Below are 72089 nucleotides of genomic sequence, written 5' to 3'. Positions count from 1 at the left end.
AAAATGTAAACCACATGGCATTTAAAATGTATCATCTACACTGGTCTAACTATAGTCTCCTATTAAATTGTGTAAGATGCCATAGTAATAGATCATATATTTTGAGTTACTTATCTGCACACCTAGGGGTGTTGTGCTAATCAAAGCGGGTTCACAGAAATCATCAGACACCAGCAGGGAAAGTAAGTACATTATAAAAAATGTTCCAACCATGTTCATTCTGACAGGTCTAATTTTACTTTGCAATCTAAAATCCTTGTTTTTCGAGTTTCAGTTGTGGCGGATTATTGCATTAAAAGCTAGTCAGAGTATAGCAGCTTTTTGTTTACAATAGCATTCTTACCAGTAAGTTAACGACTGATGACTAACCTAAAGCAAAGAATGAAATCATGAGATTCAGATAACTCTTATGAGGCATGATGGTTGCGTGTTGCTTCCAAAGGATGCTGGGAAAGCCCAACTGCTGTGCCACAAAGTAGAGACATGATTATGGAAAAGCTGATTACAGTTTCCTCATATCACCAGGTTTTTTTTTTTTTTTTTTTTCTGTTTAAAATTACAATATATATAGGGGTAAAAAAAAAGTTGTGGGAACAGATGAACATGCATACAAATGCTTAGATACAGAGATGTATCTCCTTATTATACTTTTGCAGTAATCAATTTATATTTACCTAAACATTTGTATCCTTCCTTTCCATCCACAATAGGATTGATCAATGTTTACTGGCAAATAACTACCAGTAAGTGTTTTGCTCCTTGAAGCGAGTAAAGTGTAAATGCCATTTCCACTGCCTGGTGCTTTTTTACCACTGGAGCTGCCTTCCCAAATGTACCTTAAATATTTAATAGATAGAAATTAAGATATTTAAGACATGATTATAAAATCCTTCCCTGTTTTTAACATACTGTAAAGCTATCATTCTTCAAAGATTAATATTAGATAATTTACTGAGCACTTGTTAGAATATTTCTTAAACTAAGGGTTGATATCAGATACGTCATTCTTGATATCAAAAATAGAATTGTTGATATTGGAAATGCAGCTGCTGGTATCAAAATAAAAGGTGCTATTTTTGATATCAACAATTTATTTTTGATATCAACAATTGTATTTCCAATATCAACAATTTTATTTTTGATATCAAAAAATAACATTGAGAATTGTTTATCAGAAATAGAATTGCTGATATCAGCAGTACATTAATGATATCAGTGTTAAAATTGCTGATATAAGCAATTGAGGATTAAATGTTGAAACGGCTTGCCATAGCGGTCATGGGTCCACTGAACCAGTGAAACGGGTTGGTGCCACGGTTCATGCTTGTAATCAGAGGTATTGTGGGATAGAGGTTTCCTGGCAAGATTGCGACGTGAGTTTTACAACTTGCTTCTGTAACCTTTTCTGAATTATTATGTAGATTATTTTTGTAATCTGTAAATAATAGAAATGGCACGATTGTGTAAATGTGTTTAATATTTTAATGCAAGATGGTTTGTGTAGATTATAAAGTCATGTATAATAATTATATATATGGTATAATCAAGAGGCTGTTTGTAACAGAACAAGATACAATGTAAACCTTGTGTGTATGTGAAATAACATGTAAAAAATGTTTTCTGATCCGAAAACGGCTTAGCTGTCCGATGTAGTGAGAAACAGTGTAGTTAGAACTGTAGGAAGTTAGGCTTTTGCTTATTTTAGTTTTTCTGTAAATAATACAAATGGCATAAAGTGCTTAAAACTTCAGTTTCAGTGTGTCTGCTGAAAAGGGGCAATCGAGCCGTGGAAACAAGTGAAATCTTCAATATACAGTGGCTTGCAAAAGTATTCACACCCCTGACCAATTTTCTCATATTACTGAATTACAAATGGTACATTGCAATTTCGTTCTGTTCGATATTTTATTTTAAAACACTGAAACTCAGAATCAATTATTGTAAGATGGCATTGGTTTTATGTTGGGGAAATATTTTTAAGAAAAATAAAAAACTGAAATATCTTGCTTGCATAAATATTCAACCCCCACACATTAATGTTTGGTAGAGCCACCTTTCGCTGCAATAACAGCTTTAAGTCTTTTGGGATAAGTATGTACCAGCTTTGCACACAGTGTCGGAGTGATTTTGGCCCATTCTTCTTGGCAGATTTGCTCCAGGTTGTTCAGGTTGGTTGGACGACGCTTGTGGACCACAATTTTCAAATAGTGCCACAGATTCTCAATGGGATTGAGGTCAGGACTTTGACTGGGCCACTGTACAACATTCACTTTTTGTTCTTGAGCCACTCCAATGTTGCTTTGGCCTTGTGCTTGGGAGCATTGTCCTGCTGAAAGGTAAATTTCTTCCCAAGCTTCAGTTTTTTAACGGACTGAAGCAGATTCTCTTGCAGTATTTTCCTGTATTTTGCTCCATCCATTCTTCCTTCAATTGTAACAAGATGCCCAGTCCCTGCTGATGAGAAGCATCCCCACAGCATGATGCTGCCACCACCATACTTTACTGTAGGGATGGTGTGTCTTGAGGCAGGGGCAGTGTTAGGTTTGCGCCACACATAGCGCTTTGAGTTTTGGCCAAAAAGCTCTATCTTGGTCTCATCTGACCACAAAACCTTTTCCCACTTCGTAGCTGGGTCACTCTCATGCTTTCTGGCAAACTCCAGACGTGCTTTCAGATGGTACTTTTTGAGTAACAGCTTCTTTTTTGTCACCCTCCCATACAGGCCAGTGTTATGGAGAGCTCTTGATATGGTTGACTGGAGCACCATTACTCCACTCCCAGCCACTGAACTCTGTAACTCCTTCAAAGTGATTGTTGGCCTCTCTGTGGCTTCTCTCACAAGTCTCCTTCTTGTTTGAGTGCGGAGTTTTGAGGGACAGCCTTTTCTTGGCAGTGCCTGGGTGGTGTGATGTAGCTTCCACTTCCTGATTATTGATCCAACTGTGCTTACTGGGATATCCAAACACTTGGATATTATTTTGTACCCTTTCCCTAATCTATGCATTTGTATTACTTTATCTCTAACTTCTGTAGAATGCTCTTTGGTCTTCATTTTCCTTCAGATTCACAGCCTTACCAATCATCCTTCAACAGTGGGGTTTTTATCAAGAAAATGTGACAACAACTATAATGGTTCAAAGGTAGAGGCCAATGGTAACGTAATTTTGTCCTAGTTAGGGCAATTTCTTTCATCGGTGCAAACTGGGAGCTTCCACAGCGCAGGAGTTGAATACTTATGCAAGCAAGATATTTCAGTTTTTTATTTCTTAAAAATATTTCCCAACATAAAACCAATGTCACCTTACAATAATTGATTCTGAGTTTCAGTGTTTAAAAATAAAATATCAAACAGAACGAAATTTCAATGTACCATTTGTAATTCGTTAATATGAGAGAATTGGTCAGGGGTCTGAATACTTTTGCAAGCCACTGTATATGCTTGTGTGTGTGTATACCAGAAGAACACTATGTCTTTATAGAAAAAATACAATAAAGAAACTATTTAATATTAATATGTTGTGTGTGCGCCATGAATTTGTTCTTTGCATATGCAAGAAATTGGATGTATGTTTATTCCTCTTGGCAGCACCTAATTGAAGAGAATGACACAGGCTCAAAATTATTGATTGCTCGTAATAGACGTTGATCACAAATTTTTAAAAAAAGGTTTTGCATTACTTTCGTGAAATACAATTAAAGCACTTTCGACAAACTATCTATAGTCTGTATACATAGCAATGCAGTCTAACACATATGCCTAGAGATATATTTTGCATTATGTATTGGTATAGAACTTCTGACAGACATATCTGTGACATTAGTCAGTGTTATATACATGACCAACCTGTTGGTTCATCAATAATACTCATAACTGCTGCGACTACATTTTTAATGACTGGGTCTGTTCTTGCGTTGTGGTCATGTTCACGGGTTCTTGGTCAAAGGTCGCTTAGCTCGGTTGCAGTAAAAACGCAAAACGCACTCCTACACAACCTATGTTGAAATAATCACATTATAGACCTGCACATTGACAGGATATTCTAGCTCACACACTCATCGAGGCTCATATTTAAGAAGGTCAAAAGAATGCATTATTTAAATGTACGTTATTTGCATATAGTAGTCTAAAAAAATGAGTAAAGAACCAATTGTAAAAAATTATACACACATTCAATAAACAAATGTAGATGTACAGCTATTGCCAAAAGTTTTACATCACCTACAATTTTAGGATTGAGACAATTAAAAAAAAAAAAAAAAACTTTATGAACATAATTTAGATCTTCTGTTTAACATCATGTAATCAAACAAACTACAAAGTTATATCGCAAAAGTGTATCGGAAGCCATAATAGTAGTACGGTACTTCATGTTAGAGTTCGAAATATCAGATCTTTCAATTTTTGTTAGTTGTTCATTGTATATGGACAACTACAAAGTGGTATGTAATTCAATTTGTTAACGTAGCATTGTTCAGCTGGTTTCATTCAACTTTATGAAGCAAAATTAGTTTATTCTATGGAGTGATCCAAAACTTGTGATGATGTTAACTAATACAAGGATAGCATTCTGTACAACCTGCTTTACATAAAAAAAAACACAGAAAATAAATAACAGTCTAATCCAAATGATTAGAGAAAAATCATCCAAATATTTAACAAAACACCTGACTCAAATTTTGCCTAAAACTACAAGATGTATTGTGTGCATGTAAACACATTGACTACCTGGATTCATTCAAAAAGGATCCAGTCTGTTTAACATTCTGCTTGTGACAGAAAGACTTGGTGGTAAATCTCCCTCTCGACCTGTGAGGGCGCTAAGTCATGGGAACAGTATACTCTGGACTACTTGACCTGACACTTCGTTCCGAGGGTTAAAAGGAAGTCGGTCATGTAGAAAAGAGACAGAGCTTCGGTACACTAACTCATTGACTTGGAGGGCAACTGATGTGGCAGCTGCAGATCATAAAAAGCAGCTGCAGTCGTTTACCAAGGGGTCATGAGTGACCGTATAAATAGGTGTCGAAGCAATGTTATCTGTTCCTTTGTTTTGGTTATGTCTATCTATGTCATTGATCTGGAAGGACCTGTGCTGTTCGTGAAATAAATAGTAAGTGTTTATTTGTACTGCCTATTGTTGAGTGTATTCACTAGATGACTAACACGTTCTGGAGCTGTCGCCAGAAGCCAGCACAAACCCCCGAACAGCACTTCACTTATACCACTGTAAAACTGTATTGCACCACAATCACTAATTCCCACGCTAACCAGACTTGCGTATGTGTTTTGTGTTTAATGTGGGAATACAAGAATGGGACTATTATTTCAGGACCAGCTTGAGGGATTATAAATGTAAGTAAAACACGCTGCTGTGTTACTTACCATCATTATTATTTACTGTTTGTTTTGCCGTCAGGCACTGGACTTAAAAATAAATAAACAAACCTTTTCACCTGGATTACAATTGTCTGTCTGTTCCTTAATCACCTGCACCTGCACACTATCAACTACTTTGCCACAATGCTAAATTAAACAACACCAGCACAGCTTTCATTTAGGCTTGTTACTGGTGCAATCAAATTTGCAAAGAAAACAGCATCTGACTAAAATGCAGTCAATCAGTATGGGCCTAAACGTTTGGAAAAAAAACTGCTAATCAGTAGAGCTGTGATGCTGGAGCCTCTGGACTTGTTCCATCTCAGCAGTCTAGCCTCTGGTTGTGGCGTCTTAATATTTCATGTGTCGGTTGGGCACACTCCTGGCAATCACCCAGCTTTCCAATTATCTGTTTAAACAATTTAGCGGCTATTTAAGGAACAAGGAAGCAGCATCCACACCTCTGTGGGGCACCATGGTAACGGTCCACTTTATCTCAAATGATAATATAGCAGAGGTGAATCAGCTTACAATGGGCCAACCGTAGAGTCCTTATTCTACTGATGGTAAAAGCATACCACAGTGTAATTACTTTCACACGATGAAGAGACATATAGAAGTAATGGGTATATCACAGCAAAATGCTAATCATTGTAAAACAAGAAAAAACGTATTAGTAAAATGTGTATGAATTTTTATTTTAAAAAATTAATGCTGTAAAAAAGAATGTATGCTTGAACATAAAATTACATGTAGTCTATTGCCATATTTTTCTAACAGTCAGCTTCCAATATTAAGTCATGAAATATGAATATCTCTGGTGATGTAGGTATATATTGTAGTACCGAAGGCACCTGACTTTCTATAGGTATGTACAGTGTCCAGCTCTGTTTCCAAATGGAACAGGATGCTAGAGACACCTGGCCAAGGCTTCTAAGAAATTAAAGAGAAAAATACCCCTAGAGTCTGCAAGAGCGAAGGCGGAAGATGACTCAAGGTTTGACAAACACGGTTAATGACCTAGGAAAGGAAATGGATATGAGAACGGAGAATACTTTGCAAAGGACTAGCTCAAGATCTGCCGTTAGCAAAGACATGGAGTTCCAGATTTGTGTCTGTGGCTGGAGCAAAGTGACAATGGTTAGAGGTTTGACGATTCATCAAGGAATAATGAAATGCTTGACGGAGAAGGGACAAGGGCCCCGCATTAATCAGTAAGTTTTACGAAGTCAATTAAGTCAGTCAGATGAAATCCAGTGACAGGAAGCAAACCACAGCACCCCTGTCATAGAGGAGATGAGGACTTGCATAAACACAACTAGTGATGAACCTAATAATCCTTGTGAACCCAGTCAGGTGAACCAGCGTAACAGAGAAAAGAACTTCAATGGGCACAAGCCTGGAGTTAAATGGCCAAGAGCTTCTGAGAAAACAGCATGAGACACAGTAAACATGGATCTCTGTTTTGCGTTGGAAAGGTTAGGTGGAACAGTCGAAAAGAAGTTGGATAGATTTGGGGAGACCATCTAACCATATGGAAGAGAGATGTTTGGAGTTGAAAAAAGAAAGGAGAAAGTACAAACTATTCCTGTAATGTCTAGATGGCAGGAGGAGATTGAGTGCTTAGAGAAAGAAGGCAGCTGAGGAAGCAATGGAGGAGAGCAGAACAAAGTCAGAAGGAGGCACTCAATCTATTACATAGGGCCATAAAAGATAAGCTTGCAATATTGCGCAGAGCTGAGTGCCTACAGAAATGCTGCAAAACGAATGCAATTCATACGTTGCAAGTCAAGCCCACTAAATCAAGGAGCATCTCTATAATTAAAGGTAAAGTATTTGATAAGAGGTTTTACATTAACGGAGAGGCAATACCAACAGTGTCTGAGAAGCCTATGAAACGTCTTGGGAGATGGTATGATGGGGGGGGACCTAAAGGGCACAGTTCATGTGGGAGAAGTGAGACAACAAGCAGTGTAAGAGTTGAAGAGCATAGACAGCAGCGCTTTACGGGGCAAACTTAAACTTTGGTGCTTTCAGTTTGATCTACTGCCAAGACTTCTGTGGCCACTCACTGTGTTTCCCTGACAACAGTAGAGAAGTTGGAAGAGAAGGATGGAGAGTCTAGGTTTACCCAGTGGAGGTGGGTTGTCGAGGATTTGTGGCACATATCCACAACCTAGTTTCTCAGACATCGGATTCAGTGGGCAAGAGGTGTGACACATAGTGAAGAACTTATCTGAAGCAGCAGAGAGAAGCATCAGCTGGCCCTGGTTGAGACAAAAAGATTCTGTTTGGGCATCTTAAGTTTGGTAGAAAGAAAGCAACATCAATTTGAAGGAAGGTAAGTAAGCTGGGCTTAGCTGAGTGGGGGGCGGAGGGGGGTGATGTTGAGATACCAGAATTACTGTCAAATCCACTTAAGGGGGGGTGGGCTAGTCGACGAAACACCAACGATAGAAGGTGCCCACTTGAAGACCCCAAAGAGGTACCTACTCAGCTCAGTCCAGATGGTTGTCATGCTGATGTGCTAGGGAGGCCGCACTGTGGTTGATCCCTGGAGCCAGCATTGCAGCTGTTTTGTGTGCTGATGCGCTGGGGAGGCAAAATAGGCTGATCCCTGGAGCCAGCATTACACTTCAGCCATCAACACTAGACAGAAGGACATCTACATCATCAGATGTAAGGAAACACAGATGGATCACATTAGTTTACATTAAAAGAAGCTATATCTTAGTTGGTGCTATATCTTGGCAAGAGCTGAGTCCAATGTCAGCATGAAGTTTTAACACCTACTCTCATGTAATGAAAATCATGTACATACCATGTGTACAAATGTCACACTTACATTTTACTTGTGTGGACCCACTCGTTGAATTGTAATGAAACTTGGCATTCAAAACCTCTGTCCAAACTTGTAAATCGAAAAAGTGTAACCATATGTGAACAGGCTGGATGTAGGGGTGATGTCAGGCCAGGAAATGAATGGAAGACACACAGTAACTGCAGGAGAAACTGAGAAGCAATAGCGCTCAGCTCTTTTATTAAATAAACAAAATAAAAGGTTTGAACAAACGAAACACACTGTAGACAAAACAAAAGGCATGCTGGCCAAATGAACAGGCAAACAAACAAACAGTGGACGAACAGACAAACAAGTATAGTGCTGGTTGAAAGCCAGCACGTATAGCAATTATTTGTTATTTTAATTGCTCCTTCTCTCTCCTGTTCTCCACTCAAGAACACACACAACCAGAGTGAGAGAAACGTGCACCTATTTATACAGTTGTGCCGGGATTCAATTACTAATTAATTATTCACTTGAATCCCAGCACGTGAACTAATTTGTATAATCCCTGTGCTCACATACTATTACATACTTTTTCTGCATGTGGAGTGATTGTGCAATCCCCGTGCCTAAATACAGCTATATTTTTTAACAACTCTCGTGTTTAAATATCCCACATTATATTCCGTGCACCAATATATTTTGTGACTGATTGCCCTCTGGTCACACGTTTTTCTTCTCCAAATAAACACTTTAGTCACAGGATGTGAGAAAACGCTGTAGCGTGTGTTTCTTATTTACAAACAATATAAAATAAAACCAAAACCTAACCCGATCTCAGGCCCTATCTAAACAGTTGATGTTCCTAACTAATAACAAGGCAGGCTAAGCCTCTTACCTCGTCACCACAACCAAATCACAATCCATATCGTAATCCAAATACCTTTTCCAATAGTTCAATGTCCAGTTCTCGCAACACTCACAATAACAATCCGATCTCTTGCTCTCCAACTTTCTCAACCAACTCCTACTATCACCCACCCTCAAACACACACACTCACACCCTTTTAAACATAATTAATTAATTGAATTAACCAGGAGTTGGTCCTGACTCCAGTAACCTCTACTGGGTCCTAATGCCCCTCCATATATGGTCTCTGCTAAACAAGACATGTTTATTTTAAACCAGATTTAATTACTTGTAGTTTCCCATATTTAACACACCATTATCACTTAGCAGGACCTGCTGGTCCGCCTCCACCACTAGAGGGAGTCTACCTGCCGCTCCCGCCTCCACTGCTAGAGGGAAGATACCTGGCGCTCCCCCCTTCACCACTAGAGGGAGACTACATGCCGCTTCCGCCTTCACCGCCAGAGGGAGACTACCTCTTGCTCCTGCCTCCACCACTATAGGGAGAAGCCCCGCTGTCTCCAGCGTGAGTTAAGCCAATGTAATACGAGGCAACTTTTCCTGGCAACTGTTGCATCAAAAGAGTTGCTGGTAACCAAGTTACTTCAACCTTCAATGGCAACCTTTTCAGGAAACTTAAGAGATGAACCAATAATATTTAAGGTGTTTGATTCGAATGTAATTGGAGTCAGACTGCAGTTGTTTGATTAGGAAATAGTGGAGTGGTGAAAAATAAGGTTTGACAGCGCTTATGTATTTTAAACTAAACATGTCAGTTATTAAAAAGAAGTGCAACACTGTTTTCACAGGTGATAAACAGATACAATGTCATTTTTTAATCGTCGCATGAGGCAACTTTAAAAATCTGTCATTATTTAGTAGTTATTCAGTATTTAGAAGATACCTTTAAACACAGCGATTTACATGGTTTGTCAAAAATAAGAATACATTGTGTTACATTGTACCCATTCCACTAGGTGGCACAGTGACAACAGTTGCCACTCAATTGTACCCGCTTCACTCTCCGCTAATACGGGGCTCCACACATACTCTACCCCCAGGCTTCACAGTATGGACTAGGCCTTACCATTTTTTTTTTTTAACTCTGTGAAAATAATTGAACTAAGCTATAACATAAATAACATGATTTAACATTTAAAATCTATGTTTAAAATAACATGATTTAACATTTAAAAAAAAAAAATTATATATATATATATATATATATATATATATATATATATATATATATATATATATATATAAAACTTTCAAACCATTCAATCAATGACATTTTTTTGTTTTGTTCTCACCTTTGGTCTCTTTTCGGTAGCCTTTTTCTTTCTCAGTCGGCGTCTAGAGGTCACATGATGTAAATCTGGATCATGATTGGTTGTTTCACCGAAGTTGTCAGAAACGTTGCAACAAAATCAAAATGATCTAGTTTTGAGGAAATTGCTTGACAAAGTCGCAGGTAACTAGTTGCTTCAATTGTTGCCTGAAACAGTTGCTTGAAAGTTGCCTCGTGTTACATCGGCCCCACTGTCTCCAGCGCAACAGGGAGAAATCCTGCTGCCTCAAGTGTCAGTGAGAAGCCCCGCTGTCTCCAGAGCGAGAGGGTGAAGCCCCGCTGTCTCAGGCGAGACGGTGAAGCCCCTCTGTCTCCAGAGTGAGAGTGAGAAGCCCCGCTGTCTCCAGCGCGAGACAGTGAAGCCCTGCTGTCTCCAGTGTGAGAGTGAGAAGCCCCGCTGTCTCCAGCGTGAGACAGTGAAGCCCCACTGTCTCCAGAGCGAGAGTGAGAAGCCCCGCTTTTTACAAAGCAAGAGTGAGAAGCCCCACTGTCTCCAGCGCGAGTCGGTGAAGCCCCGCTGTCTACAGCGCTAGACGGTGAAGCTCCGCTGTCTCCAGAAAGAAGGTGAAGCTCCTCTGCCTCCAGCACAAGAGGGAGAAGCCCCACTGACTCCAGCACGAGATGGTGAAGCCCTGCTATCTCTATGGGACAACAGCCGGGCCAACCTCAGCAGGCACTGCATTTACTGCTTAGGGGAGTCTGGCAAAAGCCAGCTGCACATCCGCATCCGGAGTGCCGTGTTGCCTCCCAAGGGTCTGCCACTGCCGTAAAGGGTCTACCGCTGCCGTCACCTCCCGAGGGTCCACTGCTGCCACCGCCTCCCGAGAGTCCACCACTGCCATCGCCTCCCGAGGGTCCACCTCTGCCATCGCCTCCCGAGAGTCCACCGCTGCCATCGCCTCCCGAGGGTCCACCGCTGCCATCGCCTCCCGAGAGTCCACCGCTGCCATCGCCTCCCGAGAGTCCACCGCTGCCGTCACGTCCCAAGGGAAACAAAGAACTTCAATTTAAGTTGTGTTCCCTGTAAAAAAAAATAAATAATAATAAAAAAAACAAGCAGAGAAACATGTTTTATATTAAAGCAGTTGGAAACTAGGAGTCATTTCCAATTTTTTTATTATATGTGTTTTTATATTTCTTCTACCTTATTATATTGTTTTATAAAGTTCATACATCTTAAAATAAATTAAAACACACTGTCATGTGCTTTATGGCCAATGATCTACATTTGAAATAACTGTCATCCCAAATTCCCATTGGAATTACCCAAGCCATGGTGGCTGGTAACATTTTTCAGGGTTATGGAAAAAGTTAACCACAATACAAATTTAAAATTTTTGAAAAAAAATAAATAAATAAAAATTGGTGTTATAGTACCTAATGTTGTTTACTGCTTGGACAATATTTATATTGGTCTCTGCGTCACCTTGAAACTGCTTAAAAGCAACCTCATACCATACTTGAAACTTCTGGGAACAGTACAGCCACAACATTTGCATGAATTGCTACCATGTTTTGCCTTGCTGGAAGTGCTAACTTGAGCATCCATTTTGCAAGCTTGAAAGCAGCCTCCCATCATATGGCACAATACTGTACATTCAAGCATGCGACAGTTAGCCATGTCAGGCAATAATCTGCACTTCCTGCAGTTAGATTAATCATGTGTTCTCAATAGTGAACCACATGGTAACATTGGCTGAGACACCCTTTTGTCAACTTCAGTACAGGCTAACATTAACTATCTTTAAATACACATCTAGGAGTTATAATTACCTTGACAGAATGAAAGAAATGATAAGAAATAAACCTTATAGATACCTTTAGCCACTATATAGGCTCAGTGGCTAATACAAATTTGGTAATAAATCCAAGCAGCATACGATCCAATGTCCTTTAAACATATTTTCTATATTCATTGAGAGCTTTTTCATGGGCTTGCTAGAGTGTCACTGAAAAATATTGCTGCAGTTAAGTCATAAGCCAGGCAGGGCAGGAAGGTGTTGCACTAATGCCTCTGCCTCCTCATTGATATAAATAAGTTAATATATATTGGCATTTTCGTCACAACTGATACACATCCATAAATAAAACGGTTTACTGTTCTGACAGCAAGGTCAATGGAACAACACCCTGTGTATTACTCTTGTGTTCAGGCACTCATACTGTAAATGTTACTAACAAAAGATGAACAAATTAAACTAGATTAAAACCGTTTAGCATGGTGCAGTAGCTTAATAATAAATGTTATAAGATTAGACACATATTTGCAAAACTAATTGTATGGATTAGATCAAATGAATAATTACCCAGCTACAGAACAGACCTATGGGGATATATATATATTTTTTTAATTAAGGCGTAATTCAGCTGTGATAACAAATGCATGCACGCAAACTAGCGAGTAACAGAATTAACATACAGGCAGCGATAGAACAGTCTATAATTAGAATGGAACAGAACCCTTAATACCGCTTGGGTTAATGAAAAATACTAGCTTAAGAATTGACCCATTACAAAGGGGTTTAAAAAAAAAAACAGTATCAATTATACTCAATCATAGCAATGCATTTATAGAAAGTTGTGTAACAGATTTTCTTCTTCAAGCATATGCAATGATGTTTCATAAAATATATGGTATTATAAGTTATATATCAGAGGATTGCCTATTGATAAAAAAAAAATAATAATAATTTATCCTGATGCAATGCTCTTACTCAGATGCAAAGTCAGTTTGCCTTGTCATAAGTGGTTGGTGTTACTTTATTAATTTAGGCTGTGTGAATGTCACATGACAGCAATATGGTAGGCGTATTATAGGGTGCTAACGAATTTCCAATCTGATATTTGTTGAGGTACAAAGAGTTTCTATTGGCTATTAGAAATTCTGTATATACCATTAACCCTGTCAATAAATACATGCATTTTATTTCAAATGTAACTGCACAGATCTGTGTGGCTTTCAAGCAAATTGATTTGACTGTTCCTAGCTGCAGTTTATACACAATGCTGTGTCTTGGCTGACAGGCTAAAGGAAAAATAAAACAGACTAAAGGTGAATACCCTTTTGGAAAGTTATGGCAAAGGTTGCATGGGAGTAAGGTTAGGAATGAGTCACTGTGATTGCTCTCATTCTGAAAAACATTGCAGAAACTATGGTGTTTAAAGCATAAGGTTCAAACTGTCTTAAAATTATTTTAAAAAACGCAACAGCTAAGGGTTTCTGGACTGGGTTACAGAATGTAGCCCCTACCGGTTTTCCTTGTTTGTTAATATATGCTACTGGAGATTTTTTTTTTTTTTCTCTCATTGTTTCCTTTTTTATAAGTATTTTGTACTGAGAGCAGAACAGTACAATGACAGCTGGTGTCAAGCAAAATGAAATGCATCTATTAAGGCACTGCACTGAAGGTAGGTATTGCACCTCAAAAAGAAGAAATCTATTGCTTGACAAAAAAAAATAAAGTGAAATAAAGCTATTTTTTTTTCAGCACTCAACCAAAGTTATCAGAGGAAAGTAAACATCGTACGCAGTCACAGTGAAAGCTAAAGTACTTCAAAAACACAAAGCTGTCTGCTGTCTACTTTTAATTAATACAATTTATTTTTAAATAAACAAAGCTCTCTTGACAAACCTTTCCCAGAGGCTAAACACGTCTGCTGATTTTAATATCCAATTTGTAAATCTATAGCCTGCTACCACTAAAACTAAGTATTAAATCAGCTATTCAACTTTAAATGTGTCTGTTCAATTAGAATTAAAAAAAAAAAAAAAAAAAAAAACATAAGCTTGGTTTACATGCAGGTCAGAAACGCCCAATAATCTCTTTATTGTTGTGAGAATACACACAGATATCACACACATTCCTCATGCCATGGGAGCTGAACGGACAAAACATGGTACGACTTGAAAGGGTGGGTAAATCGTCTTCTCATGCAATTTGACCAAAAACTAATTTTTCTTTTTGCGCGGAAACGAGTCCGAAAGCCATACTATATGTTTACGAGACTTGTGATGTAAAAGACTTGTAATTAAAAGCCACACCAGGCAAGTCTTTACTAACAGTTTCCCTGGCTAGCCACTTTGACCAAATAGAAAAAATAAGCATATAGTACAATGGGTTTAGAGACCTCCATTCAGTATTTTTTTTTAATGTGACACTGTTTTTTCAACGTTACAAATTAATGCCATTTGCAGATGACTCAAAAATGATAGTGCTTTATAGTTTAGTTGTTTTATAAGCTACTATAAAGATTTAAAAAATGCAGCTCTTTGCAATAAATAAGTAAATTAATTAATGAATACATTAATAAATAAATAATAGCAAAGCTCTTTGCAAAGCACATTTACACTTGTTATTTTTATGTTTGGTGATCGGATAGCTGATTGCTCATAGTTTACACTTTTCTGTTTCTTAGCAATACAATGCAATTCTGTACAATCATCACTTGGATATCCGTTACCCAGATACACGTCAGTCGCGTTTTACCGCCATTATATTAAGAATAAAATCAATCCCCATTATATATATGTAACAAATTAATGCACTTAACCATCAGACGTGATTTCCGACTCCGCCACCAGTTTTCTGACACAAAGCCCATCTCTTCAGTGTTAAAATTTATTTGAATTTCCGTCACAGCCCGCATTTTTCTTTTTTTTTATTCTCTCTAATGGCAAATCAGTCTGTTATTGCGCAGTTACACAACGCTTCAGCCAGTTTCACCTGATGAAAATGCAGCCAAAACAAAGTGAACGAGAGAATCTAGGGTAATATAACAGTTAATCATTAAACAGTTTTAAATACTGTGATGTATTTTATTTTTTATCTGTGACAGTTGCTTTTGTGCGTTTTCATTTGCAAGTGAACTGTGACATCAGGGCCTTATCCAGCACTGAATTCTGAAATTTTGAATACTGACTTGGGACACTGTTTTAATTCTGGAAACTGTTGCTGTTTTTTTGTTTTTTTTTAATCTTATGTTTTGCCTTTTATGTTTTACGCAGTTCTGTGCCTGAATAACATTTAGATTTCATTTTGCTGTTAGGTCGTTAATGGGAAATTTTACATACTGCTACAATACGTATGGATTTAAAAGTATGTACTGCATTACAGTTAACGTGTTGTCTCTGGTTTTGGCAACGGATATTTTCAGAAAAATATCGTTCTGAATTAAAATACTACTTCTGTTGAAACTATAGTACTGTACCAACAAAACCAATACCCTACATCTAAATGGAAGCCTGCTAATTTTAAAACATTATCCTTTCAGATATGTATTTTTAACATTGTATCTTTTTTGTGTTCCCTGAAAAACGGACAAGGGTTGGAACAGACCAAAATGAAGTAATCAGATATGTGTCACTGTGGCAAAGTGCCCTGCCCCTGGGCTGTTTATTTGTGTTGTATGTTGCGTGTAGTGTGTTAATGTTGGTGTATTGTAGTTGGTACTTGGGATAATATGGGTTATGAACACGAGTGATATAAAATGTATATTTGTATTTAGGCACAAGGATTGCACAGCACTTCATGTGCAGGTAAAATTTTATATGTGAGCATGGGGAATTGCACTATGTAAATTCATGTGCAGTTGTACAGAGACTCCAATTGAATGACTGATTAGCAATTGAGTTTCTGTACAACTGCATAAAAGCAGCATGTTTTCACTCACTTGGGGTTGTGTTCGGTGAGTGGAGAACTGGTGTGGAGAGGAGAAAGTAAAAACGTAAAGTAAATTAATTTAACTCACCCTGTTTGTCTGTTCGTCCACTCGTTTGTTTGTCTGTTTAGTGTTAGTACGTTTTGTTTGTATATTTATTTTGGCTAAAGTGCTGTGTCCGTGTTTTGTTTGTCTTGCAACCTTTTATTTTCTGCTCTGTTTATTAAATGCTGAGCTTCACCAAAACTCCACCTCTCTGTCTCTTCTGTGTTGATTCCTGTTTCTGGTCTGACGTCACCCACCGCAGCCACCTTTGTGACAGTCACACACATTTAACCATCACTGAACTTTTGAATTTTATAAGGTTGCGTATGTGAGTGCTGACTGTACACTGTTCTTAAGTAGCATCTATCATGGGTAACTACCAAGGACAAAAAAAGTCATGTTTGTACCCCAAAATGTTTTAAATTACCATAGCTGGGAACTCATGCAAGTGGTCTTCTATATTATTGCTGCAGGCTACCGACCTCAGCACCAGGCTTTAGCGAATGTGAATAGAATTAGGGTAGGCAAACAGAGCGTGATCGGGTTCATCCCCTATGACAGTGGTTTGAAGTGTCAATTAACGGCTGCTAAGGGGGTTAGGCCAGCACCCCTAATTCCGCTGCTGCTGCTGGCTTCTACTTCATTTGATCGGATTGGGGTGGATGTCATGGGCTCCTTGAATGGCACAGGTTAATTTTAGTAATAGTGGACTATGCAACTCGATATCCTGAAGATGTCCTGATGCACAGCATTAGCACAGTTGGTGGCAAATGAGCTGGTGAAACTGTTTTCTCGGTTAGGTATACCTAGGGAGATCCTGACTGACCAGGGAACAGCACTTATATCTCAATGCAGACAGAAACTGCGGGTCCCTAAAAATACGTTCTCTCATTACATCGGTATGCTATCTTGAAATGGATGGCCTGGTGGAATGAGTTAACGACATTAAAACAGATCCTGCGCCAGTTTGCAGAAAAGGACAAAGTATTGGGTAAAAATCATTCCTTATCTTCTCTTTGCTTTTCAAGAAGTACCTCCATCTTCAACTGGCTTTTCACCATTTTAGTTCTTCTATGGGAGACAGCCAAGGGATATTACCGATTTAGTAAAGGAGGGTTGGGAAGTAAATCAAAGTAGAGCACAGACTATAGTAAAGTATGTGCTCGAACGGAGAGACCGTCGGTCAACTGGCCAAGGCAAACTTAGGAGTGGCACAGCATACACAAGAGCAGCACTATAATCAGAATGCTTGCATTAGAACCTTCCAACCCAGGGACCGAGTACTATTACTCCTCCCTTGTCGGGCCATTCGAAGTCATCTGAAAATTTTTTTACATACATTTGTTAAAACCCTGAAGAGAGAGAGAGGCCATGTTTGTTTCCCCTATACCATCGGAAGAAGACTGGGGTCCATGTGTGTCCACTCAACAAAAAATGGGCATTCCAATGTGAGATAAGTTAAGTCTGGGGCAGAAAAAGGATCAAACAATTGTAATAACTCAATTTGATGACATTTTTTCATTCAAACCAGGTAGAACAAATTTGATAGAGCCAACCGAGTAGATGGAGATTGTCCTTGCCGAGGTGGAGGCAATGTTAGAATTTGGAGTGATTGAGGCATCAAGGAGCAAGTAGTGCAGTCCGGTAGTGTTGGTCACTAAGCCGGAAGGAACCAATCACTTTTGTGTTGACTTTAGAAAAGTAAACTCCCACTCCAGGTTTGATGCATACCCCATGCCGCAAATAGATCACCTGTTGGATCATAAGGGAATTGTGTGGCTGAGTCAGGAAGTTCAGCTGGAAAGGTTTTGGTGCGGGAGCGAACACTATCAAAGACAAAACAACAACAACTACCACGGAGGTCTTACAATTGCTGCTTGCTTTTCCCTCGAGGACTACCGCTGCCAAAGACACAGGAACAAGGGGATTCGATGAGAGGCCAAGGAGCACAACCTGGACAGGAACAGCACTGAGAGGATTGGAAGAGACACCAGGGGACTGTACAAATACACAGGGGCATTGTGATTGTTTGTGAGCACATTATTATTGTAAAAACAACTGTGTGGTGTCTCCAAATAAACATTTGTGTTGCACTAAAAACCTGGTTTCATCCTCTCATTATACACCCCTTACCCCACTACACAGTCAAAAAATGTTTAGCAAATAAAGTATGGATATTGCAAAGTGCTCTCTTATGGAATATATATGATTTATTTGGGTGGGGTGGGGGGGCGCTATCTGGGTAACGATATGTCTGGACTTTTTTGTGTTTCCTTAGCTTTTTTGTTATTTTTTTTGTTTGCCAAAGGAGGCAGGCTGCACTTGCCGTTCTTTAACACAGCCTAAACGTCTTGTAAACCCAGTTTAAGAAAGCTGCATGATATCAGTAGTCACACAAGGCCAAATTGGAACACAGACAGAAACATTTAAATATACCCTCCCATTTTTTTATGTGAATTAGGTCATTTGCATTTGGAAGGAGATTTTCTCTCTGGCAGGGCAGTAGGAGAAAGCCCTGCACATAATTAGAGGTGGCAGGGCAAAGCCCTGCTGTGTAAATGTATTTATTAAGCACAGGTGACTGTTATTGTAAGATTTAAAATGTACTGGTGTATTATTATTTAAAATAATGTATTGTTTGGGAACAGGGGTTGTTGTTATATGGTTTGAATGTATTTTATTTATTTAAAATACGATGTGTTTGTTTATTGTTTGGCAGCAGGAATGGGGAAGCCCCATCCTACAAAACCCAATGCAGAAGGTGACCATCTCCCAAGTTAATTGATTAATTTGTTGCTAAATGGGAGACGGACACCAGTATATAAACCCTGCAGTTTTCCCTATTCGAGGTGGGGATTTAAGAGGAGAGAACAAGAGCGTGAGAGGAGAACGAAACGAAACTAAAAGTAAGAACAAAACGATCAGTGAAGGCGATTGCCCAGCCTGACCTTGGTGTTGTTGTGTTTTGTGTTTGTGATCTGTTTTGTTTATCTGTTTTATATTTGCTCTGTGAGCAGTTTTTTTTTTGTTTGTTTAAATATTTGATTTATTTTTGTTTAAATAAACAAGGCGCCGCAGTGTTTCTGGCCTGTGAGAATGCTTGGTCAACAGCGAATGATTATTGACAAACTGTCTGTCGACCTCGCAGATGAAAAACCCTGTGCTGAATGTGGCAGAGGGATAAACTAGGTAATTAATAGCCAATTAATCCCTCAGCCACAACATAAAAACCTGCAGCATTGGCTGAACGTGGCGTAAATCATAAATCAAAAACAAACAGTATCAGTTCGGCCTTAGCTTTTTCCCTTCCTGTTCCTTTCCCACCAATCACTTCTCTTTACAATGACTGTAGGAAGGTTTAGGCAAGGTATTATGAATCTACTAGTCTGCGAAAAGACAACTTGCTTGCTGTTTTGCAACTCAACAACATAGAGATAAGTAAAACTATTTTCTCCAAAATGGCACCCCAAAAAAAACAAAAAACTTTCAGAGTGAAGTTTTGCAATCTTCTGACAAAAAAAGACAACACAGAATGTTAATTTTACTGCTACTGTTAAAAACAATGTTTTTTTTGGTTATTTCTGGTTGTTGTTTTTGTACTTTTATACTAAAAATGTATAGTGCTGTATGTACCATTGCTGGTGTTCAATTGCTGACAAGTCTGGGCAAAATCAAGATTTTGCTGCTATCCTCTGTAATTTCAGGTCACTGGTTTTCATTCATTCCCGTTTGAACTCTTAAAAAATTAAATTTTAGGAAACAGTATGCATTATAATGTAAACAGGGTTGCTGGAGGTGTGCATTATTCAGTTCAAATGCAAGACCTGGCCCATGTTAATTATACTGCTTAAGGCTTTACCACTAATGTACAATGTGGCATACCTCAGCTAAGTTTGCGCCTGTAATCACATGAGAGATAACTACCTATACTGTGGACCATATAAAAACCACTTAATAAATTCCTTGGTCCATGTGAATTCTATTAAAAATGGATATGGATTATTCTTTAAATTCAGCAGAAGCTGTTTATTTTCACAAAGATTCAATCTAAAAATATTACCTACATTACAGTGTTGAATTAAAGATTAAGATAAAATTTTCCTGTCACATTTCCACAGATTTGTTTAAAATTGGGGTTTTGTTTGTTTGTTTTATGCAGTGTAGAACAGCTGTTTTTGTCTTGCATTCATAATGTGCTCCCTAAATTTCTGTTTGTAAATGGTGCGTTGTAAAAGTTCAAATGAGTTTAGCCCATTCTGTTTCGCCTCAGTGGAATTTTACAATGCAAGTCTTTGAACGACTACATAAACAACAAGATGTACAGTATGTGTGATAACAGAAAAATTATTACGGCGTTCTCATTTAAATGATGCAATGCATCCAGTTACAAGTTACAAAGGTTTATTACGTGATGCTGACGTAAGTGTCAGGAGAAGAAGACATAGCTGGTTTAGGTCGGCCAGGGTGTCCTCGGCTCACCGCGCACCAGCGACCCCTGTAGTCTGGCCGGGCGTCTGCGGAGTTGCCTGTTAGCTGCCCGGGAGCTGCGTTGTCCTCCGACGCAGTAGCTCCTGGGTGGCTGCATGGTGAATCCACAGTGTGTAAAGAAGCGGTCGGCTCACAGCACACGCTTCGAAGGACAGCGTGTGTTCATCTTCGCCCTCCCGAGGCAGCGCAGGGGTGGTAGCGGTGAGCTGAGTCTAAATAATAATTGGGCATTTGAAATTGGGAGAAAATAACAAAAAAAAAATAGAAAAAGAAAAAAGAATAGAAAGTTGCTATTTTATGCATGTTGAGCTTCAAAACCAGTCAGTAAGAGAATATGTTTAGACAAGGCTCCTGATTTCTTCTGTCCATAAAGAGGCCTTATTACTGTACAGTTTATGTGGTTCGTGAATAAGACTTGACATGCCTGCAAAGTGTTTCATATAATTTTAATATTCTGCTTAAACTTCAACAAGTTGTTCAAGTTACACCCAAGTTTTTTTGTTAAATGTAGGTATAAGAGTACATACCATAATTTATTAGAGACCAAATATGTTCAATGTCCTGCTTCGAAGGGAAATGGCCACAATTCCTGAAGAAATTCAGATTTATCCAACTCCTTCCAAAAACTCCCTTTCTATAAACATCTTTTCATACAATTATAAAAAAAAAGAATACAGGAATTATTCATTGCTATTTTTAAAAGGCTTTTGTATACTGACAAATGCCAAAAAATGGCTTGTGGCCAAATTGTACAGGTCAATTCGGAAGATTTTAAAGTAACATGTCATTGAGGTCAATAGAAATAAAAATAAAAAAATCCATGTTAGCTCATTAGCTCATATTGAATGAAGTTATCATTACTCAAAACTGCATTTTCTACACATAAAATGGCATTGAATGGGGTCAATAATTGACGACTGGCTTAGAGAAAGACATATAATTATAATGGACTATTCTCAAGTTCAATTTTAACAATGTAATTGTTAACATAACAAGTCACAGGCCACTCAGAAGGTGATATGCGGACTCAAAGTAGTGTCCACATTGTTTACCAGTTTTGTAACAATAACAGTTTGATTTTTCTTTCACAAAGGATAGTGTAAATTGGCGTAAAGAGCTTCTTACCCAATGTACAATATGACTGGACTTTTTGTTTCTAGATTCTTACTTGTTTTTTGGTCTAGCCACTCCTCCAGATCACTGGACACTAGCGGGACAGGTGGTTTTATAACATTAAAGCGCCTCTTTGATCTATGCATCATTCTTTGGTATTGCTTGACAACAGCTGAAAGGGATATCCTGTGATTTACAACCTGTTGGTACAGATAAGGTTAAACATAATTTCAGTTCTAATGGACATGTTTTGAATATTATTACTTTTTAAAATTAGAACATCTTCAATAAGGTCCTAGGCAGGTGTTGACAAATTACATAAATCAATTTCAGTATATGAAACAAAAATAATAAAATGGGTAACCTGAATGTGCTTTCATGATGGGATGACTCTTGAAGGAAGAATAGGGGATCTTTAGGGGATAAGGTTTATCTGTATCTATTTCTTTCACCAATTTAGTATTTTCTGTTAGTTCATTACATTTTGTTATTCAGGTAGGTTTTTGGTAGGAATACATGATGAAGTTGGTCCCTATTTGTATCCAGCGCATATTTACTACCAGTGGATAATTTAAAAACCCACTGGATTGCTTTGCCTGAATGATCAAAATTGGTATCCACCTCTAAAAGAACAATGTTGTGTTTATTGGCACTCTTGTCAATCTTGGCACAACAAGTGAAGTAAGTGAGGGATAAAATGACACAGATTGGACAATGCACTAAACATATATATTTTTTTTCTCCCAGTTTGGCATGCCCAATTGCTTTCCCCCTCACCACAGCAGTTCTCCACATGGCTCAGGCAGGAGACCTGCAGGTTCAGTGGGTGTGCTCTGATCCCACAACCAAGCCAGCTTTCACTTTCACCCAGGAACACAAGAGAGGATGTCAGCGAATTACTGACCTCTGGAGGACAAAGGCCATCCCTGCAGATGTCTGCCTTTGAGTTCACTGGGAACCTGGCCAGCAGAATTTGCTGTAATGTGATGAGAATAGTCTCTGCCAGTTTTGCCTCCCTAACCCAAGGGAACGCCAGAGGCAATGCGACGCTTCCCTTCAGAGCCCCCAGCAAAGACTGGCCTAACAGCCAGGACGTGAACCTGTGCTGTGTGACTCAGCTGCACAGCATGTGACTGCCCTCCTAACAGATGACACACTCTGAATTTTTTCTTATCATCTGCAATTGGCAAATCTCTTTCACCCATAAGAATACATGATGATGTAACCTATTTTAACATTCTGAGGCGTTATTTCAAAACAAACTGAAATTTAACCAAAGTTGACTTGAATTTTTCTGATACTCCCAAAGGAAGCAAAGCTGTGGATGTTTGTATTCCGAGCTGTCCCAGGTGCTGAAAGGTTGGCAACGACTTCTGCAGATTGTGCTGCTTTTCAAAACTGGACTCATTTTATTTTTAAAAACACAACAATGTAGTCCCCAACTACCAGTCAATTATGTGTTACATGAGAAAATGCTTTTTCACTTAGGTATGTTTAGGTATAATTCTATATCAACTGTACAATATATGATAATTTACACATTTAATAATTATCATTTATTATTGTCTGTATAAATATCCCTGATAATACTGTACAGAGTTACACTTTCGCACTGTGTATATTTTCAAACTAAATAAAAGCATTATCTAACATTTATTATGTGACCTAGAAAAACAGCTAAGTTATAATTGTTCTGTTAATTGTTCTACTTTAGTTTTGTCCTTTGATTTGTTCTACAGGTCTCAAAAAAAATAAAAACTGACCAGTAATAAAATCAAATAATCATGCTTGTTCAGTTACAACATAATTATGCATGAAATACAGCATCCCACAGTAAATAAAACTGAGAATTGTTTTACAAAATAGAAGGATATTTTTATTGACACTGGATTCTGTAATTTTCCCCAAAAATGAAACCATTTAAAAAAAGAACAGCCTAGAAAGTTAATGAAACAAGAGTACAGTAAGTTGCTGCTAAAAATTGTACTGTATTACCTTCTGAATGGACCAAACACGTCTTTTTAAAAGAAACCATGACTTAGGGTTTAGACGTGTAAACGTTTTGGGGTTTCCATTACATGATAAAGCAGTTACAACATTCTTGCCTTACCCTCATCCTACTGAACTGGACTCGTACTATCCATCTTCGAACGAACTTCTGAATACAAATGGCTGCACTTAAGAACTCGCAAACAGCTGGTCTCGGTCCTCACAGGGTGAAAGGCTTCATAGATTTCTAGATGAGGACCAGCTCTCTTCAGCCTTTTGGTTTGATTCACTGCATCAAACCACATTGAAGACGCCAGTTTGATTTAATATTAGGTATTTTAAAACCAGAAATAGCACAGAGTTTCAAAAAATGTAAAAGGTAAAAACAAATAAAAAACAGGCAGCTTGCATACACTTTCTGTATTTTCCTTCCTCCTCTCCTGCCAATGAGAGTCTTCAAGCTCTTTCTTGTCTTTCGCTATCTGAACCCACTCTTTCGGGTTGCTGTCTGTTGTCTGATGTATACAGAAGGTAACTGGTGTCTGTGTGCCTTCCAGGCTCTAAAAGAAAATGCCAGAAATGTAACTTTTTATGGCCACAATTCACTTAAAAAGCTACTTCAGATTCTTTAAGAATACATTCAGCAATGACACAGGCATGCATTTCTCAATCCTTAATCATTAAGAATAATTTGAAATTATTATGTTCAAGATCATATCAGTCTGGAAGAGATCACTGGTGTGCTGTTAAAAGTGGGTTTACATAAGTGCTGTATTTATAGATGACATACAATAAAAACATAAAAAGTGGAGTGGCTTAGGTTTTACGATGCAAGATGCAAGTATTGAAAATAACCCCAGAATAGTCTTTATTACACTTCATGGGAATTTGTTGATTTAACTGCCAAGTGGCCAATATTGTTTTGGAGCGAATTACAGTTTTTAATAGGATCCAAGGGTTTTGTATGTTTCCATGGTACCATATGTATCTACTGTACGAATTCTGAAGGAATTATGAAAGCAACCATGCCAATAAATATTTTTTCTATATTGTATGTCAGTGCCAGTCTTCCCTTATTTCCTTGCTAACATAAACGATTAAACATGGGAGGAGCCACAGGTTCAATACTATAGTACACCTTTTTGTAGAGCATATCTAATATTTAGTCAAAATGTATTTATTCATCTACAGCAATAATAATGTAAATAATATTGCACCCTAATTACCCACACCTTTGCAAACGGAATGCATTTTTTTTTCTCACTGTCAGTGTCTATTTTCAGACAGGAACTTTCAGATGTTGGTATATTAACACTTGAAACTGCACTTTTGTGGAGCTGCAATGTTTTAGCTTCAAGAGCCTTAAATAAAAACATAACATACCATAGCGGTATGAAAGAATTGCAACGAGAACACTTTTAAAAACTACATAACTTTTCAATTGCAACACATTCTTTGAAGTGAGACGTCCGATCAAACAAACCCTCCCACAAGTCAAAAATAATGTTGCAAGACTATTGGAGATCAATACCTGTCTCCCTTTGAAAAGAACTATGGTTTTGCTGAGAGCCAACGCAATAAGATGCCTACTTCAAGCAAAGTACTGAGTGGGACTTCAGATCCAGAGAGATGGGAGAAGCTGCAGTGTTTTCATCACCCTAAGAAGATTGTGACTAGTCAACATATCAACTATAAAACATTTTATGACTCAAGAAATTAACTGTAGCTAATGCTATCAAGTTAGTGGATACATTGTTCTATGAATAGAATATAACTTCCTGTTTTGGAGTGCAAGGGATGTATTTTGTTTGTTGAAATGTGTAATTCAAAGGAGTTGCCTAATAAATGCAGAGAATTTGATCATTGCCCCATTCCTGAGTTAATTTGAATATAGAAACAACTTAGGTTTATAACATATTGTCAATTTGGTAGATCATGTCTAAACTAAATTAACACAGTAAAACTAATTTTAAATTAGTTATTGGAATGTTGGATTATGTTCTGAATGGGAAGGTGAAACATCATTGATTAAAATGAAAAACAAGTATTGAAAATACTAATGCAAAGTATACCACTTTGTGTGATTAACCATAATCTAACCAATAGCCTTGCCTTTTTTTAATATTAGATTAGTTGTCCACCCTTTTTATTCTTAAATAAAATCTTGTTTTATATTTCTCACAAGATGTGTGAATGTCGATTATTGTCAAGGGAATTCTGGCTTTACATGATGCTGAACTCATAAGGTGTGTGTGTGTGTGTGTGTATATATCATTCACTAAATTTTTGACGTCCCTGGGTGGGCGACTAGGGACTTATTTAATTTTAAATAAATTGTATACCTAACACACTACACTGTATACCTAACACATTACAGTGAGGGAGAACGTTAAGTTATTATCATAACCCTGGTTCCCTGAAATAGAAATGTAACCATTACCTAATAAGTGTTTACCTCCTAAAGACACTGAAATCTGAATGTTATTGTGGCAAAGTAGTTTGCAGTGCGCAGGTGTAGAGGTGATGCAGTGCTCAGAAATAACAAACACAACACAGCTAACTATGAAAAACAGCTCTGTATTTGTGCTGGGTTGCTTGTTTGGAAACCTTTAATAACACTTTTTTGTATGTTTTTTGATTTTATTTTATTTTTTTTACAATGTATTTTTCAAACCAGGCTGCGTACTCCTTCTGGGTTTCCTGATTGATGACTGTGCAAGTATAATCAGTGCCACCCACAGCTAATAAATGTTATGCACTGATCACTTTTTGCAATATATCACTTTTTTTTGCCTGTCCTTCTACAAATAAAATTTTTGCATAATTTTCATTTTGTAGTGTTTTTTTTTTTTTATCGCTGCTCTTCAAATAGCAGTTTGCGGATCATTTTGGAATTTAATGTGCTTGTACATTACGACATGCAAAGCTATATTGCAGTTAATTACCCCTTGCATTCCATTCTTGTGCACAAGCTTTTACTGAACAGCAATGATATTAAAATGATCATGTCGTGGAAGAGGAGGGAGCAAAAAATTATTTGGTACAATTAGCGATATTTTTTCAAAATATTATATTTTGTGTGCCCAATTAATAGATTGTTATTTGGAGGCTTAACTGACAGCCCGATGGTACAGATTCTGCTACCGGCATAGCGAGTCAGTGGCGCCGGGCTGGTAACAGGACAAGTGGTGTGCAGGTAAATACCTTAAGCAGCCACTGGCAACTGCAAGCCTGCACTGTTAAACAGACAGGAGCTTCAGCCTCCTGCTAACTAGAATAAATCTGGTAGTCTTTGTTGTCAGTGCAGCAAAAACAAACACAGCAATGGCAAAGAGACACTTGGAATATTCTCCGGTTGAAAAGGGCTCCCGCCAATTCGACAGCGCAGTGTAGCTAAAAAGCAGTTGGCACTGGCAGTGTCTCTGAAGCACAAAAAGCTGACTGGAAAAAACAGACAGCTAGCGCAATATACTGTCTGTGTACTGAGGCGGGCTCTAGTACAGGGATTTGCTAGGTTTCCGAAGGAATTAAAACATGCAAAAATGAAATGTAGTATTTAAAAAATAATTAAAAAAAACAATATTATATATATATATATATATATATATATATATATATATATATATATATTATATATATATATATATATCTATAGTGCCTATAGAAAGTCTACACCCCCTTTCAAAATTTTCACCTTTTTGTTGCCTTATAGCCTGGAATTAATACATTAAAATCCTACCCCACAACTTCCAAGTGAAAAAAATATTCTAGAAATTTGTAGACAATCAGTTAAAAATAAAAATTGAAATAGCTTGGTTGGATAAGCCAACACCCCCCTTAGCAATCCTAAATTAGCTCAGGTGTAACTGTAGTAATTCATATGATTTCTGTATAAATTCAACAGTTCCTGTAGGTTCCCTCTGTGGGGGAGTGCATTTCAAAGCAAAGACTCAACTATGCGTGCCAAGGCAGTTTCAAAAGAACTCCAGGACAAAGTTGTTGAAAGGCACAGATCAGGGGATGGGTAAAAAAAAAAATATCAAAGGCCTTGGATTCCCTTGGACGATTATTAAGAAGTGAAAGGTGTATGGCACCACCAAGACCCTGCCTAGATCCGGCCATCCCTCCAAACTGGATAACCGAGCAAGAAGGAGACTGATCAGAGAGGTTACCAAGAGGCCAGTGGCAACTTTGCAAGAGCTACAGGCTTTTATGGCCAAGACTGGTCAAAGTGTGCATGTTACAACAATATCCCAAGCACTCCACAAATCTGGCCTGTATGGTAGGATGGCAAGAAGGAAGCCATTATTCAAGAAAACACACCTTGAATCCCGTTTGAAGTATGCAAAAAAACAGGAGATTCTGTAGCAATGTGGCAAAAAGTTTTGTGGTCTGACGAAACTAAAATGGAACTTTTTGGCCTAAATGCAAAGTGTTATGTTTGGCGCAAACCCAACACAGCGCATCACCCAAAGAATACCATCCCCACTGTGAAGCATGGTGGTGGCAGCATCATGTTATGTGGATGTTTTTCATCGGCAGGGACTGGGGCACTTGTCAGGATAGAAGGGAAAATGAATGGAGCAAAGTACAGAGAAGTCCTTGAGAAAACCTACTGCCGTCTGCAAGAAAGCTGAAACTGGGACAGAAGATCACCTTTCAGCAGGACAAAGATGCAAAGCACACAGCCAAAGCTGCACTGGAGTTGCTAAGGAGCAAAAACGTAAATGTCCTTGAGTGGCCCAGTCAGAGCCCCGACCTAAATCCAATCGAAAATGTGTGGCACGATTTGAAGATTGCTGTCCATCAACACTTCAAGGAACTTGACAGAACTTGAACAGTTTTGTAAAGAAAAATGGTCAAATATTGCCAAATCTGGGTGTGCAAAGTTGGTAGAGACCTAATCCAACAGACTCACAGCTGTAATTGCGGCCAAAGGTGCTTCCACCAAGTATTAACTCAGGGGGGTGGAGACTTATCCAATTATGATCTTTCAGTTTTATATTTTTAATATATAATTCTTTTCTCAATAAAAACTTTTTTCCCCTTAACAGTGTGGAGTATGGTGTGTAGCTAAGTCAAGTAAATCAAGGGGGTGTAGACTTTCTATAGGCACTGTATATATACTGTGTGTGTGTATGTATATATATATATATATATATATATATATATATATATATATATATATATATATATATATATAAAAAAGGATCCTAGGAAGAATTTATATCAACTCACAAAGAGCCACTCATATTTATCTCCTGGGGGCTCTTAAGGGAGCAGCTTTGAAATAAGTGCTCAGGTAATTCGGGCTATAACAGGTCTGTCCCATTAGGTAATGGTTACATTGTATACATGAAAGGGAACATAGATTACAAGAAAGACCTATGGATGTGTGTGGTTAAGTTGGATAAAACAGCCCACAACCTTTGTTGTACCTCTTACTACAAAAAAAAAAAACATACAGTAATGGTACTTACTGGATCCTTAGGCTGGAAGTATCTAGGGTTCTGCATCCAAACATAATGCTTTCTTCCAAATAGTGCTGGTGCAAACTATGTATGAAGTTACTCTCTTGTTCACAGGCGTGGCTTTGGACCTCAAAAGGCTGATCTCTTTGAAGGATTTCTTCCACAGACAAAAAAGATGTGACCTTTTGAAATTATTTTGGACATAGAGGTAAGTATAAGTAAAATTTATCAATGTCATCAATTTGGAAACTAAATGTATTTTGAGTCAGGACTGTATAAAATGTTGAATTTTAAGATCTTTATTAGGTATTCTAAATTCACTACTTATTTCTGAAAATGTTTTGAGAGTATTTTGCTCAAGCAAGGGAGATAAATTCTGAATGCCCCTATGAAACCAACTCTAAACAAATATTGCGAATAGTGAGAGGAAAATCTGGGTTGAGAGTGAGAGGGGAGAGAACAGAAACACAGTGGTAATTTTATTATTTTTTGAAAAGCAGACAGTCTCTCCTCATCCAATGCAATGCGACTTGGTAAAACAGACATGTTGTTCCGATCCATATAGTCACACGCTACTTATTCATTTTTTAGATATTGTATTATAAATTATAGTTTTTGAGGCCCTTGAAAATCTGAGGCCCTGGGCTGTAGCCCCTAAAACTCCTGCATTAATCAGGCCCTGGGTGAGTAATAAATATAGCTAGTGAGTAGCAGAGCTTAGAAATCAAGCGTCCATCTAGATCAGTGGGTTCCGTGATCCCCACATCCATTACAGATCTGATGGGCTGCTGAACTGTAATATTGCTGTGTGGCTTTCAAAGTCAAAGAGCTAAGTAAAACAAACAAACAACTAAATCATGAAAACATAATTTAATTCCCATTCTTTACGAAAAACAGTACAGAGTATTATTTTATGAAATGATTTTCAGCTATTAATTTTTTTCAACATGCGCTAGTACCAGTTCTTTCATTTTAGGGATTCAATAATCATTATTTTAGTCCCATTATGTCACTGCAATAAATTCTGAGGCAGTATCAGCAGACAAAGCTTCTTATTGATTTTTTTTTTATCTTACCTGAATTGCAAAGGGTCTTATTTTATCTAAAAAAAAAAAAAAATCATTCTTAATATTACATTTCTTTAATTTTGCATAGTGAGGCATAGATTTGCAAAAGATGCTTCAGGGTTCTACTAAATGATAAGTAATTGCAATATCCTAAGCATGTAATTTTCCATAAACCCCCGCAGCCAAATTTGCTAACCTGCTGAGACTCTGGTTGTTGCTCATTCTTTAATATGTATGAGCCTACTAATGAAGCAGGACTGACATGGATGATGAACACAATGCTTTGCAGACACCCAGGGTTCCAACAGGATACCTTTTTTTGGTGGTTTTCTGGGGGTGTTTTTGAGTTTCAAAGAAGCTGAGAAACTTTTTGTGAAGTTAAGTATTGGAAAAAACAAAAGGATGTTTACAATCAAGAATCCTCTGTGATTCTGAAACATTACTTTTGCCTCTGTTGCTGGGTGGCAAAGTGTTTTCTTGTGCCCAGATGTAAAGATGATGCAGTGCTCCAGACAGCAACAAACACAGTTCTGTTGAAGTGAAGGGTTTTTAATTGTAATTCAAGGATCAAAACTGACCAACAGAAATTATAAACGAAATACAGGCAGTACACAACAATGCGTACTGCTCTGTATAATTAATGCATGGGGCAGTCCCAAATAAAGTACATGATAATCACAAAGACACACACACACAATACGCATACACGATCACCAGTCCTGAGTGAGTGCTGTAGTGCTCGTGGTGAATATACAATTTATCGTGCTCTGGTGCAGTGATGTTCCGGGTACGTTTTGGCCTCTGGCAACAACAAGTAACAATTAGACAAACAAACAAACAAAACACTCACCACACAATAATATGAGTCCTTCCAAATTCAATGCTTTAACCAAAATAAAGGAACAGATTACATTGCTTTGTCCCCTATTTGTATCGTCACACATGACCCCTTGGTAAACGATTGCAGCCGCTCATCCAATCCGCAGCTGCCACATCATTTCCCTTCCAGGTCGATGAGTTAGTGGACCAACGCTCCGCTCCCTTTCTAGACGACTGACTTCCTTTTAACTTTGTGAATGAAGCGTCAGGCCAAACAGTCCGGGGTACTCTGTGGCCATTACTTAGCGCCCTCACAGGTCGGGAGGGAGATTTACCACCAAAGATCATTCTATTTCTGTCACATGCTGTTATCGGCATATCTGCATAAAGATGCTAGCAGACCCACTGGACAAATTTGAGCATCACCTACCTTATCCCTTTTCAATCAAAACTATAAACACCAAATGTTATTAAAATAATTCCTGCATTTCTCCTCAAAGGCATACAGACAATGCTACAATACATAAAGTGATTAATACCAAGATAAAATATGCCTGAAATGGATCATGTAAACTAATAACACATAGAAAGGAAAACTACAACTAGAACTACAACATGTTTCAGTGATTAAATTAATGTTCCTTGAAAATGTTTCAGAGAATATTTTAAATCTCTGAATTAAGCACACATTTTGGCTATGATAATGTGAAGGTAATATGTTATAAATAGGCAATAAATTGAAAAGCCTTGGTGATGTTGCATTTTTTCCTGCAGCATTCATTAGTCAGCCACTCTCAGTAGACTTTAAGGGCCTTTTACCTACAATGACACTCACATATATCAAAATTTAAGAACTGCACAAGAATACAGATACCTTATCAGAGTTAAGAGCTGGCATGATTTACATGCAGCTCATACTTTATCTTTAGCTAGTCATTGTAGGAGGTGCTTATATAACTTTTAGGGCCTGCAGAAAACTAAACTTAAACTTACAAAAAATAAATAAAATAAAAAAATAACATGGTCTTCAAGCAAGTAATCTGTGACACCTGCATGATGTGGGAAACCCAAGAAAACCCATCAGAGGTAAACCAAGTGTGTGTAAAGTGCTGCAAGATCCAGAACTTGCTTCAACGAGTAAGTATTTGTGAATTCTACATCCAGTGAAGGCATTGCCCAGCCTAGGAAACAGGGAAAAAAAGAAACTTTATTTTGTACAAAATTTTGCTTTCCAGGACCCCATTGTCTTTCTTTTTGTGTTTCAATCCCTTTGTTTTGGCCCTTGTGCCTTTTTATTTTTGTATCTATTTATAATAAAAGTATATTTTTTTGAACTGCAGTCTGTCTCTGGGCCTCTATCCACTCGCCAGCCTGCCACAGAAGGTGTTCAGGTGGCTGGGGTTGATTAGTTGATTAGTTTAATTAACGATCAATCAGCGCCCAGCCACCTGACATAAAAGGAGGCCTCTGCTTCCCATTAAGGAGGAGGGTGTGGTGTGTGTGTGTGTGTGTGTGTGTGTGTGTGTGTGTGTGTGTGTGGTGTGTGTGTGTGTGTGTGTGTTGTGTGTGTGTGTGTGTGTGTTGTGTGTGTGTGTGTGTGTGTGTTGTGTGTGGTGGGGGGGGGGGGGTTGTGATTGTGAATTCTACATCCAGTGAAGGCATTGCCCAGCCTAGAAACTTTTATTTTGTACATTTTGCTTTTTGTCTTTCTTTTTGTGTTTCAATCCCTTTGTTTTGGCCCTTGTGCCTTTTTATTTTTGTATCTATTTATAATAAAAGTATATTTTTTTGAACTGCAGTCTGTCTCTGGGCCTCTATCCACTCGCCAGCCTGCCACAGAAGGTTTAAAAAGCATGTCATATGTAGACAGGCTTAAAGAATTGAATCTATTGAATCTTGAACAAAAAATACTGCAGCGATCTGATTCAAGCATTCAAAATTCTAAAAGGTGTTGACAATGTTGACCCAAGGGACTTTTTTGACCTGAAAAAAGAAACAAGGACCAAGGTTCAGAAATGGCGATTAGATTATGGAGCATTCAGAACAGAAAATAGGAGGCACTTTTTTTACACAGAAAATTGTGGGAGTCTGGAACTGAAGCCTTGGGATCCTTCAAGAAGCTGCTTGATGAGTTTCTGGGGTCAATAAGCTACTAACAAACAAACAAGATGGGCTGAATGGCCTTTTCTCATTTGTAACCTTTCATATGTTATTATGTTCTCATTCATTAAATGGAGGTAATACCAGAATTACCGTGTGTCAGGGAGAAGCCACAACTTGTTGAAAAATGAACCAGCGGTAGCTCTATTCACTAAACTAATTATAAGCACAAATAAAGTGAGCTAAATGATTAATTTGCAAGTTGTCACAACACGCAGAATTCAGCACGCAGAATTCAACACACGGAATTATGCACAAGGTTTACACACACTTTTTTTATTATAGTATACAAGCATGCTTGAAAGAAAAGGTACGGTTCTGAGACGGTCACAATGACAGCGACCAAGGAGACAAGTCAGTAGATTATTAAATAAAATAGAAGCTTATTTCATAGACATGCATTCCAAAACCAATTGTTACAGTATATGTAAATTACTAGTCACCCTAACACTAACATCAACAACGTAGCCTACAACAGGACTGGGCCATTAGATGCGTAACAGTGGTGAACATCATTGTCCTTGCATTGCAGGTGCCAACTTTGTCTTCATTTCTGAGGGCACACACTCTGCCACACTCGACTGCCAATCTTCAGGGCTTGTGGCATCTGTGATGGTCACCTGTCGGGGAAGAGGAGGAGATGTGGGCCAACGGTGGTGAGGACACCGAGGAGCAGCCTCGGGATAGCTGGACGATCAAGGTCCAGGAGCTGAGGTTGGATCCAGATGCGTAGTCAGAGCCCACGCCACACAATGCAGCGGAGTACGATGAAGCCATATTAAGTGCTTCAGAGAAGACAGTATGAGCTTCTTCAGTCCAGTCTTCCTGACATGAGCAGACACTTGTCTGAACACCGTGGCAATGCAGAGCAAGAGTGTTGCACTGAATTGCATTGCTACAGCACTGGAAGAGGTGACTGACACCAATCGCCAGCTGGTGTTGACATGTTCGCTCAGTTCCTCCAAAGTAGCGTACTGCAGCCGGTCGACATTGATGACCAAAGTTCAACAGCAGGTAATCCAGACTAGGTCTTCAATGGGACTCTGTAGAAAGAGGGGTGGGGGGATGTCGTGTCATAGAAACTCACAGCGTCCTGCGCTACAGTCAAAGCAGAGAAAGTGTTAATGGAACGTGTATGTTTAACTACAAATCAAATAAATATTTGTTTGTTCAACTTGATCTCCCTCTGATATATTTTGTAATATTAATCAAAAGCTAGCAAAGCACTTGCTCGGTCAATTAAAAGTTCGTTGTTTATATTTCAAAAACTGTTTGGGAAAACATCACTTTTTTAACGTTAAGGTGATGTCGTTTGACTGCTTGTATTTATGACTGCACCTCAACTCTCACTCTGTACATTCACTTATTGGACCTTTACAGTTTCCATAATTCTTTTGTATATTTTAAGTATAGCCCACTTAAATATCACACGTACATGGTGATTATGTAAATATATTAACATAGCTGAAATTGTTGCCTATGACACGCCAGGCACCGACTTGCCAATAGCTTTGGGGTGAGGGTAGTGCGTCTTTGCCCCCTAACTCGCCACTTATGTATAACATTGGTATTTAAGTGTATGGTGCAGGGTATGTCCTCTATTTGTTTGGTCTGTCTTGTATATTGAATTATAATGTGTACTTACATTGAAAATAATAGTGGATAACGCGTTCTCTCATCACTCTCCCATTGGCCATGTTGTGTGCCTCCTCAGCGTCCTGTACAGGAGGGGTCATCATCACTGATTGCATCACTTTCCCCTGGTAGTGCATTGTTGACAGCTGTTATGCAGAATGTACACACTGTCCCAGGACTATACTGTAGCGCACCACCACATCTATCGAAACATCTGAAGCGACTTTTTAACATTCCAAACGTACGTTCAATAACAGCGGGTAGCCATGTGTGCTGTATTGTACAGAATCTCTGCCTGCGTCCGACAACAATGCAAGAAGCCAGGGTCTGATCCAGTAACAAGCATCACCTATGACAAACATTGACAATGTTAGCAAAGTGTCCATGCTTCCTATCAGACCCCTATGAAACATGTAAACATTACTTACCAAGAAGCCAACCAGCTCCATATGAATCTGCCTCATAACCTTCATATATCCCAGACTGTCTGAGGATGTACGAGCTGTGTGCTGCGTCAGGATAGCTGGTGACCACATCAAGAATCCTCCGTTTTGCATCACACACCATTTATACATTAATGAAGTGATAATGCTTCCTATTACGAAAGATATGTTCTATATCCTGGTGTGTTGACAGTGCTACGTTGGTGCAATTAATAGCCCCAAATGCATTTGGAAAGCCAGACACTTCGTAAAATGCCACTTTTATACCATGGAGCCCATCTCTCTCTCTGGGACAATAATAGATATACTTTCCGGTGCGTTCAACAGGGAATTCAGTACCTGCTGTAAAAACCGGGAAAATGTGGGTTGGGATATCCCATCAATTGTTGACCCAGTTTTCTGAAACGAACCAGTTGCTAAATAACGTAGTGTGCCCAGCAATTTCACTAGACCTGGCACTACATGACTCCTGTCTGTAAGTGGCTCTAGATCACATTTGATCTTATATAAGGCTAGTATAATCTCTGTGCTCAATCTGGATCTAGTTATTACCTCCTCCTCACACAGCCCTAGTAACATTTGCTTGGTCTGAGGTGCTCTTTCTCTCTGACCCTTCTTCTCGCTCTCCTCTGCAGCTCTTCTGCTCTCATTTGCACTCTTCTCCTGGTTCTGTGACACAATAGCACCTACATGTTTCGCACACATTGCACTACCTGTGGGCTGCCCTATTTATATTGTGATTTAGTAATTACACTGCCTGATTTCAATAAATAGTACTTTTAACACACACTGAGGCACCTAGTAAAGTTAACGCTCTTAAGTGAATATGGTTTGCATATCACATACCTCCCTTGCCATATTTTGTGATGTGATTTGCATACATTTCAAAAGAAGCATATCACTTATATTTGAGCATCAAAAGAAACTTATCACTTATATTTCAACATCAAAAGAAACTTATCACTTATATTTGGATAAAAGTCACTAGATGTGATCGAAAAATGACAAACTCTGTTTTAGAGCAGGTGCAGTGACTTTTTATTGTGCTGATTAACAATGGACATCACGAAGATGCTGCAAAATGATCTGTCGATCTTGGGCAGGTGTTGTGACTCTTGGTCTCCCAGTTCATGGCCGGTCATTGACAGAGTGTGTCTAATTATACTTAGGGGTCTACCTAAATCGCCATTTCGCGGAAATCGTGAAATTGAGGGGTCATCGCGAAATTAACCTCTTTTAGGGGCCAATGCATATGGGCAAGTACGGAGAGGAAAAAAACTTGTTTAAATATAGTACGTATCTTCTTTCTGTTGATAGCCCTTTTATATTAATTTGCCGTTCAGCATTGGAGGTAAAATATTAGAAATGGACGACAAAAAAAAAAAAAAAAAGTATATTTTAGCTGATCGTTTCAAGACATTTCCCAAAGAAACTGTACATGCAGACTGAGGTAATTGTTTTGCACATCTTAATGTGTCTCTAGAAAATACGATCGATCGCTATTTAGTTTCAGAATCACACTTTAAACAAAAGGCTACAGAGGCTGCTGAACAGAACGTAAAATAAACAGCTTTCAGAAAACAAGCTGGAAATTCAGCGAAGATAAAAAGTATTCCTGTCTTCAAGTTAAATCAGCCACCTTGTTTGAACCTGCTGCTTGCTTTTTCGCAGTTGGAATTTTAGACCAGAATAGCCACGTTTTCTTTGTTTTGACTCGGTACTAATAAAATTAATTATTGAATGGGTCATATAACATGACAACGAACGTGCTGCATATATTGCCTTTATTAAACTATGCCAGACGCCCTTGGTTAACCAAGCTTTGAGGCTGTTTCTAATCGATTTCCTCAGCTGTGTAACTTGGCAAAGCTTTGCCTTAATTTCCAACCAATTCAGTGGATACAGAAAATGCAGTCACATGTATGGGCAAGTCAATTGCAGGGGGGATGCGGCATGCTTGCCTTTAACAAAAGACAGCACTCTGTTTAAAGTAAGGAAGCAAATACCACTATTTTTAGTGTTCTGAAATAGTCTACTTAGGTTTATTTAATGTTTAAACAGGTCCGCGAAATGTCAGCGAAATCCTAGTTTTAATCCGCACCCTGCCCGTGAAAAATACATAAATTTACCACGATTTAAGTAGATCCCTAGTTATACTGTCTCGCCAGGTTTAAAATTGCTGGAGGTGAGCACCCAAGACGACGAGTTACAGTACGATGCCTTTAGTCCAGTCTCCAACATGCTGATTGCACGAAGGTGCTGCTCTCTTAACAGACGTCGCATATTGTTTTTTTTTTTTCTTCTCTGTGATTTTTTTTTAATTGCATTTATTCAAGCTTGCGATTCAACAGCTAAAGTCACTCCATATCCAGCGTCCAATCAACTGTCTCACTAATTATGGTGATTAAGCGCATATGTTTCCGCCATATGCGCCATATTCCGCCACTCAAGCGTGTCATGGTCAAGGATGAATGATTTTTTTTTTTTTTTTTAATAAATGTGTTATAGTAGTGATACGTTTCTGTTGATGCTCGGTATATTAAAATGACTCGAACGTGGTACCGCTGTTTAGTAGATGAGTCCTTTAGTTTGTTGCCAAAAAAAGTACTGTACCTTCCATAGAGCTAACATAATAATTCCACAGAATACTGCCTAACATGAACCACTAAAGTTTTATAAGCCTTGCATTTCCCTTTAAAAGGCAAACACAATTTGATAAACATGATAAACATGTTGAATGATATTTTAATTAACTGGAATTACCTATCACTGCTTTTAGATATTTCATTGGAGAAGCAGCAGTTGGTAATGAAGGAGCCAAGTTGCTTCTAATTTTACAACCAATCTCTGTTAAAAGAATAATCACTGAAACATCTGGAAGGAGGACCTGGACATTCATTTCACTATCAAAGAAGCATGTTAGGACTTCTTGATATATATATATATATATATATATATATATATAACCATTTTAATTGTATGTCAAATGCCAACATCTTGGATTAAGATCACACCCTTTTTAATCTCCTTGTGCTTTTTTATATTGAAATGTTCTTACAAAACCAAATTCTAAAATTGTTTAGTTCATGTACATGTTCGTGTTTGCTGTGTTTGCATCAGAGAATTTTGATGCTATTATTAAATTCCTTACTCATCACATCAGCCTCAGGGTTAAAGCTAAGGTGACCATATGGCTCTGTGTTCAGCAGGACAGTTTGGGAAAGTTCAGGCTTTTCAACTCGCAAACAATGCATTGTGGTACGTTTTACCTGTATCAGGTACAATTCTTACCTTTAAGAAAAGCAGGACTATGCTTACCAGAATGCATTGGGTTGTGAGTTGAAAAGCCTGAACTATCCCAAACTGTCCCGCTGAACACAGAACCATATGGTCACCATAGCTAAAGCTCACTTAGAGCATCATTGAAATATGGCCCAAAATAAATGACTTGAAAACATGGCAACTCAACAATGAACAGAACTCGAGGGACGTAAGTCTAAAAGGTTACCATACAGTCTAAATCGACAAATATAGTTCAAACTGAAATAACTTTTAAAAAGCTATTCTAAAAGGACAAACTCTTAATTCTCAATATCCAAGAACCAGGTGATCAAAAATACACTGTGCTGAACTTGATACCTGCAAGCAAGAAATTAAATCAACTTTTACTACCTTGTTATTTGCAAGAGTTACTGACCCTGTAACTTCCAAACCACATTCTGAGATCACAAGATGCAGGGCTGATGGCTATTCCTAGGGTCAACAAAAGCAATACGGGAGGTAGGGCTTTTTGTTGAAGAGCTCCGAAATAATAAATAAATAAATAAATAAATAGTAATAGTGTCTGAACTGTGTGAGCTGAAAACTCTTACTGTGACATGTTTTAATAGAAGTTGTCCAGATGTCCTCATGAGCCTTTTCATATTTGAAAAGCAAGGGCAGATTTACAACTCTAATGTGCTGCTGATGAACAGCTTAATAAATCATGTTGCAGATCATCTAATACAAATGCATAACTGCCTCACAGCCTGATTAAGGTTACATCCCTTCGCATAAAGTATATTAATTCAATAGCTGTCAAAAAAAAAAGGATTACTGTGTGGATACCTGCAAGCATCACCATCAAATGTGAAGAAAGAGCTACTAATGCATAAGAAATGATCCTACATTATGTATTTTAGGGGAAATTTAGTGCTGCTATTTTCTCTGCATAGAACAGGTGAAAATCTGTAACAATCCCAATTAAAAATGGTCAGTTACCAGCTGTTAAAACATGTTTGACAGAGAGCGAATGGGACAAAGAGATACCTCAGGCTGTTGAGTAAAAATGGCTGTGGAGTGCAGGTAACTACATGTTCTTGTTGCATAATTTAATAGAATTAATGAAAGTTTTATAAGAAAGAATAGTAGTAGGCTTTTTCTTAAACTTATAGTTAACTGCTGATTTTTTTTTTCAAAAGTTAGTTCCTTGTGCAATAATTTACATTAGTTGTTGCAATATATTTCTTATTCAAATTTATTAAAAAAAAAAAAAAAAACACTTTTCCTCCCTTCCAAACGGAATTAATTTCCTCTCAATAAAACTATCACAATTAATTTGCTAAACTATAGTCTACTATTCATAAAATCCAGTTATCTAGGACACAAAGTTCACAGTCCAAACAATTATTTATTGGTTCTGTTTTTAATACAGGTTGTGGCAACCGTAAATAATAATCCCAGGCAATACACAGCAATGTGTATTTCAGTTTTAAACCATGGGTTACAGTCCCGAAATAATAAACAGAGTATAAACACACACAACGACACACACACACGATCACAAGTCCAGAGTGAGTGCTAACGTGCAAGTGGTGAAGTACAATTTATTAATGCACATTGGTGAAGTATTGTCTGGGTTGGTGCTGGCCTTAAGTGACATCTTAGCCGTCTAATAAGAACAAACAAGTACAATTAGAAATGACAAAACAAACACAAAACAGGTTACTTTTTATTTTCCTTCAGCGGTTCTCTCTCAACCATAACAAAGGAACAGATTCCTTAGCCACGTCCACTTTTGTACTGTCAGTCATGCCCCCTTGGTTAGTGAGTGCCCCCTATCTAGATGGCAGACATCCACCTTTCCCTGGAATTAATTGTTTGACCATCCTGTCCGGGGCAGTCTGTTCCCTTTACACAGCGACCTCACAGGCCGGGAGGGAGATTTATAACTAAGATTCATTCTTTCATGTAACACAGGGTTATGTAGTTTTACATGGGGGTGGGTAAAACTGAATAATAAAAAATAACATGGAGTGTTTCAATATGGTCAAATATCTGCACAGTAGGGGTGCCATTAAGCCAAGGCAGGCAGATTTTGAATCACACCCTGGACTATATTACTGCACTTACAAAATTGCACTCCAAACCCTACCCCACACCTTTCAAGTGAATTGATTGTCAAGTGAATCAAGCAGAATGGTTCTAAAAAGTTCCAAACTTTGGTACGGTGATATACCTGTACAGGTTGGAACACTTGCTAACCAATGAGACTGCTCCCACTATTCTTGCCATTTTAAAATACAGGTTAACAGCTTGTATGATTTATCATCAGTAAATATCCTGATGAACTATTTTTGTTGCATTATTCATTTACCTTTTTTACATTTTATTTTCTTAGAGTTGGAGGACTCACACTTTACTGTTTTGAAACAATGCACTGTAATGACAAGTATTCAGAATTGTTTTGAGAATAAGGACCTGATTTTATCAAGTATACTGTAAATATACGTTTCTTTTGCACTTACAGTTTAATGTTTTGTTGACTTAAATATACAAATGACTTTTAAGTCATTTCCAATCTTTATTTTACTCAATGTTACCAAGCTTTAAAAACACTGCCTCAGTAGGAGGTTTTAGTTTCAGTTATGAGAGAAAGAGAATTCAATGAAATCTCTAGATGTCATCTCTGGTCCAAGTTTATGGCAATATTTTACTTTTGTTTTATTTTTTGAATGTGGTAACCCTTTTTTCCTGGCACAGTCAGCAGTTTCTGTCCAGGTGAATTACAGTATCCATTTTGAATCTGGTCCCAAACAGCACCATTACAAAACAGTTTTTTTTTTTAGATTTTTTTTTTCAGGTTTTTTTGGATCAATGCTTTTTTTTTCCTATTTGCTCTAAATTGACAGAAAATCTTTCAAAATCAGAACCCACACATTTCCTGGTGAAAAATACAGTTCTTTAGTGCAAACAAAGTGCAGTGTTGTCCAGGTTTGTTCTGGCCTTTAAAGACAACTCCTGGATCATGTTTAGCCGTTTAAATAATCAGAAACAGTATTATTCCAAAACGACAATAAACAAACAAAACACTCACGATTTTTTCCACACAAAACACAGGTCCCTCCAGATTGTTCTCTAACCAAAACGAAGGAGCAGCTTACATCACTTCGTCCCCTATTTATACCGTCACACACATGGCCCCTTGGTAAACGATTGCAGCTGCTCCTCCAATCTGCTGCTGCCACATCATTTATACAAAGGTACAGATAGGGTTTCTTCACAGTAATACACTGTTTGATAGTGGTGTATGGGGGGGGGGGGGGGGGGTTGTAACAGCTTTTTTTTAACTGCAGTTTGGGTGTGGAGTTTAGAACTATTTTAGTTTAGTTTGAGATCATTATTTGCAGACAGGGTTAAACACCAGGGGCTGTATGTACTAATATTACTTACATGTTCATAAATACTGTGAAATCCTACCCTCCATCCTTTGTAGAATTTTTGCGTGCAATGTACTAAATAGATCTTTTTCATGAACGACTACCGTAATATCAACGCAAGTTTATGAATAGCATAAATTAGTGCTCATTATACTGGCAAGATCACCATTAGCATCTTATTATAAATAGATTCGCAACAAAGAAAATCAAGATTTCCTATTGGCAAAGATAAATGAGTGGTTTAGTGAACAGAAAGAAGAAGTAAACAAATATAATAGGAGCAAGCTACGACTTCTGCAGACCCTGACTGATGCAATGGCATCGGCAAAAAAAAGAAAAGGAAAACTAATTTCCAGAAAGACGAAATTGACCTGTTAATGAATAAAGACTAAAGAAACATTAAGTAACTAACAAAATAAATTCTGCTTCAGCACAACCTAAAGAAAATTTTTGAAAATAAATACATCAGCAGCAAAATTAAAGATTAAAAGACAATAATCAAGTAACAATATATACAAACATTTTAATAAATCAGTTACATAGCAAGATGAATCAGTTTGATTAATAACTTGATTTAGTTAATGTTGAAAAATATTAACATCTTCAAATTAGTCTTAGACTTGACTGTAGGAAGCGTTTAATAACTCCTAGTTATCGACAAAATTTTTCTGTCGTTCACTCTTATGAATAACAGGTTTTCACTCAGGACCGATGAAAACTTTATGCTAATGAGGTCATCTTTATCATTCTCTCAATTCGATAAAAACATGCCTTCATAGATGAAAATCGTTGGGGCTTAATGATGCATCTGAATGATCTCTTATGAATAGCAACTGCCGTTATATAGGCAGATATGGACAAAATCTGATCATGTACTCCTGTTTTCTCCTTAAAAGGTGTTAAACCATTATGAATAGACCCCTTGGACACTTAAGTTGAAAAATGTCTCAGTGGTCCCAGGAAAGAAACCCTGTTTGAGGTGAATTGTGGTCATATTCAGTAGCCATCTCAGTGTCACTTATCAGTGTCGACCAAATCACCTTTCATGACCAGTGGTGAGAAAAATGTTGTTCCCCATTAATACTGTAACTACTGCCACATGCTCAGTTGTATTGCTCTGTAGATAGTTTCTGCATAGCAAAGGTGCAAAATTTCTAGCAGGTAATTCTGAATTGGTATCAAGATATAAGGCTATGATTGAAGGAAGCCTTGATATTGTGTCTGTTCTTTGTTTATGAGAACAAGAATCCCTCCCATCCCTTTGGAGAGGACGGCTCAGTGAGGCTAAGCACCCAGTGTTCTGTACCAGCAGGTGTTAGAGTAAGCTGCTGCTGTTACTGAACACTAATCAATATGACCTAGATGACACAAACTGTTATCAAATAATGTGATGTGAGGCATACAGGGATGATTTATGGCCCCCCTTGTTAACATAAATAAGTACAATAAAAATACAGGCCAGCATTGTTATTAAAATAGACCCCAGTGTAATTTATATTAACATAAGTTAATGGAGCACATTTTTATATTCATTAAAAATGACTATATTAACTATATTAAGAAAAACTTGCTCAGGACGAAAGAGGTACTGTCACAAATGTCAGATGAAATAAAACACATCATACTCTCCCTTTTTCAAATGATGAATCAACAGCCTTTCAGCGCTTAGCATTAAGAGTTTCCAAATGAAAGTCTTCACACAATGTGGAATTTGTCACTTATATTTGAAACCCACTTAAGACTAAGCAGTCTTGCACTTCAGCTAAAATACAGTAGCTCTCACATTCACCTGAAGTAAACGCTAATCCCAAAATAAGTTTGAATCCTCGCTGGCATGTCTTTGTACAGTATAATAGGATACAAGAAAAGAAAGCCGGCTCAGCAACAAATTGATTCTTGATATAGTGGCAGTAAATAAGAAGTTACAAGTACTATACAATCAGAGAACAAAAGGAAGCTGTGCACAGAAGGCAATAATTCAGGTCTATATCTGCTTTAGCCTAATGCATAGAGCTGGCCTTTTTGTACAGTGATTAAGGCTCTGGGTAAGTCATGAGTAAGCACCCAAGCACAGACAGTTCATCTAAGGCCTAATATCCAATTGGGTACCATACACCTGCTTCAGGTTTGCAGACAGAGAGGGTCTTGGTGTTATGTGTCTGGTGAGTCTCTAATCTTTAACATAACATAACCGCTTGTGTACAGCTTGCGTGTTTCACTTTGTTACAGGGCCTTCGTTTTGAGAGATTTTCAGCAATGCTGTATACAAAAAAAAAAAAAAGGCCTAAAGGCACAGTGTCTCACACCAACTGTGAAATGTGGTGGAGGATCGGTGATGATCTGGGGGTGCTTCAGCAAGGCTGGAATCTGGCAACTTTGGCATGAATCAAGCCAAGTACAAGGTTGTCCTGGAAGAAAACTTGCTTCCTTCTGCTCTGACAATGTTCCCCAAATCTGAGGATTGGTTTTTCCAGCAGGACAATGCTCCATGCCACACAGCCAAGTCAATCAAGGTGTGGACGGAGGACCACCAGATCAAGACCCTGTCATGGCCAGCCCAACCTCCAGACCTGAACCCCATTGAAAACCTCTGGAATGTGATCAAGAGGAAGATGGATGGTCACAAGCCATCTGTAACAGGGAGAGATCTGTGCTGACTCTGCTGGCGCATTCACAGGGCTGCAGGAAGAGGGCGGCAGTCGTCCAACAACCGCCTGTGTGTCATGGCAGTGACACGGGGAGGTGGGAAAGTGGGTGTGTGGACTTTCCCCCTCTCTGAATGGCTGAGAGGTGCGTTTTGGGAGATTGTTAGCCCTATAAATTAACGCTCTGTTGTTTCCTCAGATCTGCCCTTTTAAACGCGCAGAGTGCACAGAAAAGCTGGTCCACGACCGAACAGAACGGAGGTTCAGAGTGAGACAGTGAGGGAGGGGAACCCTTGGGCAGATCCCTGAATGAGGATAGCTGAGAAAGCTAGGTTGCTAGCAGCGTAGGACGGTGATCCGGGTTGCACGGGCTGCGGCGACCGGGATATTGCTGCAAAGTGCAGCACCTTTTCTTTGTAATTTTGTTACTGTTTTATTTTTCTTGTTTCTTTGTGTCTTCGATTTTTGTAGTATTGTTTTGAAGCACCTGCGAGTGCGCCTGAACTGTTTACCCTTGCTTGGTATTCCCGTGGTTCTGTTTACCATAGTTGGTAAGCAGACCACGGACCAACAGCGCCCTCTGCGGGCTAAAGAAACCCAACGCGCCCCTGAAATAAAACTGGGCACCTGTGTGGTGTTTTCAATTACACCTGTCTGTCTCCTGGTCAGTGAATTACCCACACCCCTTCCACACCATCAAACAAAGCCGAGCTGCTTGAATTTTTGCGCCAGGAGTGGCATAAAGTCACCCAATATCAATGTGAAAGACTGGTGGAGAGCATGCCAAGACGCATGAAAGCTGTGCTTGAAAATCAAGGTTATTCCACCAAATCTTGATTTCTGAACTCTTAAAAACATTAGTATTGTGTTGTTTAAAAATATTCTTAATTGAATAATTGGTAATCAGTTAAGATCCAGCCACATGGTATAAAAGCAGGGAGAAATCCTTCGTTTGGAAGAGAAGTTTAGGAGAGTGAATGTACTGTGTTTTTAGGGAAAACAAGTCAGTGAAGGCCATTGCCCAGCCTGAATAGAGGTGATTTATTTTGTGTAAACATTTTGCTTTGGCCATTGTGCCTTTGTTTTTTTATGTGTGTGTTAAATAAAAGTGTGTAAGCTGTAGCTTCGATCTCTGGGTCAGCTTTCCTGCCACTGACCAGCCTTAATCGCGACATAACCCTGCTACAGGTGGTGGCAGAGAGACCCAGAGAGAACTGCAGTTTACATTTTTTTAAATGGAAAATTAGATCGGCTGGAACCCTGACATCCTCAAGGACCAAGGTTGGTTCCTTTCCTGCATGGAGTTTGGACACACAGTAGCCTGCTGCCCTCAACAAGACTCAGAAGAGGAAGCCACTGTTGCCGAAGAACCCCTGTCATTACCGAAGGCAATAGAGGGAACCAACCTTACACAGTGCCCTTTCTGGTCAGGAGGGAGATTTGGAGCTCAGATTCCTTCTCTCTCTGTCACACAGCCCCACAAGCATTGTACGTTTTACTATAAGACAAAATATTTAAAGAATACTTAAAAACTGCTGCTTAGACAGGGCTTGACCACGGGACTTTGCATAATAGCACACACAAAATTGTTCAGACTGCCTCCAACTTTTTATCCTGTGAACGTAGTTTGCCAGGGCCCGCACTTGGAAGAGCATATGGAGCTGTCACTCTCTGTCAGACTGGAAAGGAGGTGGATGAAAAGCATTCAGTTCCACAGACTGGTTGACATGGAATGCTGAGATAGTCTTCGGTAAAAAAAAAAGGATTGGTACAGAGGATGATCTTTGCCCTGGCCTCTGTAAATATTAAGCCAGTTTTTGCTATTGAAAGCATGCATCTCACTCACCCGCTTTGCGGAGGTGATAGCCAGCAAGAAAGCTGTTTTGAGCGATAAAAATGTCAGCTCAACTGAATGCATGGGCTCAAAGGGAGGCTTCATGAGTGCATTAAGCACCATGTTTAGTCTCTAGCGAGAAACAATGTCCTTCATAGGCAGTCGAAGCTGCTGAGCACCTTTCGCAAATTGTCCTCCCAGGAAGAGCTCTTGGGGAGACTGAGTCAATTGGCTGCCAGATAGATCTTTAATGTGGAAGAGGATTTCTCCTCGTCAAAACGATCCTATACAAATTTCAGTATAACTGCTATGGAATAGGTCGTAGGGATGAACCCACGAGGCAGACACCACATATGGAAAACACCCCACTTGTACCCATACTGGGAACGTGTGGACCGTGCTCTGGAATTCTGCAAGGTGCCAATAGCCCCATTAGAAAGCCCCAGACGGCTCAAATGCAGCCATTCAGGGGTCAGACCCAGAGCCGCAGGCTCGATAGGTCGGGATGCCATAAGGTCCCCCCGTGCCTGACTGAACAGGTCCCGGCACTTCGGCAGTCTTCACGGATGGCTGCTCAGAAGCTGCATCAAGGTTGAGTCTCCTGGGCCAATAAAGAGCTACTAGGAGCACCTTGGCCCGGCTTGCCTCATTTTCTCCAGCGAGTGGGAGAAGGGGAAGTGGTGGGAAGGCGTATAACAGTTGCCTTGGACACTAGTGTGCCAATACATCTACTGTCAGACAAAGATATCTATCTCTGCTCTCCCGAACCTCTCCCATAATAAAGGCTCACCACCTCGAGGGGCACTCTTCTTGAGAGGAGGTCTTGTGAGGCTGCCCTGGTGGTTGATGTATGCCACCACTGTTGTGTCGTCTGTACGGACAAGCACATGTCTCCCTTGGACCTCCTGCAAAAAATTCTGCAAGGCTAGGTAAACTGCCTGCAGTTCCAAAACATTGATTTGGAGACCTTGCAAAAGGGGGGTTCCACACAGCTTGCACACCCCGTCCATTCCACATAGCACTCCGGCCCAGGCTGGATGCATCTATGATGATGACCTCCCTTCTGGTGACGCTGCCCAGTACTATGCCTAGGTGTAGATGGGCCAGTTGTTTCCACCAAGAGAGTGCCTTTAGACATTGACAAGACACTGTCAATAGGCAGTCGTGATTCAATGCAGGCTAAAAAACGCACTGGCTGAATAAGCTCTCTTGAGGATCACCTCAGGACCCGGCATTGCTGGTTAGGGCAGGCAGCTTCCTTAAAAAGGAGTACTAAATTATGCACCTGGACCAAGTTGGCAACAGAAGCCTCAACCAGCAGTAAATGTGTCCACAAACCGGGAAACAGTAGCAGCTGTTGCTGGACTATCCCAGGAAGACTGGATTTCAAAAGGCTGGGTGAACTGGGGGAGATATGCGAGAGGTGGTAGGCTCGTCATCGAAAATCTATCTATGTATCTCTTAAAACACATATCTTTCACTAAGATCATCTACATTTTCTGTATATATTAAAACAGGTTTAGATATTCCCACATGTGGACTTGATTAAAACGTCAGAAAAGTATTCTCTGTATCAATAAGTGTTTGTACCAACTTCCTCATAACATTTATTTAAAAAAATAAATACAAAACAACCGAGCATTTTACCTTAGTTAAACTTGAGCCTACATAGAATAAACGCTTATATTTGCTTACGCCACAGTATGATGACACAACATTTTTGAAAGGAAATAAACATTTGGCAAGTAGTGATTTTTAAACATAAATTATACTGACAAAATAATGTTTTTAAAATATTTATTTTTTGCTAAAAACCACACTGCACATCCAAACACAGCGAGCGCTTTACTTTAAATAAAATGTATTTATAAAACTTAAACGTACATTTACACTTCGATAAATAAGATGACAAATGTTACTTTTTTAAACAGAAAAAAATAATGTCTGCAATACACTTCAATAAATTTGATGTCAGACGTCACATTTTTTTACACAAAAAATATGGTCTGCAATACTTGTTTTCGTTTCTTAAAAAAATACAAATGGTGTCTGTAAAATCTTGGATAAATCTCCACAGAACCTTGCCATTAACGTCTAAAATTCGTGCGTGCGCAGAAAGGCTCAAAAAAGCAAACGCTACCTTATTTCACGGCTAACTTATTTCTCGTGACACCGGTTCAGTGATTGTAGGACTGGGTCGGTACTGCGTCGGTACCAGGTCGGTTCAGTACCGGTTCGGTGGCTTAGCACCGTATTGGGTAGCCTACAGTCCGAGAAGGCATGGGGATGGCATCAGGACTGGTGCAGTAGCCTTGCTCCTGGTTTGGTATAGAAACTCAGCCAGTCCAGCAAGAATGCACCAAACAACTTGCACTGACTTTACATAAAACTACAAGAGGGTACTTTGAGCGGCTGCATGTAGCAGAAGAGCAGTGGGTATTTTAAAAGTACTCTGGGTCCACTGGACCTGTGGATAGTTCTGCAGTTATGGGTTGAAACATAGTCTTTGGTTTGACAGGCTGACTACCATGGTCAGGATAAATATAAGCACTAAGTTCTACACCAAACGTACCATGCCGACTGAGTGGCATGTGGATGTACAGAGAACAGAGCATGGGTTCAGTGAAAATATGTGAAACAGAAAAGCCTCAAAGCTCAACAACACTCTGGGGTAGTTTTATCACTCTCCTGAAAACCTGTACATTTGTTGTGTTGCTATGGTTATGGAAATTCAACAGTCTCTGGTCTCCCTTGCTCAATGATTAAATGTAAATGATTCTCTGACAAGTACACATTCAACAATGGTATTTATACGGGTGCACAAATAACTTATTAATATCCAATAAAGAAAGACAGCGCCCTATGGCAACCAGCCATAAATGAGTTGCTAACCTCACAAACACTGTACTATTCGGTTCCACATCATACTTATGCAGACTAAGCAGAATTCTGCTAACCCTCCTCCTGTAAGGAGATATACCCACAGCACAGGGAGAGGAACCTTGTAACCAAATCTGCTCATGCACTCCCACTTTCACAAGCTGGTTTTAGCTTAGCATAGCATTGTACAAAGACAAATTAGCAAAAGCAATAGTATATATATATATATATATATATATATATATATATATATATATATATATATATATATATATAATATATATATATATATTTTGTGACAACTCTGGAAAGGTTTGGTGTGTTTGTCACTTCTCCGGACCTTTTACACTGTCCTCTAGCACAAAAGAAAGTCAAACTTCCAGGAATGCAAGTTAAACAGGATGGTACCTGTGTGTTTATTATTTACAATACTTCAAAAACACTCAAAATAAACAAACAAAAGCCTAACTCCTTAATAGAGTACTAACTATAACAGAAAGATTCCCTAACTACCAGTCCGGGAAGCTAAGCTGCTTACCGGCTCCAAATACCAGGACTCTTTTCCAGCTCACTCTCCAACTCTCCTCAACCAACAGGTTGACCCTGCCCTTTTTAAAAGGCTCCCAATTGTTTAACTGATGGCAGCTGTTCAATCAATTACACAATCACCTTGTCCAATTATGCCATCTAACATGGCCTCCTGGGAATTGAAGTCCTGCTGCGCCAGATCGGCAGGACTACATTTCCTTAAAATGGGTACAGAATAATCCATGACCCAAAATATCGGCCCTCGACCACAATGCCCCACACTTCATTACAATATATATATATATATATATATATATATATATATATATATATATATATATATATATATATATATATATATATGTTCATACAAGTCTGGACACAGTATTATATCAGTTGCAATTTCAGAGTCTGTTATATGTTAGATTAATAAAAGTAACTCATGATGTGTCAGTAGAATCAGTGTCTTGGACAATAAACATTTAAACAAAATTCTCCCCACTCTTCACCACATTTTGTTACAAAAAAACTCATTACTGCAGCATAAAAAACAACATTTAATTTCTTAAAATTATTATGCCGCTTCATTCCAATCCAGAGAGCCTTCGGATCATACGTAGAAGTTGTCTGGAACAGATCTCTATAATCCTAAATTGTGTTTTCAGCGATGGTGATCTGCAATAGCTGATTATATACCTCAGGGTTAATTATTTTCTTTGTTCTTTAATTAATAAGTCGTGTGATAAATTAGTTGAAATATTATATACTACTAACGATATGCCACCCCACCAAATGACATTTTAAAAACAATTTGGGCAAGAGCAGTAAAACATATTATTAAACAACCAGGCATGACGCATTTACAAATCACAGCTTTATTACATCAGGTTAACACTGTGCTTTAGTGTTTCACTCAAACAAGATGTCACCTGACAACCATGGATTTCCAGGTCTCGAGTAAAATTGGAACACACAGGGAAACTCCCCCTATGTCTATTCGATGTTAAAGCAAACGCCTAAGGCTAATTTTCTGAGTGGAATAAAACAATTATAATGGTATAAAAGTTGCAAGCAAAAAAAAAAAAAAACAGGCATGAGTAAATGGTTCAATTATTGTTCTTCAAAAAACACTCAATTATAGCCTGTTAGGTAAAACTATTTAAAAAACGAATTGTACATTTCAAGAAAAGCCTTTATCTGATTAAACGATTAGTATTGTTAAACTAATAACCCTGTGTTCGAATCTCAACATTCACAAGGGTTTGACCTTACTTAAATGTATTATTAAATGTGTGATAGTACAAGCCCTGAAAACAGATCTGTGTTTTTGAGAAGTCGACGCCTTCAGCGAAACAAGGGCAGAATTATTTTCTTATTGTTGTGAAGTACTTGGAGTACTGCTCATATATAACAAAGCCACTGTAAGTGCATTCACAAAGGTTAGCATTTCAGCTCTAGCATTACTAGTAATTAGCTTGACATTTAATAAATGACCTTTCTAGGAACTGCTAAGACTCTGTCAGTGGGTAAACTGTGTTTGTGATGCCAAAATTCAGACATCATTGCTTGTTGGTGCATATTAACACAATGCTAAATCCAGTGTGGCAGACTGGACAGATGGTACAGGGAACTATTTAAAAATGCTCAAAAAGCTGGACTCCAATGTTCCCTTGGTGTCACAAATAGGTCTGGAGACTCCATTTTCATTCTCTTGTTCTAGTGGCTATATATGCAGAACATGGAGTTTAAAAAATCCTAGGTTTCAATCACTGTGACTTTTTGTCAGCTGTTAAGCTGGGTAGAAGCTGGATCCAATTGTGAACACAATATTGCCATATTCTACTACTGCTCTTAATTATAACTACTTGCTGTATCTTGTATTTGATTTTACTCGTATAGGTAACAGTACTCACGCTTTTTGTAATTGCTCTTATTTGAAATCATTCTCATCCGTTTATCATGTGTTCTTACTGGACTTTACTCATATAAGCAAATATCTTTACTATAAGTTAACTGCTCTTAGTCCAACCCGCTCTTACATGTAATTATTTACTGTATTCTTTATTTTGCCGTTTTTTGCTTCTGATTTTATTGTATTTTACAATTGCTGTTATTTGAAATATGATATTCTGTAATGTGACATTTTATAATGTGACATTTTGTAATGTGATACTTTGTACTGTGATATTTTGTACATAACGGGTGTCTACAGATGATGATACTACTGAGATACTATGATAATAAATAATAATAATAATAATAATAATAATAATAATAATAATAATAATAATAATAATACTTGAAAATTGCCAGGAAAAGTTGCTTAGTCTTTCATCAGCTTTCTAGGGAGCACTTTCTGTCAATTTGAACTATTTGAAGACGTAAAAGCAACACCATCAAGACAAATCTTTAATACGCACCTTGGTCAAAACTCCTTGAAAATGTAATTTTCTACTAGTTGTTTCAGCAGTTGCCAGAAAAAAAAAATATTGGAAGTGATTAAAAATCTTCTCAGTTTTCATTCTTCTGCAGCTCAGGGGAGATGTGTAGTGTTATGTCATCATCACCGCCCCCTGTTTGCCAACAAAAATGCGATAGCTGTGATCATTAGCTTTTGTGATAAAGGTCAAAACACACACAAAATATTTTTCTGCATTTTCTTTGAACCCATAGCAAATTATAATGGGTGTGTTGGTTGTAGACCATTCAAACAATTCTATATAGCAAATGAGTTAAGGATAAAACAGATCTTATTTATAAACTCTTATTTTTATTCTTAAATTATCAAATGTGGCAGAGTAGGGGGGAGAGGAAAAATGTAGTCCTCTATCACACCTCGGGACTGCATCACCCAAAATGCCTTGGGGTTTGTAATTAAAGGAAGTGCATTCAACTAGGTGAACTTTCACAACAAACTGTGTTATCTTTGAACACAAGCTAGTTGAACGGTTTACTGAACATTCCACAAACTGTTTAAATATGCAACACATCCTAAAATCCAAAAGCAAAACAGCCAGATTAGCTATTTTAAAACAAATTCATATATTTTTTATTTTTGCTTTCTAAGTAAACAGACCCTAGTCATCATCATCATCATCAGAATAATAATAATAAATGCATACATATTTTATCAAAAAATACCAATATTTTATAAATAAGTCACATTATAATATTACACATACCTGAAGTGACCTCAGGTGCGTTCAAGTAGGAGAACGTTTGCGAACATTTCTGAACAGTTTGAAACTTTTTTTTCTGTTGGCGGTCTGTTCGCCTCAAACGTTTGCAAACACTGGGGTGCATTCAACTAGGCGAACGTTCGCGTGAACTGTGTTTGGCATTCCATGAACATTTAAAAATGGAGCTTAGATTAACTTTGGATTTAGCTGCACTAATGGCTTCATTAGTCATATTAGACAAATGTATGGATGATAGCAACCTTAGTAACGTTCAGATGGTTGAAATTTTTTACGTAACGTCACTTAGATAAAAGCATCGGCCTAATAAAAAGGTTTTATATTGAGTAGCCTAATAAAACATGAGAAGCTACGTGACTTTTGAAATGCTTTAATAATCATATAATTTAATAGTGAAACCTGCAACGCAATACATGACGGCTCAGCTGTAGAGGTGCTACACACATTCTGCCATTTAATGCTGGTTTTGTGCAAGGCTGTGTTTTGACTAGCCTATTTAAAATATTTAAATTATACTTAGTCACATTATTTAAAAGTTTCAGACAAAGTATGTCGGGGGGGTGTATTATTATTCTTTTATTTGACTGGATTCTGAGAAATTTCTATGGCGGTTAACACCAACAGGTAAAAAAAAAAAAAAAAAAACAGAAGCCAGTGCAGCAACAGACAAAGCTGGTGACCTTAAGAACGTTTCTGAATTTTAAATTCATAAATATTCTTATATTAATGATGAGGCAATACCAACAGTGTCCGAGAACCAAGTGAAAAGTCTTGGGAGATAGACCGACGGGGATCTAAAGGACACAGTTCATGTGGGAGAATTTAGACAACAAGCAGTGGAAGGGTTGAAGGGTTGGTGCTTTCAGTTTGGTCTACTGCCAAGATTGCTGTGGCCACTGACTGTGTATGAGGTTTCCTTGACAACAATTGAGAAGCTGGAAGCTTTAATCAGTTCATATGTCAGGAAATGGTTGGGAGTTCCACGCTGTTTCAGCAGAGTGGGACTTTATGGTAAAGGAATACTGCAGCTACCAATCTCTGCTCTAACTGAGGAGTTTAAGTGCGCCAAAGTCCGACTGGAAATGACATTAGTAGATTCAGGCAACAAGTGCATAAGGGAGGCAGCACCTGTGTTGAAAACTGGAAGAAAATGGATGGCAAAGAAAGCTGTGGAAGGTGCTAAGGCTGCCCTTCAAATCGGAGATACTATGGGGCAAATTCAGCATGGAAAAGGAGGTTTTGGTCTCAGTTCAGCTCCTCCTACATGGCACAAGGCAACCCCGCTCAACAGAGGAAGCTTGTAGTCAATGAGGTGCAGAAGCAGGAGGAGAGGATCAGGTGTGTAAAGGCCATTTCCCAGGCCAAGCAGGGAGAATGGATGAGATGGGAGTGTATAGAACAACGCAAGATCGGCCGGCAAGACCTATGGACAATGGAACAGAGCAGGATCAGTTTCCTCATCAGATCAGCATATGATGTTCTCCCATCACCACAGAACCTAAACCTCTGGGTGGGTGAGGATCCCTCACATCCTTTGTGTTTATCACCTGCAACATTAAGGCACATTTTGACAGTGTGAAGGTGGGTCTTAGCCAAGGACTGTTTACCTGGCGCCATGACAAGGTGCTGCGATGTTTGGCCTTAGCATTTGCAGACAAGCGTAAGCTGACCAAGAAGTTGCCACCAGTTCCATCAAAACATTACACATCTCCGTCCAGGAGAGCAACCACCAAGAAAAGGTGTTAAAACCAAACCTTGCCCAGGACAACTGGAAGCTGCTAGAGACTAGAAGATGCTGGAAGATGTTGGACAATGGCTTATTTTTCCACCTGAGATTGCCACCACTAACCTTCGACCAGACATTGTCTTGTGGTCTGTATCAGCACGTCTTGTTTATCTGGTAGAGTTAACAGTGCCATGGGAAGATGCTGTGGATGAGGCATATGAGAGGAGGAAACTTTGGTATGCTCAACTAGCTGCTGAAGAGGAACAGCGAGGATGGAGAGTACAAGTTTACCCAGTGAAGGTGGATTGTCGAGGATTTATGGCATGCTCTACAACCCGGTTTCTCAGAGATTTTGGGTTAAGTGACCAAGAGTTGCTTTGCACAGTGAAGAACTTATCTGAAGCAGCAGAAAGGAGCAGCAACTGGCTGTGGTTGAGACGAAAAGATTCTGGATGGGGATCTCAAGCACGATAGAAAGAAAGCAACGTTGATGTACAGGTAAGTAAGTTGGGCTGAGCTGTTTGGGGGATGGAGGGGGGTGATGCTGGAGCCAGCACTACACTTCAGCAATCAACACCAGACAGAAGGATACCTACATCATCAGATGGAAGGAAACGCAGATGGACGGAGATGCAGATGGATCACATTAGTTTACTGCAAAACTACGTCTTGGTGCTTATCTTGGCAAGAGCCGAGTTCAAATCAGCCTGCAGTTCAACATCTACTCATGTATGGAAATCTCCTTTTTTCAAACGCTCAATATAGTTTATAGCTTTGTTGCAACATAAAATGATTTTTGTTTCGGAGGCAGTTACACAGCGCTCGCTTTTTATTAGACAAAAGAGTTGACTTCACTGTGGAGGAGGTACCCTGTGCGTAGAGACCATGACAGTGTGCGTTTATATTATCTTTTTTGTTTGTTTGTTATAATGTTATAATGAAGGGTGTTATAGCGAGGATGTACTGTACTACAGTAAATACAATGTTGCTAATTAAAACTGCAGTATATACTACAGTAGATACAATGCTGCAAATTAAAACCGCAATCTAGGCTCCAGCTTTACAGTACTGGCTGAATAATAATAATAATAATAATAATAATAATAATAATAATAATAATAATAATAATAATAATAATAATATAATAATAATAATAATAATAATAAATAATAATAATAATAATAATAATAATAATAATAATAATAATACAGTCTACTGCTATAGTACAAAACTTCTAAATGTAGTCCCAATAGAATGTTGTTATTGAATAGCAAACATCATCATTCACATGTAAACTAAATTTGATTATGTAGTAATAACAAATGTATTAAAGCATGTTTCTGTATATGTAGGTGGACAGTTCAAAGAATAATTTGTCAAGGGTGTCCTTGAAGGGTGAAACTTAACACGTTCTGAGCAAGGTGGTTTGATCAAGAAGTCAGCAAGACACTCACTCTGTTGAAGGTCCAGAACCAGAGCACTGCACAACAGCCAAAAGCGGTAGGCTCTTTACTAAACTCAATTACACATCAGTATTTATGTTATAAATTGTATGCAGAAATTCTACAAGCTCTTAGGTGTATATCTTAGACAGAGGGATAGACAGACAGATACATTAACAGGCAGCAGGCACATAAAATAGACAGATATATGTTTGTTTATGTTCAAGGTGCATTTACTTGGCCTCAAGCAGCTGTCATGCTGCTTATTGATACCTGGAGAGGACTCAAGGAAAAATTTGAGAGTCCATTGAACGCATAGAAGCATGGGAGATAGTGGAAAACATCCTCAACAACAACAATTACTATGTCACATGGCAGGCATGTGACAAGAAGTGGCGCAGTCTTCGGCATAGATGTGTATTTTGCTGGTATTGAAACACTTATAGTGACTCCATTATTTTTGTTCCAGCTTTCCAACACTTTATGAAGCATTTTGTCAAATGCATTTTTTTTCTTAAGTCCTTTAGCTATATAAATACTGAATTACATACCTTTGCCCTGCAGTGTTACAGCTTAATTACATCTACAATGCAAATAGCAGAGCACTACATTTTGTATGCAAAGTGTGCTTTTTTTTTATTAACTGGAAATATGCAACAGAAATGTCTGAATTTTCTGCTTACAGATACAAAACCATCAGTGATGGCAATGAAAGGACAGGGCAGGGGCGCTTCAAATGGGAATACTACACTAGACTTGATGACATTTTTGCTGGAGATCCTGCTGTGATGCGAGTCAGTGTGGTATCATTAATGTATTCATCAACTCTGTCTCCAACAACTCCAATCCTCAACCATGTTGTCCTATTACAAACCAACACACCATCAGTTCCCACTCCTGCTCCATCTACCAATACAAATAACACCCCAAGAAGTAGTCAGAAAAGACCTAGAGGTCAGAGCATTTACAATTTTGCTGAGCAAATAGCAGAAACTGCATCAGCTAAAGCATGTGTACAGTATTTTCAAAATATAAAATTGTGCAAACACTCTGCCTGCGATAGCTGCAACTGTTGCAGACAACCATGATAAAATCTACAATATACATACTAGGTATAAAGATGATAATGCTAGTTTTTAAATAAATAAAAATACATGGAAAACATATTTGTAAGTTGGTGCCTACTACTAAAAAAAACAAAAATCCAAGCCTATTCGCAGTTTCATCCCTCTTCTGTTCTGCTATACAGTGCCATTCTTGCCGAGTTTCGTACACAACATGCAGGTACTGGCTATTACTGATGATACTTTGTGTAAATAATATCTAGGTAGTGCATTCTCCTCCATTTAAACTTCAGAAGTCCTAATGCCCTCTCTATATGTACTCGTGTTGAACTGTGTGCTGTGTTCAATTTCTTTTGTGTTTCAGACAGGTGCCAATTTTTTCTGCATGGTATTATGATATCAGCATCAAGAGGGTATGCCATATCACCCAACAAGTGAACCTCTATGGGGAGAGGGTCGGTGTCAAAATATTTCTTTAAGTCACTGTTCCTGTACACTTGTGCATCATGAACTGAACCCACATTGCCTGTGAATATGTTAGCACATTTTAGATCTCTATCACACATTGCCTGTGAATATGTTAGCACATTTTAGATTGCTATCACACACTGCCTGTAGGTGGAAGCTTGCATGGACTTTTCTTTTAATGGACGAGTCCCTGTGTTTGGAATGTGTGTTCCGTCAATGTAGCCGATGACACCAGGGAAACCAGTTTTGCTTTGGAAACCTTCTGCCAGTGCTGGGAACTGATCTGACGATGGCCAGCAGATGTATTTATGCATTAGGTTGATAAGGCCATTGACAAACTGCAGAAAGGCATGATGTAGGGTGTCTTTGCTTGTTCTGAATCTGTCAGCAACACCTCTGAAGGACTCCTGATTTGCCAGCAGCCACAGTGATGCCAGCACCCTGTTTTCAAGAGGAAGCTCTGTTCTATATGACAAGGAAATGTATATTCCCTTGCAAAAGGATAGAAAAAAGGATATTTACTATGCTGTGTACTTGCACAACCATGAAATCAAATTGTAATTGTTAATAATTGCTTGTTAATAATAATAACAAGAGCAACAACAAAAATAACTAGCTTATAACTATAACAGATGCACCAACTAAGTTCCCATTTTAGAAAGACAAAGTACTACATTATGCATCATATTATGATGTGTGGTTTTTGTTTGCGATCTATACCTTAATTTGACAAATTATTCTGCACTTATTGCATATTATGATGACTTGGATAAAGGCGTTACCTAAATTACTCAATAACAACAACAACAACAACAATAATAATAATAATAATAATAATAATAATAATAATAATAATAAACACATTTAGATTAACAGTCAAAGTTATTATTAGTTAAAATAATAGTCTATGTTATCTATAGGACAGACACCTGAAATGTGGATCTACCCATTCTAAAATGAGATGTGAAAGCAACTTCTTGATATCCTGGAAAATTAGATCAACATATCCATCAATGTGCACAGCTCCTCCATCAGAGACTTCATCACGGTTTTTTGTAGCAGTTGCCGCAATCACAGGCAGAGTGTTTATAAATGTACAGTTCAACATTTTGACCAACTCAACCAAGGTCGCTATCATCCAAGATTTTGTCTAAAATAACTTATGAAGCCATTAGTGCAGCAAAATCAGGACTTGATCTAAGCGCCATATTTGAAATGTTCTTGGAATGTTCAGTAAACCATTCAACTAGCCTTGTTCAAAGCTAACACCGTTGTAAAAGTTCACGTAGTTAAATGCACCTCTGATTCTAATAAGCAGACAGAAGTGTTTGTCAGCTGTCTATGTCAAGGCTGGGACCTGTGTGGAGCCAGTCTGTGGAAAACCTCTGTGGGCTTGTGCCAAATGGGCCATCAACATCTGTTCTTGCTGCACCCGGTTGGTTTCCTGCTGCATGGTGATAGCCTGCAGCAAGGCTTTTCAGCACGTCTTCCATACCTTTTCAAACTGCAATTGTGCTCCAAAGCCTTTCGGGGCGCTGTAATCCCACTACTAACACCACGTTTGGTAGCTTTGCTAGACTCGGAAACTAAAGTAAAGGTCCTGTGCTTTCCTCTGCAGGTGAAGTGTTACATTGATCCTGTTATCTGTAGGGAAACTGATGTGCTAACAATGAAGTGTGTGTTCATCTTGGTTTTTCTACCGCTCATGCATGCAATTTAAAACACAGGATTTTCACAGCTATCACATTACATATACATACAATAAGGATTACAACAAAATCCAAAGAATATAAAAACATCGCTAACATTTTTGACCGTTGGTGGAGTTAATGACACATGTCTGCAAAGTAATATAGCAAATCCACTATAATGACAGTATAAACAAGCATCAATTAACTCCCTTTTGATCAGTTTCTAGCACATTCCTGCTTTATTTGTAATTTTTGCTGTACCTTTTTATAATAGGCACTGGGGATTCACTGACTCAAAAATAAAAGAACTGAAGGAACTACAGTAAAAGAAAAAAGTAAACTTCGGCAAAGAGATTGGGGTGACGATCTGAACGATGTTTCAATAAATTGGTGGCGTTTCCTTCCTTGTTTTGCACTTCTTTAAAACACTTGACATTTTGGCTGTCTATCTTCAGCCAGATTGCCGTTGTCATGACTGAAATCCAAAATAGTTCCACACAAGGTTTCTTTCTCCGGCATTTGCCATTACTGCTGCAGTAAGTACATTTTCCCAGAACGTGCAGGGTAGTTATTCTTTAGCGGAAATGAGTAAGCTTAGATCATATTGTTTTTCCAATTACAGAGCTTTGTTTAAAAGCTAAAAAAAAAAAAAAAAAAAAAAACCTATCAAAGAATCGCGATACTTCGATATTTTTCTTTTACCCCAATATTGGGTATTGTAGGATTTTGGTATCATGATATACCGTGGAACACCACTGTCACCAGTTTTCTGATATAAAGCCCATCTTTTCAGTGTTACAATTTATTCGATTGTCCATTACAACTTGCGTTTTTATTATAATTAATATTTTTTCTCGCATGTGCAAATCAGTCTGTCTATTGTGCATTTACACAGCGCTTCCTCCAGTTTCACCTGACGAAAATGCAGCAGCAACCAAATGAACAAGACCAGCTACTATAATGTAAAACATTATTTTTATATACTGTGATGCATATATTTTTTAATGTGTGATCTTTAGTTGCTTTTGTGCATTTTCATTTGCAAGTGAACTGTGACATTAGGGCCTTATCGAGCACTATATTATACAATTTTGAATACTGACTTTGGATGCTGTTTTAATTCTGGAAACTGTGTTGTTTTTTTTTTATTTTTATTTTTTTCTAAACTGTCTTTTATGTTGTATGCAGTTCTTTGCATTGGTAACATTTTGATTTAATTTTGATGTTTACCCCAATTTTACATACTGCTACAATTACAGGATTTATTGTAGTATTACAGTCCACGAGTCCACAGTCGCCTCTTTTGGCAATTGGTATTTTCAGAATCGTACCATTCTGAATTAAAATAGTTCTTCTGTTGAGGATATAGTACAGTACCACCAAAACCAACTACAGTACATCTAAATGGAAGCCTACATATTTTAAAACACAGTCCTTTCAGCTATGTATTTTTGACATTGTATCTTTTTTGTGTTCCCTGAAAAACGAACAAGAGTTGGAGCAAGCCAAAATGAAATAACCAGATATGCATCACACTCTTTTAACCATCTGTGGCAGAGCAAAGCTCTGCCCTTTTAAATGGATGGGGTTAACTTCCCCTGCCTGCCTGGGTTTATTATGTTCAGGTGGCTGGGGTTGATTAGTTGATTAACGATCAATCAGCGCCCAGCCACCTGATATAAAAGGAGGCCTCAGCTTCTCATTTGGGAGAGAGGGAGCTGAGGAAGCAGGTTGGTTTTTTGGTTGTTTGGAAAGTTTGAATCCAGTGAAGGCATTGCCCAGCCTGGAAACTTTTATTTTTGTGAGTTTTGTTTTTGCTTTATTTGTGTTTGAGTATTTGTTATTTTGCCCGTGTGCACTTTATTTTTGTTTATTTATAATAAAATAGTTATTTTTTTGAACTGCAGTCTGTCTCTGGGCCTCTATCCACTCGCCAGCCTGCCACATTTGGTGTCAGAAGTGGGATAGCGCCACCTAGAGGCTCAGAGCAGTATTTATTTATTTATTTTTTTTTTTTTTGGAAAAAAAAAAATGGGAAAGAAGAGCAGACAGCGGCAAAGGCAGGACAAGCAGCAGCTGAAGAAATGTAAGCTGCTGCAGCCACCACTGGAGGACCCGGCCAGCCTCTTCCCCTGGTGTTCCTGGTGCGGGAAGGAGGACCATCGTTGGCGGTCCTGCCCAGACGTGCCACCGGCAAACTGGTGTGGCCGGTGTGAGGAGGACGGCCACAACTGGGCAGGATGCCCCTACAACCAGGCCCAGGAAGAGGTGCAGTGTTCACCCCGGGCATCAGGGGCCACCCCACTACCTCCAGCACCACCACCTTCACCACCGTCCCAGGAGATCTGGGACTGGTTGATGCACCCTGAGGCAGACCTCGTCCACGATCTCCCCATAGTTATCAACACGCTGTGGCGTCGAGATGGGGAGAGGTGGGAACAGTGGGAGGAACAGCACCACCCGGCCTCCTTCCCAGAGATTGCCCTCATGGTGGTTAATTACCTGGCGGTAGACATGGGAGATCCACCGGTCACTCCAATAAAGAGAGGTGAGCCGCCTTCCCAGAGCCAGAGAGGGGTGAGGAGCCTCCGTCGCCCCCAGAGCCAGAGAGGGGTGAGGAGCTGCCGTCGCTCCCAGAGCCAGAGAGGGGTGAGGAGCTGCCGTCGCTCCCAGAGCCAGAGAGGGGTGAGGAGCCGCCGTCGCTCCCAGAGCCAGAGAGGGAGGAGGATCTGCTGTCGCTCCCAGAGCCAGAGAGGGGGGAGGATCTGCTGTCGCTCCCAGAGCCAGAGAGGGAGGAGGATCTGCTGTCGCTCCCAGAGCCAGAGAGGGAGGAGGATCTGCTGTCGCTCCCAGAGCCAGAGAGGGAGGAGGATCTGCCGTCGCTCCCAGAGCCAGAGAGGGAGGAGGATCTGCCGTCGCTCCCAGAGCCAGAGAGGGAGGAGGATCTGCCGTCGCTCCCAGAGCCAGAGAGGGAGGAGGATCCGCCGTCGCTCCCAGAGCCAGAGAGGGAGGAGGATCTGCCGTCGCTCCCAGAGCCAGAGAGGGAGGAGGATCTGCCGTCGCTCCCAGAGCCAGAGAGGGAGGAGGATCTGCCGTCGCTCCCAGAGCCAGAGAGGGAGGAGGATCTGTTGTCGCTCCCAGCCAGAGAGGGAGGAGGATCTGCTGTCGCTCCCAGAGCCAGAGAGGGAGGAGGATCTGCCGTCGCTCCCAGAGCCAGAGAGGGAGGAGGATCTGCCGTCGCTCCCAGAGCCAGAGAGGGGTGAGGAGCCGCCGTCGCTCCCAGAGCCAGAGAGGAGGAGGATCTGCCGTCGCTCCCAGAGCCAGAGAGGGGTGAGGAGCCGCCGTCGCTCCCAGAGCGAGGGGTACGGGCTTCCCTACTCCTAGACCGCAGCAGGAGTCTCGGTCTCCTCCCTCGGGTGAGGAGCCTCCAGGGCTCAATCGGTATCTCCCGGCACAGCGGGCCAGGCGGCGGCGAGAGTCTCAGTGTCTCCCTCGGCCCGCGCCGGCACGGCTGGGAGGGGAGGGGCTCGGTGGTCTCCCTCGGCCTCGCGGCAGGCTAGGAGGCAGGGCCGAGGTTGGTCTTCGGACGCCGCGGTCGGGCATGCAGGGCGGAGGGCTCCCCGGGCCGCCGCCGCCGCCTCCGCCACCAGAGGGAGCCGAGGCCCGGCGGGGGCGGGGCGGTCTCGGCGTGGTTCCCTACCTCCCAGGCGGCGGAGGCAGGTGGTCTCCTCGGCCGGCGCGGCGGCCGGCGGTCGGGCCCAAGGCTCCTAGGCGGGAGGGCAGTCGCGGTGTCCTCGGCAGGCGCCGCCTCCGCCACCAGAGGGAGCCGGGCCGCCGTCGCCGCCTCCGCCACCAGAGGGAGACGCGAGGGGGAGGAGGTGGTCGACTCGCGGTGGCAGGCGGGAGCATACGCGGCGGCGGCGGTGGCCGTGGTCACCAAGGCCAGAGCGGCGGGCGGCGGGAGGCGCCGGCAACTCAAGGGAACGGCCGGCCCGCGGAGGAGGCGGAGGGTATCATGGCCACGAGGCGGTGGTACCTCGGCACGAGGCGGCGGCCGGTGGAGGAAAGAGGGAGACGGCGTTGGCCTCCGCGGCCTCCGGCACCGGCGGGAGCCGTGGACCGGCGCCTAACGGCGGAGGGAGGCGGTGGCTATCCTCGGCGACGGCGGCGCCGCCGGCCGCCACCAGAGGGAACCCGGGCCGCCGTCGCCGCCTCCGCCACCAGCGGGAGCCGGGCCGCGCGTCGCCGCCTCCGCCACAAGAGGGAGCCGGGCCGCAGTCGCCGCCTCGGCCACCAGAGGGAGCCGGGCCGCCGTCGCCGCCTCCGCCACCAGAGGGAGCCGGGCCGCCGTCGCCGCCTCCGCCACCAGAGGGAGCCGGGCCGCCGTCGCCGCCTCCGCCGCCTCCGCCACCAGAGGGAGCCGGGCCGCCGTCGCCGCCTCCGCCACCAGAGGGAGCCGGGCCGCGCCGCCTCCGCCACCAGAGGGAGCCGGGCCGCCGTCGCCATGCTACCTTGGAGATTCGGGGCCCCCTCAACCAAAGAAGGCTTGGGGGCTCCGACATCAACCCCGCCCACCACCACCCACCATAACAGCCCACCCAAGGGACATAATTGGACTCTTGGGGGGAGGAGGGTGGGGGGGGGGGGGGGGGGGGGGGGTTGGCCCCTCCACCCCTGGGTGTGTAACCGGTATATTGCGGCCGGTGTACGTTGTACATGGGGGGAGGTGTTTGTGGCAGAGCAAAGCTCTGCCCTTTTAAATTGGCAGGGATGGGGTTAACTTCCCCTGCCTGCCTGGGTTTATTATGTTCAGGTGGCTGGGGTTGATTAGTTGATTAACGATCAATCAGCGCCCAGCCACCTGATATAAAAGGAGGCCTCAGCTTCTCATTTGGGAGAGGAGGGAGCTGAGGAAGCAGGTTGGTTTTTTTTTGGTTGTTTAGAAAACCAATCCAGTGAAGGCATTGCCCAGCCTGGAAACTGTTATTTTTGTGAGTTTTGTTTTTGCTTTATTTGTGTTTGAGTATTTGTTATTTTGCCCGTGTGCACTTTATTTTTGTTTATTTATAATAAAATAGTTATTTTTTTGAACTGCAGTCTGTCTCTGGGCCTATATCCACTCGCCAGCCTGCCACACCATCACTGAATTTTATAGGGTTGGATATGTGAGTCCTGACTGTAGTAATAATTAGAGGTTAATAATTGTTTGTTAACACTTCAATGCAGACACCACATGTGGTAGTAATATTGAAGGTGACTTTACGTTGCTGTCAGTAGGAGCATATCAGGCCTGTCAGAAAAAGTGGCCTTAATTGTGAGGTGGTCGGTTTACTGAGAAGCAAGGTTTTACTATATTTTCTTTCTATGGCTAAGTTACCCTTGAGTTTTGCTTTCCTTGTGCCCCTCAATGACGTACTAATATTAGCTTTTTGTCTAATAGTGGTAGATGCTTTACTGTCTACCACTCCTGCCAACCAAGAAGTGATTGAGTAAATTAAGTGTAATAACGTTGGACTGTAAATTTTAGCTGTCTGGTAACAGCAAGGACAAATACCAGGGTGAAGGCAGGAGAGCATGGATATGGCAACGAGCCAAATATAATTACCCTGTCTAGCTTCCCTGTGTTATTCCCAATTTCATTTTATTTAATTTCTCCACTGAATTTCTGAAGGGGCAATATTTTATTGCTTAAAGTTCATAGCGCCAAAGATTTCTGAGGTACTTACTGCCTTTGCAACTCTCAGCCTCTGGCCATTGTCTTTCACCCATACAAGTTTTCTGTCGTATATGCAATTACTTCTAAAGTACTTATAAAGAAAAGTAAAAAGAAAAAAAAAACACATAGCAATTCCTAGAGAAAGGAATTTGCTCATTCTAACTATGTCAAATCCAGAAAGGTACAGAACGTCTTTTAAAGCAGTACTATGGTATTATCCAGCTCCAACACAAGGACTTACATTACACAAACAAAATATTGAAGCTTGGCATAAAATGAAAAATATGCTGGGTCAGTTAAAGGAAAACAAGCCATGCAGTAACATACTCCAATTATCTGACAGTTGTGATCAGGCTGTGTGGTCTAGTGGTTAAGCCCAGGGCTTATAACCAGAAAGTCACTGGCTCAAATCCCACCTCTACCACTTACTGACTTATTGTGTGACCCAGAGGAAGTCAGTTAACCTCTAGAGTTCAGAAAGCATATAATCCAATCTAGAATTATAGGTAATGCTTTGGTAAGTACATCAGACAGTGCTGTTCTGTGTATAATTTAATTTGGGGTTCTAGGGCTCTTTCAGTCTTCTCACCAAAAGCATTTAACCAGTTGGCTCTCCTATAATCAGGAGAGCTGTAATTATCCATGAACTCTTCTAAAGATGTTGTGCTTGTATAATAATTGTCATGAGGTAATTCATACACTTTCCTATTCCCTAATGCTGGGGCCAATTGTTTTTGACCTAAAATCATTGGATAACCTTAACGTCTTCAGAGGCAACAGCCACTGATCCAGAAAACCCATGGTAAAAAAAAATGTATGTGAGAAATATCTTGTGCAATAACAAACCCAGTGCTTGGTTAATTCCCCAGTGAGGCTCATGTAACACTTTTTCATTGTGACAAGAGTAGCAAAAATTGATAGAAACTCAGAGAGACAATTACAAACTTTAACAGAATGTAATCAGTTAATGATATGGCAGAGTAATGGATAGCACTGCTTAAAATGCAGATGCCATGGTTGATTCAGATACTGCACTGATATCCAGATTAGAAAAAAAAATGACTACTTAATTCATCATACTTTATTCATCGCTTTCTTTATCAAGATACCAGGAAGCCTGCCATTTTTTAATGAGACAAAAAACTTTTTATATGTATTTTTGAGAAGTACTATAGTTTGAAAAGAATGCTGTTTTTCCCTGGACACGGATGACACAGATCTCCTGCTTCAAGGCAAACTTCATGAGTTTCTTATTATAACAATCTACTCCCTTGTACAGCATTAGCAAATAGTATTGTGCATTATTGCTAAAAGAAAAGACAGTAATATTTGGAAAGTTTTTAACACAGAAAGCCCACTGCATTAGCTGTGTGTCGCACACAGATTATAATTTCCTGCAGCTATAATATTTATTACATTAGGTTCTTCCCCCTCCTTGCATTTCATTATTTATCATAACTACTACATAAAGGTGATGACAAGTTGAACTTTCATGAATTGTAAGTGAAACAGCAGTTCTCAGCTGCCAATCCAACACTATTTTCAGTGCAGAAACAGTTACATCCCTCTGCTTTTTTTATAGTTAACCTTGGTCAGACTTGGTTATTTTAGACACAAACCACCACCCTTGAATCTTGTAATAGTCAGTCTGCCTTCAGCCTGGTTTATTTATGACCCAGTAGCTTATCCATACTGTATACTTGTGATGTTGTAAATTATATTATGTTGTTTCTAGAACAAGTGCTACTTTTTAGGAAATCATGTTTACTTCTGAATACAAGTTTGTGGAGACAAATATTTTTTTGCTTAAAATAAAACAAGTATCTGTTTATATTCACATATACTTAATATTAAAAAAAAATAATTACTGCACATTGCTACAAGGAAATAAAATTGTAGCGTTAACAGAGCTTCCAGAGCCTTTAAATGTCACATTTTCATCTTCATGTCTAGTTATACCTGAATGTTGCTACAAGGAAAAAAAAATACAGAAACAGTTACAGTTACAGAAAAAAAACCTTATAGAGCTGCTTGCAGCATCTGTGATGTGATAATAATGAAAGTACCATTTTTGGGGTCCTTATTCAAAATGTCTGTTTATCTCTGTGCCCGTCTGCCCTTCTATGTGTTTGTTACACTGTAGATGGAGAACATGATAACTACCTTGACCTTTTTTAAATCTTTAATCATAAATTCCTAGCCTGCTACAGAAATGTCTGTTAGCATCTGGGTATAATCTAATAAACCACAGATTTTATGAGGACTATAATTAAATGATTATGAGGATCTACCGTATGTGCATGCATTGATTGCATGATATGTTCACTACAGGAGTGAAGTTAAAACCATGTTGCAGTGAAAGATGGTAAGCTTCAGTATTTTGTTTGTTTAATGTAAGTCCTTGTGTTGGAGCTGGCTAATACTATGGTATAGTTCTGCACTAACAGATGTTCTGGGCCTTTCTGGATTTGACAGTTAGAATGAGCAAACTCTTTTCTCTAGGTATTGCTATGTGTCACAGGGCTATTCCAAATATCAGCTAATTTCACCTAAATCTTGTTGAGTCAAAGAAGTAACATTTTCTTGTACGTTAAATGCAATCCAATTTTACTGTACCTAGATAACATAAAACTAATGTCTAAAACCATTAGGTCTTTATAATCCAGAAACTAAACCGTTAAATGATCACCATTAGGTCACACGTCAAAGTCAGGGGTTCCATTAGTCTTTGTCTAAATAGTTTCCTTACAATGGTTGGCATCAGAAACCATTAATGAGATATGAATAGTTAAGCAGGAGGCAGCATATGTCAGTAAAACGTAGCCTAGAACGTGTCTAATCCCATGACCCTCATGTATAATGTAAATATTTCCACCAGAGTACATTATTTTACCTTGCTATATTTATGAGAATAAATATTTTCAAACAAAACTAGAGGCACAGAGTGTTTTTTTCTCAGGCTCTAAGGCTGACAGCGGCAATCGTTTATGCGGGTGAATAAGGCACATTGTTTTATTGTTAAATTTTCCAATGAGCCATCATAGTTTTTTGCGAGATCAGGACAATAACGGGCTTGTTTCAATACACCTGTTGTTTTATGCGCAGAATGACCAGCTTATACACGCACATGACTAAACTAGTACATGGTCTCACAATGAGGGACAAAGAAAATAAAATGTTGCTAATTAACTGCAGCAAAGGAGCCGCATGCATAGTGCATGTGCACATAAACCAGCATCTAACAAGACTGAACTTATTTCTAATTGTATGCCCTTTCTATGGAGTATATTTTTGATCTTCTATTTTTACTTCAGCTCACATTCAGGATAATGTGGTCTAAAAAGTTGTAAGCTTTTGTCAGGGTCCCAGTCTTTTTTTTTTCTTATTTTATTGACTACATTTAAGCTTTTAATGGCAAGGGTTAGGCTATATAAACAGAACAGACACATTCAAAAGGCATCAATTATCGTTTACCTAACAAACCTAAAAAAAGAATTAAATATTATTCTTGTAACTTTTAATTGTTGTACAAAATCAACAAATCGTTCTAGTCTAAACAAACAAGTTTTATATTGTTATTACAGCATATTATACCATTGAGTGTTTGTATCTATAGAAAAACATGCAAAAGATGTTTTACAGCAATAAAAGAGGACATACTGTACGTATAACTAAGGGTGCAACATAGCATGGTTTGTTTTGAGATGTTATTGTTGTAGAGGATATACTTGGGTTCCAGATTATAATACACAAAGATCACAATTGAAAATGTTGTGATTAAAACTCTGTAAGGGTAAAAGCAGTGGTATGTACAGTACAAACGAGTGGAGCTTAGCATGAAGCCATATCAATCACTGTGTCTTTCAAATTGAAAAAGGATTTACCGTCTACAAATATGTATTTTACTTCATGCTTGTTCAAGGGAGATGCCTAGAGCGATCATGCAGGTTGTGTACAAAGCTAACTCGATACCTATTAAAGCAGAAGGGCAGTGTCACCTCTTTTAATATGAAATGGCTGACACTGACAGAATACAGTTTTCCTGCCAAAGGCTTCATCGTTTTTCATATATGTTGACATTTGATTATTACAAGAGGAAACTCGTGAACATGAATCACTGTGCAGCCGTCACATCTTTCATCTCCGGCCTAATTAAATAATTAGGGCATTTCAAATAATTAATTGAGCAAAACAGTAAAGCCTCCACTGCTAAATCATAATGACACAGTTTGAAGTCTGATGGGAAGATGTGCTAAGTAACTGCAGAGTCATGACAGGAGCCAGGGAAATTTGCAATAGTCACAAACGAGTCGGGCATCTAGGGTGAAATGTACTAAACATGTGCAAGGCTGTTAGCAACTGTTTAGGGCAGGTTGATTTCCATTACATGAGAGTAGATGTTAAAACTTCATGTTGATTTGAACTCGGCTCTCGCTAAGATAAGCATCTTCATCCACTTGCGTTTCTTTCCATCACAGCAAACACAACGGTTGCGATGCTGGCTCCGGGGATCAACCACAGTGCGGTCTCCCCAGCGCATCGGCATGACAATCGTCTGGACTGAGCTACTGTAAGTAGGGTACACCTCTGGGGTTTTCAAGTGGTACTGTATTACATTCTCTAGCAGGCCAGATAAGGCAATGTCCAAACCTTGGGGGGGCCACAGGGGGCTCAAGATGTGCGTAGTGGTGGGGGGTTGTTTAAATGGGCATGAAAATCTGACTATCCAATCACACTTTACATACAGTAACAGAACACTGCAACACTGCACTTGCACCAATCAGCTAATACATCTCAGAAATAACCACTTACATTGAACAATGTCTGATCGCCATTAATAAAAAAAATAAAATGCAAATATATTTTTTGTTATTTCAGACAATATTCAAATGACATCTTGCAAACAATTATATAAATCTCACTGTAATGCTATTAATGTTATTAATTCATTTTATTAAAATTAGAAAATGTTCTGACAATTACTGCTCAGCAAGCATTCAAGTTAACTAACGAAAGCACTTATGTTGTATAAGCATTTTATTAAGCACCTGATTAAAAGTGTAGCACGGTGTCTAAATATCCATGTTCTAGCTCCAACACCTGGGTAAGTGAGGTACACCAGGTATATTGAAAGCAAGGGCTTCCACACAGGTGTAGCTCATGCGTTAATTAAGCAAATAACAACCCAGCATGCTTAGGGTCATGTATAAAAATGCTGGACAGGCCTGGTTGCCTATAATTATGGCTAGCATGGCTGCAAGAGGAGACCTCAGTGACTTTGAAAGAGGGGTGATTGTTGGGGTGCGTTTGACAGGAGCTTCAGTGACCAAGACAGCTCAACTTGCTGATATTTCATGAGCAACTGTCTCTAAGGTGATGTTGGCATGGAACTCCAAGGGAAAGACATCATATGCAAAGGGCAACAGTGGGTGGAAGCGCATACTCCAGGATTGTGAAATCCGTGCATTAATTCGAAGTGCAAGGCAAAACAGGAGAGCAACTGCAGATCAATTGACTGCAAATTTCAACCTGGGGCACGAGCAGCCAGTTTCATCAAAAACGGTCTGCCGAGAACTCCACAGAGCGGGATACCATAGTCGGGTTGCAGTGCACAAACCGCTCATCACGCCTGGCAATGCACGTTTGCGAGTCCAGTGGTGCAAAGAGCACAGGCAATGGACTACCGAGCAGTGGAGAAATGTGATATGGTCAGATGAATCATCCTTTACCATGTTCTCAAAAAATGGACAAGTGCACATGTGGCACTAGCCTAAAGAACTCTACAGCCCTGAGTGCTTGGTTCCAGCAGTGAAGGGTTCCGGTGGTTCCGTAATGTTGTAGGGCACATTTTCCTGGCATGGTTTGGGTGCACTCATTCCCTTAGAAGGCAAGGTCAATGCTAATTTCTACTTAATGGTACTGATTGATTATTTTCACCCCATGTTGCAGCATTTCTTTCCTGCCGGGGGGGGGGGGGGGGGGGGGGTGTCTTCCAGGATGACAATGCCCCCACCTACAGAGCATGTGTGGTCGCCCAGTGGTTTGATGAACATGACACTAATGTTATCAATATGTCATGGCCTTCTCAGTCACCAGATCTGAACACAATTGAGCATTTATGGGATATTCTGGAATGACGTCTGAGACAGCGTTTTCCACCTCCATCAACCAGGCGTGAGATGACTTTCTCGTGGAAGAATGGTGCCACATCCCTCTTGCAGGATTTCAGAGGCTGGTAGACTCTATATCATGGCGCATACAGGCCGTACTGGTCGCACATGGTGACCCAACGCCCTAATAAGTGACTTTACATTGGTGTTTCTATTTTGTAGAACGTTGTTCACTATACGTAACATTTCCCTTGCTAGTTTGGCCGGTGATGTGCATTACCTGCAGCTGTAGCCCCCAATTCTGATTTGCTTGCCAAATCTGAAGCATCACTTTGTTGTTGTTTTTTATGTTAATCCACTTGCCATTTTAGACACAGACATGGATTTCTGGGTTTGAATTAATGTGCAGCAATGTTTGTAAAAATATTCAGATAGTTTCGCCGCACTAAAGAAAATAATATTACTACTGCTGTTTTCATATTGCATGAAGCCGCCTCTCATTGCTCAACCAATGAGGCACTAAAACTAAGCAAATGGGCGGATATTTGTGACGCATGCCAAAATGATAGCTCATCAGAATTAAAGCTTGGCCAATCACCTGCCAAAATACTGCTTGTTAGAGGAAGCAAATACCCTGTAGATAGAGGTGACCTTATAATCTTGCATAGCAGCAATTTCAGCTTTTGTAATGAAGGACAGCTGATGCTTGACAGGCAAAAAAAAAGGCTCTTGCGCGCCTATTGAAGAACCCAGTTTTAGGGAATGCTTTGTGGCAGCAG

This window comes from Polyodon spathula, chromosome 2, assembly GCF_017654505.1.
Source record: "Polyodon spathula isolate WHYD16114869_AA chromosome 2, ASM1765450v1, whole genome shotgun sequence".
NCBI classification, from domain to species: Eukaryota; Metazoa; Chordata; class Actinopteri; order Acipenseriformes; family Polyodontidae; genus Polyodon; species Polyodon spathula.
This window is presented reverse-complemented; position numbering follows the sequence as displayed.